Source organism: Phaseolus vulgaris, chromosome 7, assembly GCF_051622355.1.
Source record: "Phaseolus vulgaris cultivar YP4 chromosome 7, ASM5162235v1, whole genome shotgun sequence".
In the NCBI taxonomy this organism is placed as follows: Eukaryota; Viridiplantae; Streptophyta; class Magnoliopsida; order Fabales; family Fabaceae; genus Phaseolus; species Phaseolus vulgaris.
The window spans coordinates 31,251,667-31,323,755 of NC_143504.1; positions in this window are offsets into that span (position 1 = coordinate 31,251,667).

Sequence of the window (72,089 nt, forward strand, 5' to 3'; positions counted from 1 at the left end):
CTTATCCATCAACCTTTGGTACATGGCCCCCGCATTCTTCAGCCCGACGGGCATCACCTTGTAGCAGTAGCACGATCTCTCAGTCATGAAGGCGGTCTTCTCTTCATCCATCGGATGCATCTTTATCTGGTTGTACGCTGAGAAGGCGTCCAGAAAGCTCAGCAACTTGCACCCTGCTGCGCTGTCGACCAGGGCATCTATGCTTGGCAAAGGGTTTGAATTTTTTGGACAAGCCTTGTTTAGGTCCGTGAAGTCGACGCACATGCGCCACTTCCCGTTGCTCTTCTTTACCAGCACGACATTAGCTAACCACTCAGGGTACTGGACCTCCCTGATATGGCCTGCGGCGAGGAGCTTTTGCGTTTCATCCCTAATCGCTTCTCTCCTCTCCTCATTGAACTTTCTTCTCCTCTGTCGCACTGGTCTGACCTGTGTGTCCATTGCCAGGTGGTGACACAAGAAATCGAGGTCGATTCCCGGCATGTCTGAAGCAGACCATGCAAAAGCATCCAGATGCCTTTCTATCACCTTGGCGATTCGGTCTCGTAGCTCACCTTCCAAAGATCTTCCCAACTTGAAGACCTTGCCCCCGATCTCCCTCTCGAGCCACTCCTTGACGGGTTTGGGCCTGGTTTCACTGGCGGTCACCGCCCTGGCGATTCCCGATTCCCTAGCCTCCTCTGGGCGGTTTCTCGCTTCTTCTTCCCGACTGGCATCCTTTCCCTCAACCTCAGCGTCTACCATGATAACATCGCCTCCGGCGGTCACTTCCATCGCCGCACCAACAACTCGCCCTTCTGTTGGCCTGGGCTCCACACCGGGAGGCGGCGTCGTGGTGATGTAGCTCACCGACCTCTTATTCTTGAGGCTATTTTCGTAGCACTTCTTTGCCTCCTTTTGGTCAGATCTTATGGTGATCACCACCCCCTCCATTTATGGCAACTTAACCTTCATGTGCCTGGTTGAGGGCACAACACCTATTCTGTTGAGGGTCGGCCTTCCCAACAGAATGTTATACGCCGAGGGGGCATTCACGACGAGGTACTTGATCTTCTCTGTCCTCGAGGCCGCCTCGTCTGTGAACGTAGTTCTCAACTCAATGTACCCCCTGACCTCCACCTGGTCGCCAGCGAACCCATATAAGCATCCTCCATAGGGCCTTAACTGGTCAAGGGGTAGTTGCAGCTAGGTGAAAGTCGGCCAGAACATGACATCTGCCGAGCTTCCTTCATCCACCAGTACCCGGTGGACCTTCCTTCCCGCCGTGACCAGCGAGAAAACTATGAGATCGTTGTAATGAGGCACAACGTCCTTGAGATCCTCCTTCGTGAACGTAATGTCCACATTTGGCGAGTGATCTTCGAACACATCTACTGCCATCACAGACCTTGCATATTTCTTCCTCTGTGATGCAGTACATCCACCACCTGAGAAACCTCCAACGATGGTGTGGATCTCGCCGTGAGTGGGCATCTCATGCTGCTGGCCCTCACTGCTCGCCGGCTGAGAGCTCGACGCTTGCCCCGTTCTCTTGTCCAGCAGGTAGTCATTCAAGAAGCCGCTCTTGACCAAATCGTCGAGTTGGTATCCCAGGGCCAAGAACGAGTCAAGGGAGTGACCAAAACTTTGGTGGAATTCGCACCATGCGTTCGGTTTTGGCCCTAACACCTTGTCTGAGACCTTCTCAGTCGCCTTAAGCCTGGCAGCTATGTTAGGAATAGCGATCAGGTCCTTTGATCCTTTTTAGCCGCCGCCGTCTCCAGCACCCTCTGCGGCTGAATTCTAGTCTGGGCCCATGGCCTAGCAGGAGCCACACTCCCTCTCTTTTCTGCGACCTCACTCTCGTCGGCGATGTTGGCCACAACAAGTCGCCGAACTTCAGCAAACGTGGCGGGGTGTCCCCTAATTAGCGCCTCGCAGAAAGGTCCAGGCAGTACGCCCTTTTTGAAGGCGTATACCAACATCTCCTCGTCTATGGCAGGCGAGCGGACCATCTGTGCCCCGAAACGATTCAGATAGTCCCTGAGGGACTCTCCCTGATACTGCCTCACGTCGAACAAGTCGTAAGACACCCTAGGTGGCGCCTTGTTCACGATGTACTGGTCGACGAAAAGCTTTGAGAACTGTTGGAAATTGGTTATGTGACCCGTGGGCAGGCTAACGAACCATTCAGCGCTGTTCCCTGGAGTGTGCTCATAAACATATTGCAATAAACTGCATCTGAGCCTCCTGACAGCATCATCTGCGTGTGGAACGCAGTGAGATGTGCTTCAGGATCCTCCACGCCGGTGAAAGAAGCTTTTACGGCCACTACGCTCGCAGGGATTGCCGTGTCCGTGATCGCCTGAGTAAACGGCATCGGAAAAACGCGCGGTGGCGATGACGACGCAACCTCTTCAACGATTGTGCGTCCTCTCTGCTCGTGAAGAGCTTGAGGCAATTCCTCAGTGACCTTGCTGAGCTCCTCATTTCTGGCCTGAGAGGTGACCAAGTCTTCGTGCATCTTCGCTTGCTCTACGCGCGATGCCTCCACATTTGCTTGCAACGCACGCATGATGTCCATCATTTGCGCCATGGTCATGGCGCCTTCTCCAGCAGATGATCATTCCACCACGTTAGCCTCTGTCCTTCACGCCTCAATTCCTCGCAAGAACCTGAAGAAAACAGAGTGGCGCCACTGCGGTCGATCGCGCTCCGACGCTCAAGTCAGTGACGGAATCACCAAATACTAAGAGAGAATATCTCAACTCAAGGAACCGTGCGTAGTGAATCTCAGTGTACTAGCAAGTATTCTCAAAGCGTACTGAAGTGTTCTAAAAACGTACCTCAAAAGTCTGTTAAGAGTTCCTTATATACCTGAGCACTTTCTCTCTCCTGACGGTTACACCTCTGGACACGTGGCTCGCATCCAGCTGTACACGTGTCGCCATCTGGAGCCCCCTCCACTTGAGCGTCACTTCTACTCTTCAAGCTATTCGACTAAGTTACAAGGAGTAACTTGGTGCACAACTTTCCTTGGAGCGCGATCCTTTATGTGGCGAGTACGGGGTGTCACCATGCACACCTTCTCTATGGTCTCGCCTGCCGCTATCTTGATCTGCTTCACTTGCACATCATGCATGTTCTGGGAAACCGTTCCCTTGCCTCGACCTCTGGCTAGGGAATGATCATCTGATAACCTCGTCCTCCGTACTTGTACCTCTTGAAAGCCTTAAGCAAGCCTTCCTGATCTTTCAGCGATGTGCCCCTTTCGGCGGTCTCTAACCTCCTAATCTCCTAGTACTCATGTATGGCGACTATGGCGCAACTCTGGCGACCGCCGGTTACACACACTAGAGATCGGAGAACGCCAACTCAGCGATTGACGACTACACAAACTTCCCGATGTACTTCCCTTCTGTCAGCCAGGTGTCCTGTTCAACACGCCTATATTATCGCTTGCTGCCACGTCATCACTTCCGATTACCTGATCGGTACACCATGTATAAAGATTTTTGGAAGAAGAATTTCCCCATCTCTAGTATGTAAAAATAGGATTCAACATTGTTTTTTCCTATGAAAGACTTTCGGAAAAGATGGGCAATCTTAAAAAATAAATTTTCATCAAAATAGAATATTTTTTTTTATATTTATTAAAATGGACATAATATTTTAAATTTATGTTATTAATAAGTCGTGTTCCATGGAAGGACTTTGTAGAATAGAAATCGTAATTTAATAACACAATTTTTAATATAAAATTATTTTTGAATTGAAATTGTGTGAATAAATCATAACTTTTGTGTTAAAACGTATGATAAAGAAGTCGTGGGACCTGAAAACAATTCCAATTAATAGAGAAGTCATCAACTTTGTGGAATAACTGTAAGGCTGAGATCTTACATGTAGATCACGATTTTAATATAAATTTTATACAATTAAGTTATACATGTAGGTGACTTCAGTTCTATAAATTTTACATTCAAGTCGTACTTTTGCATATACGAGTATAGTTTTGCCTTTTTTTTGAAATTTTAGGTTAATTAAAAATACAAAAAATAGTTGTTTTTTTTTAATTTGAAACATAATTTGATTGAGTTGTAAAATATTTTTTAAAAAATTACTTGTTTTTTAAATTGAGAAATACATAAAAAAATTAAAAATGATGTTAAAATTATTTAACAAATGAAGAAATTCATACTCTATAATGTTTTTTAAAAATGTAATAAAAAAATAGAGAATTTGTATAATATGTACTAAATTATTATTTAGAATTATTTAGGGAATTTGTTATTAATATATGTGTAGAAATTTATATTTTTCGGTTGTTTTAGAGATTATTTAATAATAGAATTGTTTTTTATTAAATGATAATATGTTGATGTTGACTTTGTACATGTGTAATTTAGGTATATATTAATGTGTTGTATATGTATTTATTTATATGTGTAAAAAAAGTAAGATTAAGTAAAACAACATAAAATTATGACGTTTAAGTAAGACACCTGGATATATAGAGAGCTTCATGATAAAATCAACGACGACAACATTAACTTCATGAATACATATTTAACTGTATCATTGTTATTATTCTTCGAGATAGGATGTGCATTTCATATTTTGTTTTCATATATATAATTGTAACGTGTTTTGTTTAATATTTATTATGCACACACTTTATCGATGAAAAAAAAAATAAAACAATCGAATATGAGAAGTAAATTTGGATAATAACCTAATTGTTATTACATAAGGAGATAAAAGTTATTTGTAACACCCTAAAATATACATGTTTTTATACAAAAGTGAATAAGAGAAAATAATGATCTCCACTCTTTTTCCAAAGTCCCTTCTACATCTGCACCAATATCAGGTTGTGTACATATTAAAATCATCGCAGTTCATGCACAAACAAAACATGCAAAGGTAAGTTATCAAAATAAAATTCTAACATACGAAAATATAAATAAAATAATTAAATTAATCATTCATTTATATAATTTCATTTTATTTTTCCATCAATCACAATCATATAATACTCAATACCAATAATCACAACCAAACTTCATTCCACTATCATACTCAACAATCATATGGACTACACATGGATCCATACACCAAACATATCCAACATACGCCTTTCGAAAGACTTGTATTAAGTAGGTTCTAATAGAGATTAACATCTGATCCAATACCCAAGACTTAGATTTGCAAAGGCTGACTTGAGCGTCGGAGTGCAATCGGCCGCTAGAGGCGCCGTTTGTTGTGTTTCGCAGGTTTGCTTGGAGTTCTTGTGGAGTGCTTGGAGCGTCCTTGCGGAAGACAGAGTTTGACGTGGCGAATCCTTCGACGTTCAAATCACCTGCGAGATCACCTGGATTGGGTTTTAACCCACAAAACAAACAAGATAGATTTTCAAAGTCATTTTCGAAAATTCCAGAAAAACAACCGATTGGATCATCGAAACTACCGGTTGTTACATGCTTCTACTGCATGAAGAGAGGCCATTCTGTGAGGTTCTGTAAAATCAGAAAATATGATGTTCCTAGGGGCTTTATGAAGTGGATTCCTAAGTGCAGTAAAGGTTCAATTGATGAATGTAAACCAAATGGACCCATATTCATAAGGGGACCAAATCTTTGTACTTGAAAATCTTCTTTGTAGGAAAACTTGGAGGAGAGCAAGCAACAATGGTACTTGGACAGTGGATGCTCCAAGCATATGATAGGGGACAAATCAAAGTTCCTAAGTATCTCCTTTAAGCAAGAAGGGCATATCACCTATGGGGACAACAACAAGGGAAGGATTCTTGGGAGAGGATCCATAAGAGACAAATACATCTTGGTCATCCATGATGTGCTCTATGTAGAAGGGCTAAAGCACAATCTGTTGAGCATTAGCCAACTGTGTGACAAGGGATATCAAGTGATGTTCAAGACAAACACATGTGAAATTTGTCTACCCAACATCAAAGAGGTAATGTTGGTGGGTAAGAGAATCAATAATGTTTATCTTCTAGATATCTCTTCACCATGCTCAATTGGTTGTCTTATATCCAAGCAAGATGAATCTTGGCTTTGGCATAGAAGAATTTCTTATATTCACATGAATCACTTGAACAAGTTAATTTCAAGGGATCTTGTGATTAGGCTACCAAAGCTCAAGTTTGAGAGGGATCACATTTGTGAAGCTTGCCAAAAAGGGAAACAAGTGAAAAGCTCTTTTAAAATAAAAAATGTTGTTTCTTCTTTAAAACCTCTTGCGCTACTTCACATGGATCTCTTTGGACCCTGAAGAACTATGAGTCTTGGTGGAAATTACTATGCTCTTGTTATTGTTGATGACTTTTCTAGGTTCACTTGGACTCTCTTCTTGGAATCAAAGAGTGATGCCTTTTCTGCATTCAAGAAGCTAGCAAGAAGGTTGCAAAATACAAAGAACAACAACATAGGCTCTATTAGAAGTGATCATGGAGGAGAATTCCAAAATGAGAAGTTCAACAAGTTCTGTGAAAAGATGGGGATTCTGCATAATTTCTCTGCTCCAAGAACTCCACAACAAAATGGTGTGGTAGAGAGGAAGAACATGTCTCTTGAGGATCTAGCAAGGACAATGCTTAGTGAATCATCTCTTCCTAAGTACTTTTGGGCTGATGTAGTGAGCACTTTTTGTTATGTGATGAATAGAGTGCTTATTAGGCCTATTCTGAAGAAGACTCCTTATGAACTCTTCAATGGAAGGAAGCCTAACATCAATCATCTCAGAGTTTTTGGCTGCAGCTGTTTCGTTCTCAAAAATGGAAAGGAAAACTTGGGGAAGTTTGATGAGAAAGTTGATCTTGGCATCTTCATAGCGTATTCTCTCACAAGTCATGCATACAAAATCTACAACAAGAGGTTGATGACTGTAGAAGAGTTAGTTCATGTTGTCTTTTGAAGTAGATCGCAGAAACATCCAAATCCCGAAGACCAGTGTTGAAGAAGATGAACAGAGCATCAGTTTGGAGAAGCTGGAAATCTGTGCAGAAAAACAACCGGTTGATTCGCAACAACAACCGATTGAAATTCTACAACAGCCTGAGCTGCCCAAAGAGTGGAGGATTCCTAGAGATCTGTTAGTGGAAAACATCATAGGGCAGATAAAGGAAGGTGTCTCCACACGTACCTCCATCTCAAACTTCTGCAGGCACACAACTTTCGTCTCACAAATTGAACCAAAGTCAATTGATGAAGCTCTCAAGGATGAAAAGTGGGTTGAAGCTATGCATGAAGATTTGAATCAGTTTTCAAGGAATGAGGTATGGTTTCTTGTCCTTAGATCAGCTGAGATGAACATCATAGGTTCACAGTGGGTGTTTAGAAACAAGTTGGATGAAGATGGTGTGATCACAAGGAACAAAGCAAGGCTAGTTTCCAAAGGCTACAATCAAGAGGAGGGCATAGATTATGGTGAAACCTTTGCCCCTGTAGCAAGGTTGGAGGCTGTGAGGCTGCTGCTGACTTTTTCTTGTATGAGTGGTTTCAAACTTTTCCAAATGGATGATGATCCTGCCTGTTGACCGGAACGCTGGAAACTGCCTCGTCAAAGGATCGACGTGCGCACCGCTTCAAACCTCCGTTCCTCTTCGAGATCCACCTCAAGAACCTGCAAAGAAACAGAGCGGCGCCGCTGCGGCCGATCGCACTCCAACGCCCAAGTCAGTGACCGAATCACCAAATACTAAGAGAACAAGAACCGTGCAAATCCTCTCTCACAGTAAGCTCTATAACTCGCAAGCGTAAAGAATGTATTCTGAACGTGCGTACCTCAGAAAGTTCGTTGAGAACTCTTATATACCTGGTTACTTTCTCTCTCCTGGCAGTTACAGACTTGGACACGTGGCTCGCATCCAACTGTACACGTGCCATCATCTGGAGCCTCCTTGACTTGGGCGCTGCTTCTGACTCTCTTTTTGGCTAAGTTATTTATGCATGGTGCTGCCCAGTACATAGCTAACTTGTTGCCTTCATCTTTAACCCGGTGATCGCCGATTCTGGTATAATGGAGATCGGAACACGCCAACTTAATAATTGGCGACTTCACGAGCCCCCCGACTTCCTTCCCTTCTGCCAACCTGGCGCCTTGTCAACACGCCTATACTGTAGCTTGATGCCACGTCATCACTTCCGACTACCAGGGCGATACACAAGCCCCCCAGTCTTAAGCGAAGACTTGTCCAGCGAAAAGACTGAAAGAGTCACGTCAACACCGATCTACGTGGCACTGACGCAGAATTCCAAGCGGTTGTACTTTTTGCTGCTCTGACGCTCCACCAAACCCCTCGTCCATCGCTCGACACGTGGCTTCATCAACGGTTACCTTCAGTTACCGTTTGCGCTTCCCAAACCCATTTTGAAAAAACCCTTAAACCCATATTCACTCCACACTGTTCCATCACTTTTCTTCGTATCTTCAAACGCTCTCACCTTCTCCTGCAAAAACTCTCCAAGCGCTCTTCAACATTCCGAATCACCATCAACCTTCATCGTCTTCCTGATCATCGAAAGGTACCTACTTTCCTTCTTCTGCTGGTTTTTCTTGCATTTTAACCGATTCGCATCATCCTGTAACTGCCTGGTGCATACGTTGTGGGTTGCTTTTTCCATTTCTCCTTCTACGTAACTTAGGGCTTCGTCAATCATCGCAACGAACCTACGTTCGTTCGTTTTTCACCTTCCTTCCATGATCGAGTCAGCCTCTGTAACCCCTGATCATTTTTCCTTTTCTTCTTCCTTTGCAGCTGCAACAATGACTCGCACAAAGATCACCCCGAATCCTCCTCCTTCATCACGAAACCCCCCTTCACAAGCACAGGACCCACCACGAGTTCGTGGCGCTTCATCCTCCCAGGCTGAGAGGCCTGCGTCTTCCCGCCCTAACCTGGCCCAGGCGACTCCACCTATCGCCGGCGGAGCCCCCGTTCCCTTGCCGGACTTCAAAACCCTGTATCCCTGGGCCAACTCGACCCTGTTGAAGGAAACGTCTTCCGTGAACACTGCTGGGGCAGTTTTGCGACTGACTAAGGGGGATGAGCCCAACCAAACGTTTCATAAGGAGCACGATGAGAAAATGATAGTGCTGCCTTGCTCCCCCGATCTGCCCGTTTGTGCTGATGACAAGGTGAGTGCTGACGGGCCCTTCTGCTTCGTCTACACAACGCTATTCAAGAAGGTGAAACTGAAGTTTCCCTTCACCCGATTCGAGAGGGAACTCCTTACCGAGCTCAACATTGCCGCCGCCCAGCTTCACCCCAACAGCTGGGCGTTTGTTCGAGCATTCCAAGTGATGTGCGACCACCTGGGGTTGCCAGCATCCGTAGACGTGTTTTTATTTCTCTTCGAAGCCAAGCACCCGGGAGACCGCCTATGGGTTAGCTTGAATGGGATTCCTGGGAGGTCCATCTTTGCTATCTTCCAGCAATCATATAAAGATTGGAAAGGGAAATTCGTCCAAGTGCGCCCTAACGACAAGGACGCCTCCCTACTCGACGGCTTCCCCTTGTACTGGGTGGACAAAGGGAAGAAAGAGTCCAAGAGCTGCTTCAGGAGACCTAGAAGTCCTGACAGCATGGGAGCGTTGGACCGAGATCTCTGCCTTTTCTGGAAAAGGGTCGCGGATGCCAACATTACTTTCCTTACCACCACCCTGATCTGCTTCGAATTCTACGAGGACCAACTCGAAATTCGAATAGGTTAGAACATTTAAACTGTTGTTTTAATACTGCTTCTATTTGACTGTTTCTGGGCGTCTTGTGCATTATGCGCAAGACTTTGGTTTTTTATTCTTCCTGCACCGATCATCTGCTTTGCTGCATACTGCCTTATGCACTTATCTTCTCCTTGAGTTAACCCATGCATTTTCGTCTCATGCAGATAACATGTTGGGCAAGGGTATGCTTGCGGAATTGAGGGCGCTCGCCCGAACCCACGGGTTGGCGACGGGTTCTCAAACAGTACCCAATTCGGTGGTGGAGACAGCCATCGTCCACGGGCGATCGCCACCTAAGGAACCCGCCCAACGCAAGAAACTAGTCCTCAAGAGGCCCAAGAGGAAAGCTCCTCAAGTGATCCACGAAGAGGAAGAGGAGGACGACGAGGCCACTGAAGACGGCCTTGCCACAAAGAGGAAGAGGGTGGAACCTTCTTCACCACCTGCACCACCCCCTCTTCCTACGTCAACGCCACCATCCACGCCTGCCCCTCCTCCATCATCGCCACCTACACAAGCTCCTGCTTCCCCAGTCCAAGCGATCCCGTTGGCCACTGCGCCACCTGCAGTTGAGGCCCAAGAGCCAAATTTCATGGAGGACCCCCCGAGTGCCTCCACACCATACGTATCAGCTGGAGGGGGTCCCCCTTCAAATGCTTCACCTGCGGAGGCTGCTCCAATCGGGGATGAGGTTGCTCATACCTCTCCGATTCTGATCACCGAATCCCCGATTCCGTCGCCACGCCAACAAGCGCCTACTGAAGAACCTGCTAAGGAAGGTGGCGACGAGAACCAACAACAGGCTCCCATAGCGCCTCTACACGCAGCAAACCTCCCTCTCGAGGTTACAAGGATGTGGGAGCCTCTATCTGCTAAGCTGAAGACGATAGCAGATGACATCCCTGCCGTTATAACCAGAGCCGTGGAGGGCTCCACCAGGAAACTCCAGGACGACCTCTTCAACCTCAAAACTGAAAACAGCACCATGAGGGTCGAGGTGGAGAAGTTGTCCTTCAACCTGACGCTCGCGGAAATTGAACACTCCCGAGTGGAGGATGCAATGAGCACCGAGCTCAGGCTGGCGCGCAAGGAGGCCACTGACCTTCGCCACAAGGTGCAACTACTTGCTCAAGAAAAGATTGAACTGGAGAGCAAGATTGTGCCCTATCGCGTCAAGGTGGCTGACCTGGAGGCTCTTATAAAAACTGACGCCGTCAAGGTGAAGAAACTAGAGCAAAGGTCAGCCGACCGGGAGAAACTCCTTGGACAGGTGGAAAAGGCGAGGGACGACGCCATAGCTGATCTTGCCGAGGCCAACAAAGAGAAAGGAAAGGTAGCTGCTGAATTGGCCCAAGCACAAGCGGAATCCAAGATGGTTGCTGAAGACCTTCTCCAGGCTCAAGAGACCAATGAACAACTCAAGAAGCAGGTTGAAGAGCTGGAGCAACAGAATAAGGAGCTGAAAGAGCAAACTGAAGATCTCAAGAAGCGGATTGGGGAACTTCAAAAGCAGATTGAAGAACTCAAGCTGAACTCTGCTCAAATTCTGGCTGTCGGATTCGAAGCTGCGCGGGAACAATTTGCCTGCTTGTTCCCCGACCTGGACCTCAGCATGGTGTCTCTTGATAACGAGGTAGTGGATGGAAAGGTGGTTCCTGCTGAAGATTAAACGATTCTCTCCATCTGCTACCTTCGTGCCTTTTCCTTGCATATACTTTTGTAATAAACTCACATTTTCTTGGACATGTATTTACCGAGTTGGCGTGTATTTTCTTGAACTGATACTTTGCTTAATGAAGTTACTTTCGCGTTTCTTCTTGTAACCCCTTTGTTTACCTTTAACTTTCCTTGCATGACTTACTTTCAACGAAATAACTTAGTAATCTCGTAGGCACGATCTTGTACTTGGCTGTTTCGAACCATCTCAACTTCGAATAATAATCACATTGATCAACTCGTAACTTAAGGTAATAAACCTTAGCGTAAAATGATACCTTAAGCAATGGACTTTAACTCAACCCTTGGCTTTATAACACCGCTACACCCGATCTGCTTCATCAAAGCGGGTTTTTGACTTCTCTCCATTGCTTGTTCATTTCCTGGTCGCCAGAGACTCTTGGCAACACCAGCTTCTTCCTGCCTTCACTCCTTGGCCATTGCTCTTTCATCTGGGGGTAGAGGCGCCTTTCGGATCCTTCTCCACCTCCTTGTGCTTCAGAGCAAGAGACCGGGTGGCTAGGCGTTCTCTTCGAACCTGCCTTAGCCACCCTCAGAACTTCTTCCACCCTATACACCATACCTGAACTCGTTCGAGACGAGAAGGATTTTATCTTGCCTGAACTCGCTCATAGCCGAGAAGGTCTTTAACTCGCCTGAACTCGCTCATAGGCGAGAAGGTCTTTTACTCGCCTAAACTCGCTCATAGGCGAGAAGGTCTTTGAATCGTGCCTCTACATTGCCCCGGGGGTTACATCTTCTCGCCCCCAGAAACACGGAGGACTTTTACTTGCCTCTACATTGCCCCAGGGGTTACATCTTCCCGCCCCCAGAAACACTGAGGACTTTTCACTGGTGCCTCTACATTGCCCCAGGGGTTGCATCTTCTCGCCCCCAGAAACACTGAGGACTTTTACTTGCCTCTACATTGCCCTAGGGGTTACATCTTCTCGCCCCCAGAAACACTGAGGACTTGCACTCTTCCTCACCTGCACTCGCTCGACGGCGAGGAGGTCTTTTACCTGCCTCGGAACGCGCGCGGGCGTTGAGGTCTTTTAACTGGTGCCTCCGATCGTCGAAAAACGATGAGGACTTAAAAACTTTAACTGATGCCTCCAATCGCCGAAAAACGATGAGGACTTAAAAACTTTAACTGATGCCTCCAATCGCCGAAAAACGATGAGGAGTTAAAAACTTTTCAGAAAGCATGCAATATATCTTTACTCGCCTTAAATCACGTATAAGTGACAAGGTCTTTCTTCAAAACCTTTTTGGAAAACAGCAAACATGCAATGTGAAAACGCCTTATACTTCGTAAACTCTTCTTTTATTGGGTGGCCTCATTAAAAACCCTCCTTAGGGAAAAAAGAGTGCCCCCTTCAAACTGTTTCATCAGAGAGAGACATTGTAATATAACTTTTGTGTTTGTCTTTACTTACAAAGCTCTTAACTATAGTACAACTTCAGGTGCGTGGCGTTCCAAGTGCGAGGAATCGCCCCTCCTTCCAGCGTCTCCAAGCGGTAGGCGCCGTTCCCGAGCGCCTCGGTTATTCTGAACGGTCCAGTCCACTTGGGCGACAGTTTATTCTCCATCTCGTACTGGTGGGCCTTCCTCATCACCAGGTCGCCTTCTCTAAACTGCCTTGGCATCACCTTCGAGTTATATCTTCGTTCAATCCTCCTCTTCACCGCCTCAGCCTTCAATCTCGCTTCCTCTCTGACCTCATCCAGTAGATCCAGGTTCAGCCTTCTCTCTTCATTCGAGTCTTCCTCTACGAAGTTCTGGAATCTCGGCGAGCTCTTCTGAATCTCTACTGGAATCATTGCGTCACACCCATAGACCAAGCTGAACGGGGTCTCATGGGTTCCTGACTGCTCGGTGGTATGGTATGCCCAGACTATACGGGGCACCTCCTCAGCCCAGCTTCCCTTGGATTTTTCTAGCCTTCTCTTCAAACCTCTCAACAACACCCGATTAGCTGACTCCACCTGGCCATTTGTCTGAGGGTGCTCGACGGATGCAAACACTTGTTGAATTCCCACCCCTTCGCAAAGCTTCTTCAACAGGTGGCTTGCAAACTGAGTCCCATTATCCGACACCAGGCGTTTAGGCACTCCAAACCGGCACACGATGTTCTTCCACACGAAACCTTCGATCTTGTGTGCGGTGATCTGGGCCACTGGTTCTGCTTCGATCCACTTGGTGAAATATTCAATCGCCACTACCAAGTACTTCATCTGCCTGATCGCCAGCGGGAAAGGTCCCAGGATGTCGATTCCCCAGGTATGAAACGGCCAAGGGCTATAGATCGACTTCAACTCCTCGGGAGGCGCCTTATGCCAATCGGCGTGTTGTTGGCATTGTTTGTAACATTGGGCATACTTCTTGCAGTCTTCTCTCATCGATGGCCAATAGTACCCTGCACGGAGAGTCCTCGCGGCCAGAGCTCGACCCCCGACGTGGCTTCCGCATATACCTTCGTGGAGCTCTGCCATGATTCTCGTGCACTTCTCGCCATGTATACATTCCAGGAGCGGGTGAGTGAACCCAAACCTGTACAGATCGCCATCAATCAGGGTGTACTTGCTGGAATTCTTCTTTACCTTCCTAGCCTCAGTCGGATCCAGCGGGAGAAGGCCATCCGCCAGGCACCGCTTGTACTGTGTTATCCAAGTGTCTGGCTCATGGGTAGCGCAGACCTGCATCACGTTCACCTTCTCTCCTCGACATGCTCTAATTCTCGGCGATCTCAGAGTTTCTTGCGTCAGGGACTTATGGCTTCCCGCTGCTTTCTCCGTCGACTTGCTTATCTGAAGGACCAGGTGATCTGCCACAAATGCTCTCGGTGTCTTCAGAGTTTCTTGAATCACCGTCCTCTGCCTACCCCCCTTGCCTGAACTGGCGAGCTTAGCTAGCAAGTCAGCTCGGGCATTCTGCTCTTTGGGCACATGCACTACTTCGAAGGAGGCAAAGGAACTCTTCAATTCCTGCACATATTCCAGATAGGCCGCCATTTGTGGATCTTTAGCCTGGAACTCGCCTGTTACTTGCCCTGTGACTAGCAGCGAGTCGCTCTTAGCCATCAGCACCCTAGTTCCCATCTCCTGGGCCAGCAAAATTCTGGCGATCAGCGCCTCATACTCTGCTTGATTGTTACTGGCTTTGAAGGTGATCCTGCCGGCAACTCGAACGTGGAGGAATCGCTTCGTAGCACTCTCTGCCGTGTCTACGCGACTGCGTCTTCTGCAGAATCACCCTCAGAACCTTCTCTTTCTTCTCCAAACGTGACCTGCAAAACACACAGACGGCGCCTCTAGCGGCGGTTTGCACTCCGACGATCAAGTTAGTCCACAGAACCACCAAAGACTAGAAAACTAGTAGCGTGTGTGTAAGAACTCTTGCACTCTGTTTTTTTCTCCCCCTCACTCTCACCCTGATTCTCTCTTTTATCTCTCTTTCCCTGCTTCTGGGCATAACAGAATTCTGTTATGCTTTTCTGGCATGTGTCAGAACCCTGTTATGCTTTTCAGAGAAAGCGTACCTTCAGAATCAGCAGTGGGGAGCGTGAGAGTCTGTGCATGTCTGCGCGTCTCTGCGCTTGGCTGCGCCTGTCTGTACCTTTAGTGGTACGGAGTGCTCTTTTGTCTGGGCCGCACCCCTCTCAGATGATGACACGTGGAGGCCTGCAACTCACATCTAACCACACACGTGTCACTTACTGGAAGGGCTCTAGCGCTTCTCTTTGTGTGCCTAAGTTACGCCCTCGCGGAGTAACTTAGGATGTTTCCCTTATCTGGGCGGATCACATACTTTTGGGAGAACGTCGGGTGTGGCTGGTCTAGGCACACTCACCAAACGTTGCTCTCTGCGTAGGCGACTTACCCTTCACGACGCCACGCACGTAATGGGTTAAGGGAATCACCAATCACTGACTGGTTTACTAGTTCCCTCAGGCCACTCTCGTGCATGATTCCCTGAGGTGTGCTCATGCGAGATCCATGCGTAACGCTCTCGCTGGGAACCTCAGTCCCAGTTTAACTACGTGTAACACGAGACCCCGATGACAATACCCTGATGACTGATCAGTGTTTATCTGTTTCTCGCGTTCTGCCTTCAGGCGTTAGTCTGAGGACTGGTCTGTTGGTGGCCACTTGGCTACTGACCACCGATCACCATTCTGGATACTCCGTCCCCCGACCTCTCTGCTGCCTGATCTGTCGGTGGTAACATGGTTACTGACCACCGATCACCTCTCTTGGCGATCGTCCCCCTGACCTCTCTGCCACCTGGTCCACGTGTCACCCTGCGAGTGGTCCACGTGGTTCTCCGATGCTGACGTCATTGACCACCGATGACCGATCGGATCATAAGCCCCCCAGTCTTGAGTCGAGAACTCGTTCTCAGCGAAGAGACTAAGTGGTCGTGCCCTCAGTCCACGTGGCAAGTGGGGCCGCCTCACGTGCCACCTCACGTGCTGCTTCTTTAACATTTGGACTCCCTCTCTTAATCTCGCGACACGTGGCCCCATCAACGGCCAACGTTGTGCGTCACTAGCGCTTCTCTTATTCAAATTGGCGCGCCCTTTCACTGTTCCTCCATCTTCTTCATTCGACTCCCAGACTTTCTGCGAACTTCTCCTCTGCGCACCCATCTTTCTTCGAGTTTTCTGCTTCAAATCTCTTGCGATCACCCAAAGGTATGGTTTTTCTTCCTCCTGGCCCTTTTTTGGTCATCTTTACCGATTGCATTTATCATTCTGGTTATCATGCATTCATCTTCTCTATTTCCCTCTCTCGAACCCGCGCTAGGGTTTTTCCGCGCTCTCATTCTGGCTTCTGCTTCTTCTTCTTCCTCCTTTCACCTGGGCATCTCCTTCTCCTTTTCCCCCTCTGTTTTCACCGAAGCATTCATCATTCCCTCTTCTTCCATTCATTCTGACTTTTTCGTTTTCTCCATTTGCAGCTATCTCACGATGGCTCGCTTGAAACAAACTGCGCGCATCATTGCCTCTTCTTCTGGTGCACAGCCTTCCGCGAGTGCGCCAGCTCCACCACCGCCTGTGGCCACCTCCTTCCACGACAATGCCAGGGTCTGCGAATGGGCTCCCCTGGCATTGCTCGCTGAAACCTCCACTCTACTGCCCGAGGGCCATCTCAAGTCCCTGCTAAGTCGCAATCCTGATGAGCCTTCCTGCTCCATCGACAGGGAGAACGACTTCAACATTCAAATCCGCATCCCTCCTCGAGGGATGCCTATTTGCGCAGATGACAGGGCCACCAATGGGGTGCCCTTCGTCTTTGTCTACTCCGCCATCTTCAAGAGGTTGAAGCTGCGCCTCCCTTTCACCTTCTTCGAAAAGGAGCTGATGATGGAGTTAAACGTCGCGCCCTGCCAACTCCATCCAAATGCCTGGGCCTTCATCCGGGCATTTCAAATCCTCTGCAGCTATTTCGGGCACAACGCCTCTGCGGACGTGTTCCTCTACTTCTTCGAAACGAAGAACCCTGGGGACAGGTCCTGGGTCAGCCTGAACGGGGTTGCTGGGCGGGTGCTCCTGGGCCTGTACCAGCAATCCTTCAAAGATTGGAAGGGCAGATTCTACATGATATCTGCTACCCCTCAAAGTCCAAGTCTGCTCGAGGGGTACCCCCTCTACTGGGTTCCTGGAGTTGAGTTCAAGAAATCCAGGGACCTTGAAGCTATGGCCCCCTATGAGCGCGAGCTGTGCGGGCTGCTCCTGGGGGCCAAATACAGTTCTGCTCGTCTCATCAAAGACGAGTTCGATGTGGTGGCCTTAAAGAAGTATATAGGTAGCTCTTCATTTCCCTATTAGGATACCTGCACCTTTCCATGCATGCTTTTATGTGTTTTTTAACTTACTTGCATACCTTGGTCATCTAACTCTTCCTTTTTCCATCTATGCAGACTCAATGTCGGGGAAGGACAGGAAGCTAGCTTTACTGGAGCTTGCCAAACGTAGGGGAGCCAAGGGCACTGGCTCCTCTTCCTCTACAACTGAGCCCATCGCAGCCCCCCCACTCTCGGTCGCCCCAGCTGGAGGCCCCGAGCAAGGGAAGAAAAGGAAAAGGCTGGTGAAGGCTTCCATCTCAACTGCTGCTGCTGCTGCTTCAACTGAAGAGGAGAGCTCAGGCTCTCCTCTTGTACACCGCCAAAGGAAAAGAGGGGCAGTTGAGGGGGCCTCATCTCTCCAGCCTGGAGAGATTGAGGTGGTGGAAGTAGAGGAAGGGTCTTCCCCTCCTCCCTGCGCTCAAACTGCCTCAGAGCCTACCAACCTTCCTTCCCCAGGCCAGCAGTTGCCTCCGACTGCCAAACTGCCATCTTCCCCCCCAGCAGGCCAATCACCTGGTCCATCCGCACATCCTGCTGGGGGTGCTTCTGCCCAAACTGGGGGTGCACCACCACCACTGCTGCCAATTCCTACCGCCACTCCTGAATGTGGTGGGTCTAGCTCGCGCCCAAGCGCTTCTGGGGCCACCCACGAGAATTTCAGCAGGGTCATCACCCTAGTTCGACAGCTCATAAGTAACCGGGAGCTCGTCGAGTGGAATGGTGATGAGGTTGACATGCACCAGGCAAGGCAGGTGGTGCTCTCTCTAGAATTCTCCACCCAGCATCGCAAACAAATAGCCCTGGAGAAGAGGGTGAAGGAGCTTGAGCACGACAAAGAGTCACTGCGAAGTGACTTCGAGGCTGCTCAAGGGTCCGTTGAACTGATGCGGGGCATGGTGGAGAAGGCTAGGAGGGAATACCTAGCGCAGGTCCAAGAGACCATCAAGACGGAGATCTTGATGGGGCAGATGGTGAGCTCTTTGGACTGCGAGGTGGTGGAGCTTAAGGCCGAGAGTTCCTCCCTGCGCCAACAGAACACTCAGCTATTGGGGGAGCTCGAGTCCGCCAAAGAAGCAGCTGCTGCTGGGGAGAAAAGACTTGAGGAGGTGGTGGGCAAACTGTCTGAAGCTGCCTCCTCCCTTGCTGCCGTCACCACTGAGAGAGATGCTGCGGAGGCTTCGAAGCAAGAACTGGAGGTGGAGAAGGCTGATTTGATGAACGTGGGTGCTGATGCCCTTACAGATGGATTCGAGCTAGCACTCGAGCAAATCAGATGCGTTCTCCCAGACCTGGACCTCTCGCAGTTCAGCATCTACCATGAAGTGGTGGATGGAAAGCTCATCCCCCCTGCCCCTTAAACCCTTCTCTTCTTTGTAAATTTAGCTTCTGCACAGTTTTTCTTTGCACTTTGGAATTGTATAAGACTTGGCTATGAATGTAATATCTCAATGCTTCTTTCTTGCGTAAGTTTCTTCTTTTGCATTTTTCTTGAGCTTCGCTTTTCTTTATACACGCGACTATCTGTTAACTAACTTAGGTTGAGCGCGATCTTGGGCTTTACCTTTCCTTTCGCACACAACTAAGTGTTAACCAGCTTAGGCTTAGCGCGATCTTGAGCTTTGTCTTTCACTTTGCGCGCGACTAGCCAATTACTGACGACTCATCAGTGATCGTTCTTTAGTCTTTACTTAGCTTTCTCTGTCGCTCTAGCGCTAAGTGCATAGAGGACTTTGACATCGATCGCTCAAGGTGATGCCTCGTCTTGGGGAAAGAAAAGTGTTTCTCGCTAACCCCTCTTATTTTCCCCAAGGTCATCACCCTTTGGCGGGTTGAGTCGCTCATTCCCTGCCTCACTCCTGGGGTGAGAAGGGTTTCGGACTAAGAGTCTTACTGGGCCAATATTGGTTTATGCCAAGTGGGTAAGGACGTTTTGTCAAAACCTTTCCTTTCCCTCCCTTGGTCTTACTAGCACCCCTGGCTTTTCAAACCTTTAACTGCTTGCGCTCACACCTGGGGTGAGGAAGACTTAGATCGGTGCCTGTACTCGCGCCTAGGGCAAGTAGGGCCCAACCAATCACCTGCACTTGCTCCTGGGGCAAGGAGGATTTCAACTTTAATACTTGAGCACACTTGATATGCTGGAAATTTTTCTTTAATTGGGTGGCCTCGTTAAAAACCCTCCTTAGGGAAAAGAGTGCCCCCTTGTCTGTTCAACTATTTCCACCATATACAAAGCATGTATCTTTTAGCGCGAGAACGCCATTACTGTACAACTTTAACTGAAATAAAATTTTAAATGGGTGGCGTTCCACGTTCTGGGGATTGCTCCTCCTTCCAAAGTCTCTAGGCGATAGGCTCTGTTCTCCAATGTCTCCACCACTCTGTACGGGCCTGTCCACTTTGGGGATAACTTGTTCTGCATGTCATTCTGATGCGCCTTTCTCATCACCAGATCACCTTCCTGGAAGCGCCTGGGCCCCACTTTAGAGTTGTGCCTCCGCTCTACTCTTCTCTTCACAGCTTCAGCACTGACTCTGGCCTCTTCTCGCACTTCGTCTAGCAAATCCAGATTTACCTTACGTTCTTCGTTGGACTCTTCAACAACGAAGTTCAGGAATCTGGGGGAGCTCTCCTGTATCTCCACAGGAATCATGGCGTCTGTCCCATAGACAAGGCTGAAGGGTGTCTCATGGGTGCTGGACTGTGGGGTGGTGTGATAAGACCATACAATTCTGGGGACCTCCTCTGCCCAGCCTCCTTTGGCCTTGTCTAGTCTTCGCTTCAGCCCCCTGAGCAGCACTCGGTTTGCTGACTCCACCTGCCCATTGGTTTGCGGGTGCTCCACTGATGCGAAGACCTGTTGTATCTTTAACTCTTCACACATCTTCCTCAGCTGATGACTTGTGAACTGGGTGCCATTGTCGGAAACCAGCCTCTTGGGTATTCCGAAGCGGCAGACAATGTTCTTCCAGACGAAGTGTTCAACTTTCTGTGCGGTGATGTGTGCGACTAGTTCTGCCTCCACCCACTTGGTGAAATACTCGATGGCCACGACGAGGAACTTCATCTGCCTTGTTGCCAGGGGAAAGGGTCCTAAGATGTCAATCCCCCATGTATGGAATGGCCACGGGCTATGGATGGACCTCAACTCCTCAGGGGGTGCCTTGTGCCAGTCTGCATGCAGTTGACACTGTTTGCATCGCTGAGCAAACTGATCATGCCTGTTGACCAGAACGCTGGAGAATGCCTCGTCAAAGGATCGACGTGCGCACCGCTTCTCACCTCCGTTCCTTTCCGGGATCTACTTCAAGAACCTGCAAAGAAACGATACGGCGCTGCTGCGGCCGATCGCACTCCGACGCTCAAGTCAGTGACGGTATCACTAAATACTAAGAACAAGAACCGTGCAAATCCTCTCTCACAATCAGCTCTATCACTCGCAAGCGTAAAGTGTATGAACTGAACGTGCGTACCTTAGAAAGTTTGTTAAGAGCTCTTATATACCTGGTGGCTTTCTCTCTCCTGGCAGTTACAGACTTGGACACGTGGCTCGCATCCAACTGTACACGTGCCATCATCTGGAGGCTCCCTGACTTGGCGCTGCTTCTGCTCTCATTTTGGCTAAGTTACTTATGCATGGTACTGCCCAGTGCATAGCTAACTTAAGAGTGCGATCTCTGCTGGAACTGGCGAGTTAGGGGCCTTCATACACCTTCCCTGTGGTCTCGCCGGCCGCCTTCATAATCTGCTTCTCCTTCATCTTCGGCGATGTGCTTGTTCTGGCGATCTCGGACTGCTTGGTCGCCTGAGTCTACATCTGGCGACTTCATCTTCAACCTGGCGATCGCCCATTCTGGTAAGCTGGAAGTCGGAACACGCCAGCTTAACAACTGGCGACTACGCGTGCCCCCCGACTTCCTTCCCTTCTGCCAACCTGGCGCCTTGTCAACACGCCTACACTGTAGCAGGATGCCACGTCATCATACCCGACCACCAGGGCGGTACACAAGCCCCCCAGTCTTAAGCGAAGACTTGTCTAGCGAAAAGACTGAAAGAGCCTTCGTTAACACCGATCTACGTGGCACTGACGCAGAATTCCAAGCGATTGTACTTTCTGCTGCTCTGACGCTCCACCAAACCCTTCACTCATCGTTCGACACGTGGCTTCATCAACGGCTCTCTTCATCTGCCGTTAGCGCTTCCTAAAATCATTTCGAAAACCCTTAAACCCATTACGCTCCACTGTTCCATCACTTTCTTCGTGCTTGCAAAGGCTCTCACTTCCTTCTGCGAAAGCTCTCGACGTTCTTCAACGCTCTAGATCACCATCTCCCTTCACCGTCTTCCTGATCATCGAAAGGTAATTACTTTCCTTCATCTGCTGGGTTTCCTTGTATTTTCACCGATTTGCATCATCCTGTAACTGCCTGGTGCATACGCTGTGGGTTGTTTTTCCATTTCTCCTTCTGCGTAACTTAGGGCTTTGTTGATCGTCGCAACGAACATACATTCGTTCGTTTTTTCACCTTCCTTCTATGATCGAGTCAGCCTCTGTAACCCCCTGATCATTTTTCCTTTCTTCTTCATTTGCAGTTGCTATCATGACTCGCACCAAGATTACCCCGAACCCACCTCCTTCAGCACGAAACCTTCCTTCACAAGCACACGACCCAACACAAGTTCGTGGCGCTTCGTCTTCGCAGGCTGTGAGGCCTGCGTCTTCCCAACCTGTCCTGGCTCAGGCGACTCCATCTAACGCTGGAGGAGCCCCCGTCCCTCTGCCAGACTTCAAAACTCTATACCCCTGGGCTAACTCAACCCTTCTGAAGGAGACCTCGTCGGTGAACACTGCGGGAGCCGTTTTGCGGTTGACTAAGGGGGACGAGGCCTATCAAGCGTTTCACAAGGAGCACGACGAGAAGATGATGGTGCTGCCTTGCCCCGCCGCTCTGCCAGTGTGTGCTGATGACAGGGTAAGCGCCGACGGGCCCTTCTGCTTTGTGTATACAACTTTCTTCAAGAAGGTCAAGCTCAGATTCCCTCTCACCCGATTCGAGAGGGAACTTCTGACCGAGCTCAACATTGCTGCCGCCCAGCTTCACCCCAACAGCTGGGCGTTTGTTCGAGCCTTTCAAATAACGTGCGACCACCTGGGGTTGCCCGCGTCGGTGGACGTGTTTTTGTTCCTTTTTGAAGCCAAGCACCCGGGAGACCGCCTGTGGGTCAGCTTGAATGCAATTGCTGGGAGATCCATTTTTACCATCTTCCAGCAATCGTACAAAGACTGGAAGGGAAAATTCATCCAAGTACGTGCAAACGACAAGGACACCTCCCTTCTTGATGGCTTCCCCTTGTACTGGGTGGACAAGGGGAAAAAGGAATCCAAGAGCTGCTTCAGGAGGCCCAGAAGTCCTGATAGCATGGGAGCATTGGACAGAGACCTCTGTCTATTCTGGAAGAGGGTGGCGGATGCCAATATAACATTCCTGACCACCACCTTGATCTCCTTCGAATTCTTTGAGGATCAGCTAGAATTCCAAATAGGTTAGGACATCCAAACTGTTGCTTTGATACTGCTTCTGGGCGTCTTGTGCGATACGCACAAGACTTTGGTTTTACCTTTCCTGCACATATCTGCTCTGCTGCTTATTACCTTATACACTTATCTTTTTCTTCTTTGAGCTAACCCATGCATTTTCGTTTCATGCAGACAACATGTTGGGCGGAAACATGCTCGCCGAATTAAAGGCGCTCGCCCGAAACCACGGGTTGGCGACCGGTTCCCAAACGGTGCCCAACTCGGCGGTCGAGAAGGCTATCGTTCATGGGCGATCGCCGCCCAAGGAACCCACCCAGCGCAAGAAACTGGTCCTTAAGAGACCTAAGCGAAAAGCCCCTCAAATCGTCCATGAGGAGGAAGAAGAGGATGACGAGGTCACAGAGGATGGCCTCGTTACGAAAAGGAAGAGGGTGGCACCTTCTTCTCCACCTGCTCCACCCCCTCTTCCAACTTCAACACCACCATCGACGCCTGCTCCACCTCCATCATCGCCAACACCGCGGGCTCCTCCCTCACCAGTCCAAGCGGTTCCACTGGCCACTGCGCCACCTGCAGCTGAGGCCCAAGAGCCAAATTTCTTGAAGGACCCCCCAAGCGCCTCTACGCCACATGTGTCAGCAGGAGGGGGCCCCCCTTCAAACACTTCAGCTGCAGGAAACGTTCCAATCGGGGATGAGGTTGCTCATACCTCTCCAATTCTAATTACCGAATCCCCGATCCCGTCGCCACGCCAGGAAGCAAACACTGAAGATCCTGCTAAGGAAGGTGGCGGCGAGAACCCTCAACAAGCCCCCCTGGCGCCTCTCCAAGCAGCAAACCTTTCCCTTGAAGTCACAAGGATGTGGGAACCTCTAACTGCCAAGTTGAAAACCATAGCAGAGGATATCCCCGCGATCATAACGAGGGCGGTGGAGAGCTCTACCAGGAGGCTTCAAGATGATCTCTTCAACCTCAAGACTGAAAATAGCACTATGAAGGTCGAGGTGGAGAAAATGTCATTCAGCCTGACGCTCGCAGAAATCGAACACTCCCGAGTGGAGGATGCCCTGAATACCGAGCTCAGGTTGGCGCGCAAGGAAGCTGCTGACCTTCGCCGCAAAGTTCACGATCTTGCCCAAGAGAAGGTCGAGTTGGAAAGCAAAATCGTGCCTCTTCGCGCTAAGGCGAGCGACCTGGAGGCTCACATTCAAGCTGACGCCGCCAAGGTGCAAAAACTGGAGCAGAGGTCGATCGACCGCGAGAAGCTACTTGGGCAAGTAGAAAAAGCGAGGGACGACGCCATGGCTGATCTCGCCGAGGCAAACAAGGAGAAAGGAAAGATGGCTGCTGAGTTGGCCCAAGCTCAAACGGAATCCAAGAAGGTTACTGACGACCTTCTCCATGCTCAAGAGACCAACGAACAACTCCGAAAACAGGTTGAAGAGCTGGAGCAGCAGAACAAGGAGCTCAAGAAACAGGTTGAAGAACTTCAAGGGCAAATTGAAGAACTTAAGCTAAATTCTGCTCAGATTCTGGCTGCTGGATTCGAAGCCGCTCGGGAACAATTCGCATGCCTATTCCCCGATCTTGACCTCAGCATGGTGTCGTTGAACAACGAAGTAGTAGATGGAAAGGTCGTTCCTGCTGAAGACTAATCAACTCCACCTCATCTGCTACTTTATAATTTCCCTTGTATATACCTTGTAATAAAAACTCGCGCATATGTGTTTTGAACAGATACTTATTTCAATCACAAAGCTTGGATATTCTCTCCCCTGACTCCTTTTAAGCGCTTTAGCCTTCTTTGCATGTTTAACTTTGTCGGATTTAACTTAGTGATTTTGCAAACGCGACTTTGACGTAACTGCCTCGAGCCAATTCAAACTTAAGCAATAATCACTTTAAACAACTTGTACTCTTGAGGCACTAACCTTATCATAAGAATACCTTCCAAGCAACGAACTGTCACTCAATCATTGGCTCAAACAACGTCCCACTCGACCTGCTTTATCGAACAAGTCTTTCAACCTTCTCGCCGTCGTTTAAACTCTTCCCGATCGCCAAGACCTCTTGGTAACATCAGCCTTTTATAGCCTCATGCTTTGGCAATCGTTTCTTTATCTGGGGTAGAAGCGCCCTTTGGGATCTTCCTTTGCCCTCCTGAACTTCAGAGCAAAAGACCGGCTGACTAGGCGTTCTCTTTGAACCTACCTTAGCCACCTTTCAAGCTTCTTCCACCCTCTTCGCCATACCTGAACTCGTTCGAGACGAGAAGGATTTTATCTTGCCTATGCTCGCACGTAAGCGAGAAGGTCTTTTAACTCGCCTGAACTCGCTCAACGGCGAGAAGGACTTTATCTGGTGCCTCAACTTGCCCAGGGTGTACATCTCCTCTCCCCTGGATGCACTGAGGACCTTTTCTTTCTCTCGCCTGCACTCGCTCGGCGGCGAGGAGGTCTTTAACTGGCCTTAGCTCGCACAACGGCGATAAGGACTTTATCTGGTGCCTCAACTTGCCCAGGGTGTACATCTCCTCCCCCCTGGATGCACTGAGGACCTTTCTCTTTCTCGCCTGCACTCGCTCGACGGCGAGGAGGTCTTTAACTTGCCTCTACATTGCCCCAGGGGTTCCATCTTCTCGCCCCCAGAAACATGGAGGACTTTTTACTCTTTCTCGCCTGCACTCGCTCGACGGCGAGGAGGTCTTTAACTTGCCTCTACATTGCCCCAGGGGTTCCATCTTCTCGCCCCCAGAAACATGGAGGACTTTGAAAACTTAACTGGTGCCTCCAATCGCCGAAAAACGATGAGGACTTAAAACTTAACTGGTGCCTCTAATCGCCGAAAAACGATGAGGACTTAAAAACTTTTTAGAAAGCACGCGATATATCTTTTCTTGCCTTAAATCATGTACAAATGACAAGGTCTTTCTTCAAAACTTTTGAAAATAGCACACATGCAATCTGAAAACACCTTATACTTCGAAAACTCTTCTTTTATTGGGTGGCCTCATTAAAAACCCTCCTTAGGGAAAAAAGAGTGCCCCCTTCAAACTGTTTTAACAGAGACATTGTAATATAACATTGTGTTTATCTTCACTTACAAAGCTCTTAACTATAGTACAACTTCAGGTGCGTGGCGTTCCAGGTGCGAGGAATCGCCCCTCCTTCCAGCGTTTCTAAGCGGTAGGCTCCGTTCCCGAGCGCCTCGGTTATTCTGAACGGTCCAGTCCACTTGGGTGATAGTTTATTCTCCATCTCGTACTGGTGGGCCTTCCTCATCACCAGATCGCCTTCTCTGAACTGCCTTGGCATCACCTTTGAGTTGTATCTTCGCTCGATCCTCCTCTTCACCGCCTCAGCCTTCAGCCTCGCCTCTTCCCTGACCTCATCCAGCAGATCCAGGTTCAGCCTTCTCTCTTCATTCGAGTCTTCCTCTACAAAGTTCTGGAATCTCGGCGAGCTCTCCTGGATCTCCACCGGAATCATGGCGTCACACCCATAGACCAAGCTAAACGGGGTCTCATGGGTTCCTGACTGCTCGGTGGTGTGGTACGCCCAGACTATACGGGGCACCTCCTCAGCCCAACTTCCCTTGGCTTTCTCAAGCCTTCTCTTCAAACCTCTCAACAACACCCGATTAGCTGATTCCACCTGGCCATTTGTTTGAGGGTGCTCGACGGATGCAAACACTTGTTGAATTCCCACCCCTTCGCAAAGCTTCTTCAACAGGTGGCTTGCAAACTGCGTCCCATTATCTGACACCAGGCGCTTAGGCACTCCAAACCGGCACACAATGTTCTTCCATACAAAACCTTCGATCTTGTGTGCGGTGATCTGGGCCACTGGTTCTGCTTCAATCCACTTGGTGAAATACTCAATCGCCACCACCAAGTACTTCATTTGCCTGATCGCCAGCGGGAAAGGTCCCAGGATGTCGATTCCCCAAGTATGAAACGGCCAAGGGCTATAGATCGACTTCAACTCCTCGGGAGGTGCCTTATGCCAATCGGCGTGCTGCTGGCATTGTTTACAACATTGGGCATATTTCTTGCAATCTTCTCTCATGGATGGCCAGTAGTAGCCTGCACGGAGAGTCCTCGCGGCCAGAGCTCGACCCCCGACGTGGCTTCCACATATACCTTCGTGGAGCTCTGCCATAATTCTCGTGCACTTCTCGCCGTGTATGCATTCCAGGAGTGGGTGAGTGAACCCAAACCTGTACAGATCGCCATCAATCAATGTGTACTTGCTGGAATTTTTCTTTACCTTCCTAGCTTCTGTTGGATCCAGCGGGAGGAGGCCATCTGCCAAGCACCGCTTGTACTGTGTTATCCAAGTGTCTGGCTCATGGGCGGCGCAGACCTGCATCACGTCCACCTTCTCTCCTCGACATGCTCTAATTCTCGGCGATCTCAGAGTTTCTTGCGTTAAAGACTTATGGCTTCTCGCTGCTCTCTCCGTCGACTTGCTTATCTGAAGGACCAGGTGATCTGCTACAAATGCCCTCGGCGTCTTCAGAGTTTCTTGAATCACTGTCCTCTGCCTACCCCCCTTGCCTGAGCTGGCGAGCTTAGCAAGCAAGTCAGCTCGGGCATTCTGCTCTCGGGGCACATGTACTACTTCAAAAGAGGCAAAGGAACTCTTCAATTCCTGCACATACGCCAAGTAAGCCGCCATTTGTGGATCTTTAGCCTGGAACTCGCCTGTTACTTGCCCTGTGACTAGCAGCGAGTCACTCTTAGCCATCAGCACCCTAGCTCCCATCTCCTTGGCCAGCAGAATCCCGGCGATCAGCGCCTCATACTCTGCTTGATTGTTGCTGGCTTTGAAGGCAAACCTCAAAGATTGTTCAATCAGCACGCCGTTGGGTCCTTCCAATATGACTCCAGCACCGCTACCCTGCTGGTTCGACGATCCATCCACCGAGAGTACCCAACGGAAATTGTCTCCTTCAACCCGCGTCGCCTCTGATGAGAGCTCAACCACAAAATCTGCAAAGATTTGCCCTTTGATCGGGCCTCGGGGCTCGTACTTGATATCAAACTCTGACAACTCTACCGCCCACTTCACCATCCTTCCCGCAACGTCGGGTTTCTTCAAGACCTTCTGGATGGGCAGGTCAGTCATCACCAGTATTGTGAAACTGTGGAAGTAGTGGCGCAACCTCCTCGCCGAAAACACCACAGCCAGCGCAGCCTTCTCCAGGGCCTGATATCTCGTTTCTGGGCCCTGCAACACCTTGCTCACGAAATAAATAGGCTTCTGAGCCTGATCTTGATCCTGGGCGAGCACCGCACTCACCGCCCTCTCAGTCACAGCGAAATACAACCTGAGAGGGATTCCCGCCAGCGGTTTGCACAGAACTGGCGGGCTCGCCAGATACTCTTTTAGTTTGACGAAAGCCTCCTCGCACTCTTTCGTCCAAATGAACTTGTTATTGCGCCGCAGACATTGAAAATAAGGATGCCCCTTTTCTCCGCTAGCTGACACGAAGCGAGATAGGGCTGCCATCCGATCTGTCAGCTGCTGGACTTCTTTCACTGTAGCCGGGCTTCTCATCGCCAAGATGGCGGCACACTTGTCTGGGTTAGCTTCTATCCCCCTTTCAGTCAAGAGAAAACCCAGAAACTTTCCAGCCTCCACGCCGAAAATGCATTTCTCCGGGTTGAGCTTTAACTTGAACTTGGCGATCGTTGTGAACAATTCTTCCAAGTCCGCAACGTGCTTGCTTTTCTCCTGCGAGGTCACGACCATGTCATCGACGTAGGCTTGCACATTCCTTCCCAGCATTGGTGCAAGTACCCGATCCATCAACCTCTGGTACGTGGCCCCCGCGTTCTTCAGCCCAAACGGCATCACCTTATAGCAGTAGCACGACCTCTCCGTCATGAAGGCTGTTTTTTCTTCATCCATGGGATGCATCTTGATCTGATTATAGCCCGAGAAGGCATCCAGGAAACTCAGCAGCTTGCACCCTGCAGCACTATCAACCAGGGCATCAATGCTTGGTAAAGGATACGAATCCTTTGGGCAAGCTTTATTCAGATCAGGGAAATCGACGCACATGCGCCATTTCCCGTTACTCTTCTTCACCAGTACGACATTTGCCAACCATTCAGGGTACTGGACTTCCCTGATGTGGCCTGCAGCGAGGAGTTTCTGTGTTTCGTCCTTGATCGCCTGCCTCCTCTCCTCATTGAATTTTCTTCTCCTTTGTCGCACCGGTCTCACCATGTTGTCCATCGCCAGATGATGGCACAAGAAGTCGGGATCGATCCCGGGCATGTCCGAAGCGGACCAAGCAAACGCGTCCAGATGCCGCTCAATCACCTTGGCGATCTGGTCCTGGAGATCAACCTCCAGAGATCTTCCGAGTTTGAAGATTTTCCCTCCGATCTCCTTCTCGAGCCACTGCTCGACAGGTTTGGGCGTGGATTCTCTGGCGATCACCGCCCTGGCGATTCCCTGTTCCCTTGCTTCCTCGGGGCGATTCCGCGCCTCTTCCTCCTCCAGGCCAGCATTCCTCTCCCCTAGCTCAGCGTCTACCATCTCTACATCCCTTCCGGCGGCCTCCTCTGTTACCGGCGGTCTGGGCTTCACACCGGGAGGTGGGGTGGTTGTTACATAACTCACTGATCTTTTGTTTTTCAGGCTATTCTCATAGCACCTTTTCGCCTCTTTCTGATCAGACTTGATCGTGATCACCACCCCTTCCATGGACGGCAACTTTACCTTCATGTGTCGAGTCGACGGAATGGCGCCTATCCTGTTAAGAGTGGGCCTTCCCAACAGGATGTTATATGCTGAAGGGGCGTTTACGATGAGGTACTTGATTTTCTCCGTCCTTGACCCAGCCTCATCTGTAAACGAGGTTCTCACCTCAATGTACCCCCTGACCTCCACCTGGTCGCCAGCGAACCCATATAAGCACCCTCCATAGGGCCTTAGCTGGTCAAGGGGCAATTCCAGCTGCGTGAAAGTCGGCCAGAACATCACGTCTGCCGAGCTTCCTTGGTCCACCAGAACTCTGTGGACCTTCCTTCCCGCCGTAACCAACGAAATAACTATGGGATCGTTGTCATGCGGCACAACGTCCCGAAGATCCTGCTTTGTGAACGTAATGTCCACTTCCGGCGAGTGATCTTCAAACATGTCCACTGTCATCACCGATCGCGCATACTTTTTCCTCTACGATGCGGTGCATCCACCACCTGAGAAACCCCCTGCAATGGTGTGGATCTCCCTATGGATAGGCATCTCGTGTTGCTGGGCTTCTCCACCTGCTGGCTGGGAACTCGACGCTCCCCCCGTCCTCCTGTCCAGCAGGTAGTCATTTAGGAACCCGCTCTTAACCAGATCGTCGAGCTGATACCCCAAAGACAAACACGAGTCCAAGGTGTGGCCAAAACATTGGTGGAACTCGCACCAGGCGTCCGGCTTTGACCCCAGCACCTTGTCGCCCACCTTCTCAGGCGCCTTCAACCTAGCAGATATGTTAGGGATAGCGATCAGGTCTGCTAGTCCCATGACAAATTTGTGCTTAGGCGGGCGATTGTATTCCCGGCGTGCTTGTTGTTGGCGTGCTGGTTGTTGGCGCGCTTGGCTTCTTCCCTTGTTTCTCCTGTCGTAAGGATGGCGAGTCCTCTGGTCTTTTCTGGCCACCGCCGCCGTTTCCAGCACCCTCTGCGGCTGGATCCTGGTCTGGGCGCGTGGCCTGGCGGGAGCCACGCTGCCTCTCTTCTCGGCGACTTCACTCTCGTCGGCGATGTGGGCCACCGCGAGTCGCCTGACTTCAGCAAACGTCGCTGGATGAGCCCTGATCAAGGCCTCGCAGAATGGCCCTGGCTGCAAGCCCTTCTTGAAGGCATAGACCAGCATTTCTTCATCCTTGGCCGGCGATCTGACCATCTGCGCACCGAAGCGATTGAGGTAGTCTCTGAGGGACTCCCCATGGTACTGCCTTATATCGAACAGATCATAGGACACCCTGGGCGGTGCCTTATTCACAATGTACTGCTCGACAAAGATTTTCGAGAACTGTTGAAAATTGGTTATGTGGCCGTTAGGCAGGCTCACAAACCACTCCATCGCTGTTCCCTGGAGCGTACTCACGAACATCTTGCAGTAGATGGCGTCTGACCCTCCCGACAGCATCATCTGCGTGTGGAACGTGGTCAGATGAGCCTCTAGATCCTCCACGCCGGTAAAGACAGCCTTAACCGGAACCACGCTCGTGGGAATAGGCGTGTCGGTAATCGCCTGAACAAAAGGCATTGGGAAAACACGAGGTGGCGTCGACGGCGCCACCTCTTCAGCAGAAGAACGCCCTTGCTGCTCCTGAAGAGCTCGACGTAGCTCCTCAGTCACCTTGCTGAGCTCCTCGTTCCTGGCGCGAGAGGCGACCAGGTCCTCATGTATCCTCGCCTGCTCTACGCGCGAGGCTTCCACAGTTGCCTGCAACAAGCGCATCATCTCTGCCATCTGCGCCATGGTCATGGCGGCGTCGCCTTCAGCAGCGACAGGCGCCACGGGACTGGAACGGTTGCTTCTCATTTTTCTCATTAACTTCAGCGAACCACAGGAATACAACAAACAACACTTCAACCACGATCGAATCAGCGATCAATCGGAGAAAACTCAAGAAACTGCGCAAGAACTCAAGAACACCGCAAACCTTCGAAGAAAACCACAACTTCACCAAAAACCACCATTTCCCCGCGGACAGCCAAACAAGCGAAAGAACTCGAACTTCCACCAAACAGATTGCGCGCAAGCAACAAAGGACCTTACTCCACCAATCGAAAACCAAACAAACGGTACAAAACGAAAACTCACCGAACGAAATTCAAAGAAACTGCGAACGACGGTTGCACCAGCGCACAAACACGCAGAAAACTTCGAAAACCTCCAAGAACCCACGCTGTGGATGGGAGCAAGTTTTACACGGCCCACGGTGGGCGCCTGATGATCCTGCCTGTTGACCGGAACGCTGGAGAATGCCTCGTCAAAGGATCGACGTGCGCACCGCTTATCACCTCCGTTCCTTTCCGGGATCTACTTCAAGAACCTGCAAAGAAACGATACGGCGCCGCTGCGGCCGATCGCACTCCGACGCTCAAGTCAGTGACGGTATCACCAAATACTAAGAACAAGAACCGTGCAAATCCTCTCTCACAATCAGCTCTATCACTCGCAAGCGTAAAGTGTATGAACTGAACGTGCGTACCTCAGAAAGTTTGTTAAGAGCTCTTATATACCTGGTGGCTTTCTCTCTCCTGGCAGTTACAGACTTGGACACGTGGCTCGCATCCAACTGTACACGTGCCATCATCTGGAGGCTCCCTGACTTGGCGCTGCTTCTGCTCTCATTTTGGCTAAGTTACTTATGCATGGTACTGCCCAGTGCATAGCTAACTTAGGAGTGCGATCTCTGCTGGAACTGGCGAGTTAGGGGCCTTCATACACCTTCCCTGTGGTCTCGCCGGCCGCCTTCATAATCTGCTTCTCCTTCATCTTCGGCGATGTGCTTTTTCTGGCGATCTCCGACTGCTTGGTCGCCTGAGTCTACATCTGGCGACTTCATCTTCAACCTGGCGATCGCCCATTCTGGTAAGCTGGAAGTCGGAACACGCTAGCTTAACAACTGGCGACTATGCGTGCCCCCCGACTTCCTTCCCTTCTGCCAACCTGGCGCCTTGTCAACACGCCTACACTGTAGCAGGATGCCACGTCATCATACCCGACCACCAGGGCGGTACACAAACCTTATGCAATCTTCCTTCAGCTTTGGCCAGTAGTACCCCGCGCGGAGTACTCTACTTGCCAAAGCGCGACCACCTACGTGGCTTCCGCACACCCCCTCGTGCAGCTCAGACATGAGTCTGGTGCATTGCTCGCCGTGTACACAGATCTGCACAGGGTGAGAAAATCCAAATCTAAATAGGCTTCCATCTATAAGAGTAAACTTACTTGAACCCATTTTTATTCTTTTTGCTTCTGCCAGATCGAGCGGGAGTACACCATCTTCTAAGTATAGCTGGTATGGCGTCATCCAGGTGTCGGGTTCCTTCTCCGCATGGACCTCCATCAACACATCGGTCTTTGAGGGTCGCGATCTCACCCTCGGGTTTCTTCATCCATGGGATGCATCTTGATCTGATTATACCCCGAGAAGGCATCCAGGAAACTCAGCAACTTACACCCCGCAACACTATCCACCAGGGCGTCTATGCTTGGTAAAGGATATGAATCCTTCGGGCAAGCTTTGTTCAAGTCGACGATCACCGCCCTAGCGATTCCCTGCTCTCTCGCTTCCTCAGGGCGATTCCGCGCCTCTTCCTCCTCCAGACCGGCGTCTCCCTCCACTAGCTCAGCGTCCACCATCTCCACGTCCCTTCCGACGGTCTCTTCTGTTACCGTCGATCTGGGCTTCACACCGGGAGGTGGGGTGGTTGTTACATAACTCACTGATCTCTTGTTTTTCAGGCTATTCTCATAGCACTTTTTCGCTTCTTTCTGATCAGACTTGATCGTGATCACCACCCCCTCCATGGACGGCAACTTCACCTTCATGTGCCGAGTCGACGGAATGGCGCCTATCCTGTTAAGCGTGGGCCTTCCCAACAGGATGTTGTATGCTGAAGGAGCGTTTACGATGAGGTACTTGATTTTCTCCGTCCTCGAACCAGCCTCATCTGTAAACGTGGTTCTCAACTCAATATACCCCCTGACCTCCACCTGGTCACCAGCGAACCCATACAGGCACCCTCCATAGGGCCTTAGCTGGTCAAGGGGCAACTCCAGCTGCGTGAAAGTCGGCCAGAACATCACGTCTGCCGAGCTTCCTTGGTCCACCAGAACTCTGTCGACCTTCCTTCCTGCCGTAATCAACGAAATGACTATGGGATCGTTGTCATGGGGCACAACGTCCCGAAGATCCTGCTTGGTGAACGTAATGTCCACCTCCGGCGAGTGATCTTCGAACATATCCACCGTCATCACCGACCGCGCGTACTTCTTCCTCTGCGATGCGGTGCATCCACCACCTGAGAAGCCTCCTGCAATGGTGAGGATTTCCCCGTGGATAGGCATCTCGTGTTGCTGGGCTTTTCCACCTGCTGGCTGGGAACTCGACGCTCCCCCCGTCCTCCTATCCAGCAGATAGTCGTTTAGGAACCCGCTCTTAACCAGATCATCGAGCTGATACCCTAAGGACAAACACGAGTCCAGAGTGTGGCCAAAGCCCTGGTGAAACTCGCACCAGGCGTCTGGCTTTGGTCCCAGCACCTTGTCGCCCGCCTTCTCAGGCGCTTTCAACCTAGCAGATATATTGGGAATGGCGATCAGGTCCGCCAATCCCATAACAAACTTGTGCTTAGGCGGGCGATTGTATTCCCGGCGTGCTGGCTGCTGGCGTCCCTGGCCCCTCCCCTTGTTCCTCCTATCATAAGGATAGCGAGTCCTCTGGTCCTTCCTGGCCGCCGCCGCTGTCTCCAGCACCCTTTGCGGCTGGATCCTGGTCTGGGCGCGTGGCCTAGCGAGAGCCACGCTCCCTCTCTTCTCGGCGACCTCACTCTCGTCGGCGATGTGAGCCACCGCAAGTCGCCTGACCTCAGCAAACGTTGCAGGGTGAGCCCTGATCAAGGCCTCGCAGAATGGTCCTGGCAGCACACCCTTCTTGAATGCATAGACCAGCATTTCTTCATCCTTGGCCGGCGATCTGACCATCTGCGCTCCAAAGAGATTCAGGTAGTCTCTGAGGGACTCTCCCTGGTACTGCCTTATATCAAACAGATCATAAGACACCCTGGGCGGTGCCTTGTTCACGATGTATTGCTCGACGAAAACCTTCGAGAACTGCTGAAAATTGGTTATGTGACCGTTAGGTAGGCTCACAAACCACTCCAACGCCGTTCCCTGGAGCGTGCTCACAAACATCTTGCAATACACGGCGTCTGACCCTCCCGACAGCATCATCTGCGTATGGAACGTGGTTAGATGAGCCTCTGGATCCTCCACGCCGGTAAAGACAGCCTTAACCGGAACCACGCTCGTAGGAATAGGCGTGTCAGTAATCGCCTGAACAAAAGGCATAGGGAAAACACGAGGTGGCGATGACGGCGCCACCTCTTCAGCAGAAGAACGCCCTTGCTGCTCCTGAAGAGCTTGACGCAGCTCCTCAGTCACCTTGCTGAGCTCCTCATTCCTGGCGCGAGAGGCGACCAGGTCCTCATGCATTCTCGCCTGCTCTATGCGTGAGGCTTCCACAGTTGCCTGCAACGAACGCATCATCTCTGCCATCTGCGCCATGGTCATGGCAGCGGCGCCTTCAGCAGCGACGGGCGCAACTGGACTTGAGCGATTGCTTCTCATTTTTCTCACGAAACTCAGCCTCCTTGACTTGGGCGCTGCTTCTGACTCTCTTTTTGGCTAAGTTATTTATGCATGGTGCTGCCCAGTACATAGCTAACTTGGGAGTGCGATCTCTACTGGAACTGGCGAGTTAGGGTGCCCTCATACACCTTCCCTGTGGTCTCACCGACCGCCTTCATAATCAGCACCACCTTCATCTCTGGCGATGTGCTTGCTCTGGCGATCTCCAATCACTAGGTCGCCTGAGTCTACATCTGGCGACTTCATCTTTAACCCGGTGATCGCCGATTCTGGTATGCTGGAGATCGGAACACGCCAACTTAATAATTGGCGACTTCACGAGCCCCCCGACTTCCTTCCCTTCTGCCAACCTGGCGCCTTGTCAACACGCCTATACTGTAGCTTGATGCCACGTCATCACTTCCGACTACCAGGGCGGTACAGATGTCAAGAGTGCCTTCTTGAATGGCTACATCAATGAGGAAGTGTATGTGGATCAACCACCAGGCTTTGAAGATCATCAACATCCCAACCATGTCTTCAAGTTGAAGAAAGCTTTGTATGGATTGAAGCAAGCTCCAAGACAGTCGTATGAGAGGCTTAGCAACTTTCTGCTATCTCATGGTTATGAAAGGGGAATGGTAGACAAGACTCTCTTCATCAAAAAGTCAAATTCAGAAATAATTCTTGTGCAAATCTATGTTGATGACATCATCTTTGGTGCTACACAAGATAGTTTGTGTGAAGAATTTGTGGCTACAATGAAAGGTGAGTTTTAAATGTCTATGATGGGAGAATTGTCTTTCTTTCTTCGATTGCAGGTTAAGTAAACAAAGGATGGGATATTTCTCTGTCAATCAAAGTATTGCAAGGAGATTCTCAAGAAATTTGAAATGGAGAGTTGCAAAGAAGCAAGCATTCCAATCCCATCAAGCTGTTACATGGATGCTGATGCTGCTGGAAAGGGTCTAGATCAAACCAAATACAGAGGATTGATTGGCTCTTTGCTATATCTAACAGCTAGTAGGCCAGACATCATGTTTGCGGTGTGCTTTGTGCAAGATATCAAGCAAATCCTAAAGAATCACACCTCAAAGCTGCAAAAAGAATTCTGAAATATCTCAAAGGAACATCAATTGTTGGGTTATGGTATCCTTCTCATTCTCCAATTCATTTAATTGGTTATTCAAATTCTAACTTTGCAGGTTGCAAGCTAGATAGGAAGAACATAAGCGGCACTTGGAACCTTCTTAGCTCAAGCCTAATCTCATGGCATAGCAAGAAGCAAACATGTGTTGCTCTCTCTACTGCTGAGGCTGAGTATATAGCTACTGGAAGCTGTTGTGCACAGATTTTGTGGCTCAAACAACAACTTGCATACTTTGGATTACAAATTAGCAAAGTCCCTTTGTGGTGTGATAACACAAGTGCCATCAATCTTACCAAAAATCAGATGCAACACTCAAGGACCAAACATATTGAGATAAGGCATCATTTCATCAGGGATCATGTAAGCAATGGGAACTGTGAAGTGAAGTTTGTGGAGACCTGATCCGATCGGTCATCGGTAGTCGATGACATCAGCATCAGAGAACCACGTGGACCACTCGCAGGGTGACACGTGGACCAGGTGGCAGAGAGGTAGGGGGACGATCGCCAAGAGAGGTGATCGGTGGTCAGTAACCAAGTTACCACCGACAGATCAGGCGGCAGAGAGGTCGGGGGACAGATCACCCAAAATGGTGATCGGTGGTCAGTAGCCAAGTGACCACCAGCAGACCAGTTCCCAGACTCGCGCCTGGAGGCAGAGCGCGAGTAGCGAATAAACACTGATCAGTCATCGGGTGTATTGTCATCGGGGTCTCGTGTTACACGCAGTTAAACTGGGACTAAGGTTCCCAGCGAGAGCGTTACGCATGGACCTCGCATGGGCACACCTCAAGGAATCATGCACGAGAGTGGCCTGAGGGAACTAGTAAGCCAGTCGCTGATTGGTGATTCCCTCAACCCATTACGTGCGTGTCATCCTGAAGGGTAAGTCGCCTACGCAGAGAGTAACGTTTGGTGAGTGCGCCTAGACCAGCCACACCCGACGTTCTCCTAAGAGTATGCAATTTGCCCAGATAAGAGAAGCATCCTAAGTTACTCCGCAAGGGTGTAGCTTAGGCAGACAAAGAGAGGCGCTAGAGCCCTTCCAGTAAGTGACACGTGTGTGGTTAGATGTGAGTTGCAGGCCTCCACGTGTCACCATCTGAGAGGGGTGCGGTCCAGACAAAAGAGCACTCCGTACCGCTAAAGGTACAGACAAGCGCAGACATGCGCAGACTCTCACGCTCCCCATTGCTGATTCTGAAGGTACGCTTTCTCTGAAAAGCACGACAGGGTTCTGACACATGCCAGAAAAGCATAACAGAATTCTGTTATGCCCAGAAGCAGGGAAAGAGAGATAAAAGGCAGAATCAGAGTGAGAGTAGGGGAGAAGGAAAGAAAAGATAGACAAGAAAAAACAGAGCGCAAGTTTTACACACACATTTTTACTAAGTTTCCAGTTTCTGGTGGTTCTGTTGAACTAACTTGATCGTCGGAGTGCAAACGGCCGCTAGAGGCGCCGTCTGTGTATTTTGCAGGTCACACTTTGAAGACATCTGAGAGAGAGAGAGTTCAGAAGGTGATTCTTCAGGAGACGCAGTCGCGAAGGCAGGGCAGAAAGTGTTACGAAGCGATTCACCCACGTTCAAGTTGCCGGCAGGATCAAGACCAAACTGCAGTTAGCTGATATCTTCACTAAACCACTACCAAAAGAGAGGTTCTTCTTTCTAAGAAATGAGTTAGGTATCCTTGATCTTAATAATCTCTCTTAAATCTGTTTTGATACATGTTAAAGTCTATTTGTGAAGACAAATAAGGGGAGAATTAATTGGTTTTTATGTATCCTTATATGAAACTGGTTAAGTCTGTTAAAATCTTTGATATAAAACTGTTTTCTGCTGCTGCTGATAGAAACAACCGATTGTTTCGAGTAAACAACCGATTGTTTATCAGGAAATATGCTTTCAATGTGTGAAAATCTAACTTGCTGCTGTAAGAAGGATTGGACTGTATATATGCGATTTTTGCAAGTAATGCTTCAGATTCAATCAGATCAAACACAAGCACCAGGGATTTGTCTTCATCAAATAGGGGGAGATTGTTGAACCAAGTGTGTTCAAGCTTTGGAGAATCCAAACCCTTTGAAGGATGATGAAAGGCTGGTTGTGCTTGTTGTTGCTGAGCTATCATTTAGATAGGATCTGGGGTGGATTTAATATGTAATCCACTCTTGATTGAATCCAAAGCATAGGCACTCTCAATCCTTTTAAAAGAAAAGTGTTTTTCAAGCTAAGTGAAAAACAACCTATTGTTTTGTTGAAACAACCGATTATTTTATACTTAGGTGTTTTTAGAAAAGGTTGAAAACTGGTTTTATGGTTGACTTACTGTCAAAACCAAAACAACTGATTGATTCGAGGAAACAACCGATTGTTTGTTTTGGTACCATAACAGAAAACTGGTTTGTGCTTTTACTAAGCATTAAATGATTTTCTAACTGTTTACGCTTCAGTTTTTAATGCTTCGACCAATCTTTAAATGCAATTAATAATTTGTTAAGATTTGATAACAAACAACAACTTTGATTATATACAGAAAAACAGATTTGAGTTTTTCACTGATTTTGCTTAAGAGAAAAATTTGAGATTGCTTAGAGATTGAGGTTGATCAAAGAGTGTGAGATAGGATTTTCTCTTGTATTGATTTCAGATTCGTTCTGTAACAAGTGTAATCCTTGTATTTGTTGAAAAGAAACCTTGTGTGTTGCTGAGAAGTGCTGTGTGTTCTTGAGGAAATTAAGATCAGCATTCTTAGTGTTGGTGTGTTTGACCAAGAGAAGTGTGTATCTTGAGGGGATCAAAGTCACTTCTTTGGTTTGTTGTAAGTGATCTAGGTTTGATTGCTTAGTGGAATTCCTCAGTGGTTTCTGAGAAGACTGGATGTAGCTCTGGGTTTAGAGTGAACCAGTATAAATCTCTGTGTGCATTTTCTCTATCCCTTAACTCTTTAAAATTAGTTTTTATATTTGTAAACTGGTATAAACAACCGATTGTTTCTGCGACACAACAGATTGTTTTTCTGGTGCTGTGCTTTTTGCTTTGTGTTTTGGAAAACTGATTTCTTAATCAAGATATTCTCGAAGTAATTTTATTCAAGGCTTAAAAGTTTTCGAAAACTCTCTTTAAACCATTTACCCCCCTCTAGTTTAAAGCCATACATTCTAACACAAGGGTCTGGAAACGTGTATCCATGCTTTGAAATCTGTTGTCAAAGTTATGAAAATTTGTAACACAAAGATCATGAAGATTCCTTTGGTTTTCAACAAAGCTATCTGATCCTGCCGACAACTCGAGCGTGGAGGAATCGCTTTGTAGCTCTCTCCCTACCCCGTCTACGCGACTGTGTTCTCTGTAAAATCACCCTCAGAACCTTCTCTAGGATCTCCAAACGCGACTTGCAAAACACACAGACGGCGCCTCTGGCGGCCGTTTGCACTCCGATGATCAAGTTAGATCACAGAACCACCAATAAGAAAAAATGTGTAGTAGTGTGTGTAAAAACCAGTGTGTGTGTATTTCCCTCTGATTCTCTTTTTATCCCCCCCTGTGTCTGTGCCTAACAGAATTCTGCTACGTTGTCCTCTGCGCGTGTCAGAATTCTGTTATGCTTTTCCCCTTCACGATGTCATGCACGTAACGGGTTGAGGGAGTCGCCAATCACTGACCGGCCCGCTAGCTCCCTCAGGCCACCCTCATGCACGATTCTCTTAGATATGTTCATGCGAGGTCCGTGCGTAACGCTCTCGCTGGGAACCTCAATCCCAGCTTAACTGCGTGTAACATGAGACCCCGATGACCATGCACTTGATGACTGATCGGTGCGTACTGCTTCTCGCGTTCTGCCCCCAGGTGTTCATTTGGGAACTGATCTGTCGGTGACCGCTTGGTTACTGACCACCGATCACCGTTCTGGGTGATCTGTCCCCTGACTTCTCTGCCGACTGATCTGTCGGTGGCCACTTGGCTACTGACCACCGATCACCTCTTTGGATGACCTCCGATCACCGTTCTAGGTGATCTGCTCCCTGATCTCTCTGTGACCCGGTCCACGTGTCACCCTACGAGTGGCCCACGTGATTATCTTCTACTGACGTCATCAACTACCGATGACCGACCGGATCACTATCCATCCTATTGACCATATAACTCTCAAAGGAAGACATTGAAGGAGTCTTATTTCCTTGATGTCCAACACTTGTTCGAGAACCTAAGTCAGTAGCAGGTTGTTCTTCATCTTGAACATTCATACCAGCACCTTTAACAGCTTTTTGACCTTCTTCATCATGTTCAACATGAAAACCACTTGAGGAACCACCATGTTCACCATCCTTACTTACCCATCTTCCATTGATCTTGGTAAAACCCATCTTGCTTAGTGACCCATTGTTCACTTCATGTGTTAATTTCACCAACTCAGATATTTCATCATCAAGATTCACTTCAAAATAGTTTAAGAATTTAGAAATCAAGATAGCATAAGGATAATGATAATCACTTAACCTCATAGATTTTTGCATTTGTTCCTTAATGATATGGATCCAATTGATCTTGACTTTGCTCATTATGCAATATATGTAGACAAGATCTTCCTCAGTGAGAACAAAATGGTTGCTCCCTCTTGGTGTTAGAATCCAAGTGACAATGAGAGCCAACAATCTTTCATTCAATTTCAACCCTCCAACCGAACAAGTTCTTACTAGTGCATGAGGATTCTTCAAACAAATTTTGTAATATTGAATTTTGTTGAAGTCTTCCACCACACCAATGTTCCCTTTGTTGATTCTCAAACCAGCATATTTTAGGCCAGTCACAACAGCCCACACTTCATGAGTGATCTCTATATCCACACCCTTGACATGAGAGACAAGATTGTTACCTTCAAACTTTAAATTGGTGTAGAAAACCCGAATAAGATCCGAATAGATGTTCCCTTTCATCTCTAAGAACCTCTTCAACAGTTGTTCTTTGAGTAGACTTCTCACATCAACAAGCTTTTAACTCTTTAACCAGCTAAAAGAGACAACTTTTGGATTGTTTATCACTTCTCTACTTGTTTCAAAGCGATATTTCTCAATCAATTCACTGTCTCCTGAAAACCAGCCTTCAAGACTTCTTCCTGATCTTACAGCTCTGGTTTTAATCCTTTTTTATGATGGAGGAGTCGAATCCATGAAACCAAAATGTGAGAAATCATAAAAACAGGGGAAGATATGAGATGCAGCAAGAGATATGCAATGGGTTGTTTTTGTGTAGAAAAACAACTGCAAATGGTTTTATCGTAAAACAGAAACCCTCTTTGATCCTTTGGTTACAGTGGGTTTCAATTTTCAAGAAGAGGAATCTGGTCCAATCTTGCACAAAACTGCGTTAGCCCTTACCAGAAAATCACATGGTCAACACATGCTGATTTGACTAGTCATAAAGGCACTTGAATTTCCAAGATATAGAATATATTCCTTTTATGACAATTAACAACTTTCTCCTGAACCAAATCAGACCTCATGACTGTTTTATTGACTTATAATCCCTTTAGAAAAGAAATCTGTAAAAGATAGAGTGCATAAAGAAATTAAATCAATTTTATGCAGTGCTGTTTTGTTCTAGTATCATGCACGTGGTCCCCCCCTGGTCATGGCCCTCTCATGGCTTGTGTCTGTCCCAGGGTCTCCCAGCAGTGGCATGGATACTTCACGAGTCAGGTTTATCCCCTACTGGTACTAGAACTTATGGCCTTGAAGCCACCTTTCTCTTCTCCTTGCTACTGTTCTGAACTGTCGAGGCCCGATGTCTCTCTTGGGCGATGTCTTTGCTTAGGCGATGTCTTACTTTAGGCGACGTCTTACTCGGGCGATGTCTCGAGTCCCACCATGTGTTTGACTTTGACTTCTGGTCAACACCCGGGGACGGGACGGTACACAAGCTCCCCAGTCTTGAGCTGACACTTGTTTCAGCGAAAAGACTAAGGCCTCCCCCCTGTTGTCCTCGTGGCATTTTGATGACGGGTCACTCTCTGACCGACTGACGTGACATTTTCTTCACCGCCGGCGCGGCGTACCTTCGAGGACTCTGATGATGTGATATTCTGAGCGAGGGAAGTGACACCTCGGGTCGTATCTTAATCTCCTGACACTTGGCTCAATCTTACGATGCTCATTTAGCGTTCTTGGTGCTTCAATTGCAACGCTTGAGTCTTTTGAAATCCCACGCTTCAACTCATTGTTTCCACTTTTTCGCATCTTTTTCGTTCTATTCATATTCTTTCCAAAGAACTTTCCCTGCATTCTTTCCTCATCGACTCTTTCCCTCCACTATACTGCTGAACCCTTCTTCTTCTTCAATCTTTAGTTCCCTTATTGACAGTACGTGCCAAAATGATTGCCAACCTTCCTTCCTCTAGAGTTAATCATAGGAACCTTTATGCATGGGCTTCGGACGAACTACTTGACGAGTGCTCGAGTCTAGTTTCCACCAAAGCCCGGAGGGACCATGTAGGGGACCCGAGCACCTACGATCACCGCGCCTTCGCGAAAAGGCACGATGATGATATCGTAGTGCTTCCTTGCACCTTAGGGGAGCCGGTGTGCGGGGATGAGCGGGCCAACAACGGGGTCCCCCTTTTTTATTTCTATCAGGTGGTCTTCAAGTGCGTCGGCGTGCGCCTGCCTTTCTCCAGGTTTGAGAGGGAACTGCTAACGGAGATCAATGTTGCTCCAACCCAACTGTATCCTAACAGCTGGGCCTTTGTCAAAGCTTTCGACATACTGTTCGATTTCTTCGAGTGTGCACCTTCTGTTGACATCTTCCTTCATTTCTTTGAAGTGAAGAGGCAAAAGAATAACCTCTGGGTGACTCTCAGCAACGTTCCCGGGAGGGTCCTCTTAACCCCATTCCAGCACTCCTTCACGGGGTGGAAAGGCAAGTTCTTCAAAGTTTGCTGCTCCGACCTCGTACCCTCCGCCCTTGACGGCTTCCCTCTGTATTGGGTGAAGGAGGTAAGAGCCCTGAAGTCCAAGTCTCTTAAGGGGCTGCCTTCGAACGATCGAGAGGCTTGCCGGATCTTGGCTAGTGCAGGGGGTTTTGATGCCGCCGCCTTGATAAGCATAGAGTATAATGCTGAGGCTCTGGAAAAATATATAAGTATGAGAGATTCCCCTTATAACCTCCTATTCCTTGCTTTTGCTGGATTCTTGCATGATTTATCTTGTCTCTTCGCGTAGTGCCTTGGTTTGTGCCCGTCCTTTACCATGTTTGTCCTTTTGGCGCAGGTTCGAAGATGGACAGGCAACGAAGGTCGCTGCTGGCTCGGGGGTTGAGGTCTGAAGATGGGGCTTCAGCATCTCCCCGTTCAAACTTCGGAGGTCCCTGAAGTGTAGCCTGATCTTATGTTTCACATGAACATGGGATGTGTATATGATTGTCTTTTGCTCAATTTGCAACTATCATGAACCTTATCTGTAATTATAACTCTTGATTTATGCTTAAACGCTACCCGCTTTCTCTTTGCATGCTTGCGTCTGCTTCTGCTTTCTTTGCTATGTCACGTGTGTTACCTTCGATACTCCCCTTCGTCATGTTCGACTTTAACTCTTTAGGTAGCACGTGCTCTTTTCTCCTACTCTCCGTTCTTTCCTTCTGAGTTGCGGTGCGTACCCTTCTCCTAATCTTTTCGCTTAGAACTTCGCCTGGCCTTCGTATCTGTGACGGATGCTCGGAGCGTTTGAACTTCCTCGCCTGGACCCCCAACAGCTTCAACTGAGTTTACTGGGAAATCCAGCGATGTGCTTTCTGTGGCGATGCCAGACCGCCTGATCTTCCATTACCTACTACGTCGATGACATACAAATCCGGCGACAACCGACCATGTTCACTATAGAACGCCAGTTTCACGAATCGGCGACTATGCTCACTTCTGAACTATTCATCTTTTCTCTTGTCCACGTGTTCTGTTGAGCACGCCCCACATAGTCACGTGCTAGACACGTCATCATACCTGATGTGATTCCACTAGCCATATAGAGAAAGGTTCTTGACCTTCTTAGGACTCACCTTGAGTTGGACATTATAGAGGCACTTTTCTTAGAGTTGGATCATTGTTCTAAGACAAGAACTCACCAAAAACTAGTACCAAATCCCAAACTCATTTGGATGAACCAATTTTAGTCAAATTGAACCGAACAAAAGAGTAAGAAAAGCAAAGGAACAAGATGAATGGACTGAAATATAAAACTGTTCCGTCCGGTTGACCGGAACGTCTTCGTGCACGACCTCAATCGTCAGCTAGGGACTCCTTCCCGCTGGTTACCTGTGGATTCCTGCAAAAAAGAGAACAAAGAGGCGCCCTAGTGGCCGTGTGCACTCCGACGCTCAAGTCAGCCAGCAAGAAACACCAAAAACTGTCCACCCACGTCTCTGAGCACCGCGTATGGCACTCTGAAGGTGGTAAAGAACTGTGTATCTGTGTGTGTGTGTTGTCTCCTTTTTGCAAAAATATTCTCCAGTCACTTGTACGTATCCTTAAAGCACGGGCAAGCAACCAGAGAGTTTCTCCTAAGTTTGCCAAAGGTTCCAACCCTTTTTCCGACATTCCCAGTCTTAGTGTGCCTTAGCGACGCCTTGTCCTGCCTAGGCGACGCTTCCTCTTGGCGTCTCTACACCTGGGCGACACCTTGGACTGACTTTGACCTTCCAGTCGTTGACTTTGACCTTGACTTAGTCAACGCCCTGATACGGGACGGTACACAAGCCCCCCAGTCTTAAGCCGAAGACTTGTCTTCAGCGCAAAGACTAAAGCCTTGCCCCCGCCATCCACGTGCCTTCCTGATGACGTGTCATTCTCTGCTGACTCAGCAAATTTTCGAATTACTGACGCGACATTTTCTGAACCACAGGGGTATTCTTAATGACCGATTGGACATTCCCTGAAATGGGGATGATTACGCCTTTTGGGGCTACCCTTGATCGCGCGCCACGTGGCCCATCGCGTGGCCCTCCTTTAGAGACCTTTGCGCTTCCCCTGGGCAATCGATCCTCTGACGCGTGGCCCGATCCTGCGGCCCTTAGTTGGCGCTTCTTAAGTCGTGAAATGTAACGTTTAAGTTACTCCAAACCCCGCGCTCACCCTACTGTTACATTCATTCACTCTGCTACTTTGCCCTGTTCATCGCCTCCAAAACCTCTTCCCTCTGCAATTGCGATTCTTCCCCTCCTGCGCTCTCCTACCGCCTCCACTTCAACAGCAAAGGTATGGTTTCGAGCACTCTCAACTCTTCACTGTTGTCGCATTATAGGAAACTGCCTGGGACTGTTGTTGTTCTCGTACTTCTCCAGATATTGTTTGTATGCCTCGTTGTTCCTTTCGCTTCCTTTCGTTCTTTGCGGGTAGGGCGCTCCTAGGGTTCTTCCATTTTCCCCTTTTCTTCTCTCCAAACCCCCTTTTCTCTGAACCCTTTCTTTCTCTTTTGATCTTCAGCATTGGCGTTGATGGCAAAAACCAAGACCACCGCGCCTCCCCCGCTCCCCAAATCTCACTATAAGGGCGAATACGACTGGGCCCCCGACGAACTTCTGGACGAATGTTCCCTCCTGAACTCCGTTGAGGACGTGGAGGCCCACAGGGGGGACCCTGCCCTCTATAACTTCAATGCTTTCCACAAAAGTCATGACTCCCAAGTCCTGGTAAGCCGAGTGCGACCTGGGATGCCTGTCTGCGCGGACTCACGGGATACTGGGGGATGTGCTTTCTTCTTCCTCTATCAGATGGTTCTCAAAAGGGTGGGCCTGCGTCTGCCCCTAACTCCCTTCGAAAAAGAGCTACTGACAGAGATAAACACTGCTCCCGCCCAACTCCATCCCAACAGTTGGGCTTTCGTGAGGGGGTTCCAAATTCTCTGCGGCTATCTAGGTGTTCCCTCCTCTGTGGACGTTTTTCTTCACTTCTTCGAGGTGAAGAAGCAAGGGAAAAGTCTCTGGATGAGCTTTTCTGGCATCGCCGGGCGCATCATCCTGACGCTCTTCCAGAATTCGTTCAAAGGCTCGAAGGGGAAATTTTTCAAGGTACGCGCGACCAAGCGCGATCCTACCATTCTAGAGGGCTTTCCCCTGTACTGGACAGACAAACCCATAACTATGAAGCCCTTGGCTCTGGACGAACTTGCCCCGCCTGACCGGGATATATGCAAAGCCTTGGCGGGACTGGGGATAGTCTTCGATACCGCCAAGCTCATCGCGAACGAATTCAATGCCCATGGGCTTTCTACATACTTCGGTATCTGCTCTTTGCGATTTATGATGCATTAGTTGCTATGATTATCTGCATTACCATTTTTCACTGCATAATGTTACTTGCATTTCGCATCTCTTCCTGTATTGTGAATCCACATAAACGCTCCGGTGCTAATCCTTGTTGTTTGGCCTGTCTTGATGTAGGATCGGTGATGGGCACTTCCAAAAGAATAATGTTGGCGAAAGCACTGAAGGAGGCTCGTGCCGCCAAGGCAGGCGCCTCCTCCAGCCCTGCTGCCAATCCGGTTCTCCCACCGGCTCCATCACCGCCACCTCCAGCCACCGCTGAAGCTTCTTCTAGCCCATCTCCGGCGTCTCCACCTGGCTCCAAAGTGCTTCCGACTCCCAATTCTCCTCCACCTATCGCCGCCGTTCCCCTAGCTGCGACCTCATCACCGGCTCCAACCCCTCTCGACAAAGGAAAGAGGGTTTTGGAGATTCTGTCAGATGATGAGGAATCAGAAGGCGTGGCACCCTTAAGGAGGAGAAAATCCGCGCGGGTTCCTCTTCTGGTAGAGACGCCGTCGCAGGGAGGGAACCCCTTCATGGACAACCCTCCAAGCGCAACCTCACTCCCTCCTATGATTCTTCAAGAGGAAAGGGGCGAAGGTGCTGAATCTGCCCCTCCTCTGCCGCCGCCAGAAACCACTGCTTCCCCGGCTCCCGACGCTGCCGCCCCCGCCTTCATTGCCATCCCCCCTCCAATCATGCATCTGATGAGGGGATTCAGTGGCGGGACTATGCCAGAAGGTACCGACAGGAGGGAAGGTATGCCTTTCTATTTGGGGGCCTTCTTGGCGGTGGCTCTTGAATGGCGCTCCCAGGCCAGAAACGCTGTCTTGCAAACTCAAACTCTCCAGGCCTTGGAAACGAAGGCAACTACCCTGGAGGAGGAGATGAGGACCCTGGGACGCCAGAACGAGGCTTATTGTTCCTCTCTGAAACAGGCACAAGAGTCCAGGGCAGAAGCTGAGAGGAAACTGGCAGAGGCCTTGGAGCTCCAGGCTGACTTCTACGCTCGTGAAGTTGCTCTCCAAGTGCAGGTAGCGGGTCTTCAGGAATTGGTCAAAGCGGACGCAGAAACTCAAAAGGACCTGAAGGACCGTTGCTGTGAACAAACTGCCAAGGCGGAGCGGATGGAGGGGGAAATGGCCACCCAGGCCAAAGCTATGGACCTTCTTCGCGCTGACCACGACAAACTACAGGCCGAGGTCAGCCGGCTCCGCGTGGAGAAAGAGGTTTTGGAGAAACAAGTGGCCTTTGGAGACGCCACCATTGAGGAACTGGAGAAGGAGAAAAAGTCCCTTGTCCAGGAGATGGCGGGCACCTTCGAGGAGGGGTTCCAAGAGGCCCTGTCCCAGGCGTCCTGCGAGAATCCTGGCGTCAACCTTTCGAACTGCGACCCCACACACCACGTAGTCGACGGGAAGGTTGTGCCCTTGGATTTGAACGACTGAACTGCTGCCCCTCATCCGCCACCTTCCTCTTCAAGCTTAACTCTTCATTCTTTTACCTTCGCTTTTTAATTCTATCTGCCAACACTTGTAATTCTTTGAACTATCTACACTCTTGTTATTGATTCGGGACATTCGCATGGTTGTCTTTATTTCTTTTTCACATACGATTCCGCCTATGCGATCTCGTTCTCATCTTTTCCCTCCATACGCTTCGATTATTTTATCTGTGTTCTGCCCGTTTCTCACACTTTGTTGGGCGGTTTGGTTTGATTGGGTAAGGTCGCTCGCCAACCCTTACGCCCATGGAGAGGCTCACTAAGTGGCGCCGTATCGTCCACGGGACGTCTCTGATATCGAAAGGCTCTTTGATCTTTTAACACTCGGCGCCCACGCCTAAGGAGAGGCCTGCTAAAGCAGCACCGTATCGTCCCCGGGTGTCTGAAAAGCTGAGTGCTGTGGGGTTTTTGTTCCCTCCATGGTCTTTCCTGCCCATAGGTATCGGGGAACACCCTGCCGGTGACTCGCTGGCGTTTGACGGTATCGTCTCCCTCCACAGTCTTTTCTACCTGTGGGTATCGGGGAGGCGACGCCTGCAACTAACTTTGCCTTTCTCTGATTTCTTCTCCCTCCTCAGTCTTTCCTACCTGGGGGTATCGGGGAGGTAACGCCAGTCGGTATTTGGGTTGGCGACGCCCGCGACTTCTCGTCTGTCGTCGCCCTTTACGTCCTTCCTGGCAACGCCTCGGGCGTCACCTTTACTTCGTCATCGACCTTAACTCTTGCCTTAGTCAACACTTGATAACAGCGAAGAGCCTAAGGCTTTGTCTGTGCCATCCACGTGGCGCTCCTTGTATAGCTGATGGGACCTTCTGTCATTCGACTTGATCCACGTGGCGCTACTTGTATGGTTTGTGGGATATTTGGTCAGTTCATCAAGCCCTGACTCCTGCTGTGCCCCTGGCTCATTTTCGACGGCGGATCGTACCATTGGATATTCTGTTGACGGGACATTTTCTGATTTAAACCAGTGGTGCCAGAGTCATCCTTTCATCTTCTGCCACGTGTATCAATCGTGCGGTGCATCCATTCACGTCGTTTGGCGCTCTAACCGCTTTATTTAACTCTTCAAGCTCTGGAACTATCTTCATCGTTTTCTCACTCTTCATAACCTACTTGCGTTCTTTCTTCTTGCACCCTTTCTTCTTGCACCCTTCGAAGGGCTGTTCTAACCTTCGCTCCCCTCGCTCAACTCTTGCCTTTCCAGCCATCCTGATCTTGTTAAAGAATGTCTTCTCACGATGCTTCCTCCTTCTCTGACGCACGGGGCGGACCGCGGCGTCCATGCTGAGGTGGTGACACAGGAAATCGGGGTCGATGCCCGGCATATCCGAGGCGGACCATGCGAAGGCATCCAGGTGGCGCAAAATCACTTCCGCCACCCCTTCCTGTTCTTCTGGACTTAGCGAGCTTCCTAACTTGAAAGCTTTGCCGCCAATCTCCCTCTCTAGGGTGTTAGCTGCAGGTTGCTCCCTATTATCATCTTCAGCGGGCGCCGCCTCTTCCACTGGCGCTTCCTCCATTGGCACATCCGCTTCGGGCATCGCCCTTTCTGCTATGACCTCTCCAAGCGTCAGCCTAGCGGGCGTTTCCTCGATCATCGTTGCGTCCGCGCTCGGCGGACGTTCGTACACCATGAAAACGCCTCTCTTCGTCTTCAGGCTGTTTTCGTAGCATTTCCTCGCCTCCTCTTGGTCTGATCTGATGACTATCACCCGGCCACTGAGGTCCGGTAGCTTCATCTTCATGTGACGGGTGGAGGATATTGCGCTCAGACGGTTTAACGCCGGTCTGCCCAGCAAAATATTGTAGGCAGAATTGGCGTTCACGACGAGGTAACGAATGCTCTCTGTTCGGGAGGCCTCTCCGTCTGTGAACGTAGTCCTCAACTCCAGGTACCCCCGGACCTCTATCTGGTTATCCCCAAACCCATACAAACATCCCGTATAGGGACTCAGCAGATCGGGGGACAGCCGTAACTTATTAAAAGTCGACAGAAACATGACGTCTGCCGAGCTTCCTTGATCAACAAGCACCCTGTGGACCTTCCTTCCAGCCGTGACGACCGAGATGACATCGGGATCGTTGTCATGGGGCACCACATCGCGGAGGTCCGTTCTTGTGAACACAATATCTGACTCCCAGGGCTCCCCCGAGAGCCTCTCTTCAATTGAATTCACCCCCCTCGCGTATTTCTTCCGCTGGGAGGCGGTGGGTCCTCCGCCGGAAAAACCTCCAGCAATGGTGTGGACCTCGCCAAGCACAGGCATCTCGTGTGTTGGCTCATCCGCCGGCGGCGGCAGGGTGGTGGTCGTGGTGGACTCTGCAACATAATCTTTCAAAAACCCAGTCCTCACCAGCTCATCTAACTGGTAACCCAAAGACAGGCAATTATCAATTTGGTGCCCGAAAGCCTCGTGAAATTCGCACCAAGAGTCTTTGTGGGGCCCTAACACCTTGTCGGTCTTCGCCTGTCGCCTCAGCCTCTCGGCTATGTTGGGTACGGCGATCAAATCCTTCAACTCAACTACGAAGGTGTACCTCGCCGGTCTTGCTCTTTCTCTGGCAGGGCGTTCGCCTCCTGCGGGGCCCCGAGGCTGGGGCTTTCTGGCCTCGTAGGGGCGTCTAGCCTCTGGCTTCTTTCTCCCCGTCGTTGTCTCATTGACTCTGACGGGTTGAACTCGCATTGGCCCCCTCGGGCGTGAGGGCACGACGCTGGTGCGCTTCACACATACCTCCCCTTCCGAAGCAATATGCTCTACCGCCCTACGCCGTAATTCAGCGAAAGTCCTAGGGCGATTGCGGATAATGGATTCTCCAAAGGGGTCGGGGCATACGCCTTTCACAAATGCGTACACGATCATAGGCTCCTCCGTTGTACCAACCTTCACGACCTGAGCCCCGAAGCGATTGATATACTCCTTCAGGGTCTCCCCCTGATACTGCTTCACGTCAAACAGGTCGTAAGAAACCGGCGGCGGGGCCTTGTTGGCCAAATACTGTTCTCTGAATAACCGCGACAACTGGCGGAAAGATGTGATATGGCCCTCGGGGAGGCTAATGAACCAGTCCATAGCCATCCCGGTCAGGGTGCCCATGAAGAGCTTGCACTTGGCAGCATCAGAACCGCCTATCAGGACCATCTGCGTGTGAAATGCAGCGAGGTGCGTCTCTGGGTCCTCCATCCCAGTGAAGATTACCTTGGGTCCCGCGAACGTGTTCGGGATCGCTGCTTCTAGGATCTCCTGCGAGAAAGGAGTGGAAAACTCCCTTGGCGGGAAATGGTTCTCCGTCTCGTCCTGCCCAGGCCGCCTCCGATCGTTTCTCAGGCCCTGGCGCAACTCCTCATTCACACGGTGGAGCTTTTCGTTGCGCTCATGCGAGGCGTCAAGGTCTGCCTGCATGCGCTCCTGCTCCATTTTCGAATCCGCCATGTCCTGCTGCAGCCCCCTCATTATTTCCAGGACTTGCTGCATGGATAGGTCTGCTGGGGCTGCGCGTGCTGCTCTTCGTCTGGTGGGGGCCATTGTCACTTCAACCTCCTTCAACGTTACTGTAACTTGGTAAATTTTTCTCGTACTTGTGATGGGACTGATGTTTTAAATCGGCCCCACGGTGGGCGCCAAATGTTCCGTCCGGTTGACCGGAACGTCTTCGTGCACGAACTCAATCGTCAGCTAGGGACTCCTTCCCGCTGGTTACCTGTGGATTCCTGCAAAAAAGAGAACAAAGAGGCGCCCTAGCGGCCGTGTGCACTCCGACGCTCAAGTCAGCCAGCAAGAAACACCAAAAACTGTCCACCCACATCTCTGAGCACCGCGTATGGCACTCTGATGGTGGTAAAGAACTGTGAATCTGTGCGTGTGTGTTGTCTCCTTTTTGCAAAAATATTCTCCAGTCACTTGTACGTATCCTTAAAGCACGGGCAAGCAACCAGAGAGTTTCTCCTAAGTTTGCCAAAGGTTCCAACCCTTTTTCCGACATTCCCAGCGCTATTTAAACTGCCCCAGCATTTAAAGCGCCTTAAAGCGCTTTTAACTCGAACGTAACGCACTCAATAAAGGCTTAATTACGAAACGTAGCGCATTTAAGACGTTGAAACGCTCGGGAGCCATAATAGTACCTCAATGCAAAAAAGGGAAACTGTATTGAATATCTTTAATTACCTGGCACCTGACTAGAGGGTGTTTCTATTCCGGCCTTGCTGTCGTACACGTGGAGGGACTCACGACGCCATGACCCCATCTGGGGGCGCTTCTGCCCATCTGGGGACGTTTCTACGTGTGGGTCCTCCTGCTTGGGAGTGCTACTGCGCTAGGGGTGGCTTTTTGGGTGCCAACTCATGCCCCCAAGTATCTAGCCACTTACTCTCAGAGCGTATCTGCCTTCCTCTCACACCCTGCACCCGGTTATCCTGGGCGTGACCTTCTTCTTGGGTCGTATCTGTCCCGAAGGCGTCTCTGGGGCGGCAGGGGTACTTCGCGAGTCAGGCTGCCCTTCACTGATACTATCACTATGGCCTTGAAGCCACCTTCTCCTTCTCTTTATCACTTTCCCGAGATATCGGGACCTGAGGCTTTCCCACGACGTCGCTCCCTCCATGGTCTTTCCTACCCATGGGTATCGGGGAACCACACCGTGATTGCCTTGCTTTTACACTGTTCGATCTGGCGACGCCCTCACCTGGGCGACGCCTTCACCTAGGCGACGCCTTCACCTAGGCGACGCCTTCACTGAGGCGACGCCTTCACCTAGGCGACACCGTGCCTTAGCGACGCCTTGTCCTGCCTAGGCGACGCTTCCTCTTGGCGTCTCTACACCTAGGCGACACCTTGGACTGACTTTGACCTTCCAGTCGTTGACTTTGACCTTGACTTAGTCAACGCCCTGATACGGGACGGTACAAAAACTGCCGAACCAAAACTCATAAAAAACAGCAAGAACACCAAACCAAAACTCAAGAACACAAGCTAACAAAAACAATAGAAAGAGAAGAAAGGAAGGAGAAGAGAGTGCTCATGAAGATGGAAGAATGTTGGATGATCTCGCCACTAGAAGTGTGGAATGCTCCTAGATGAGAGTGATGCCGCCACTTGAGGACTCCAATGATCCATCAAGATAAGACTAGAGAAGAAGGCTCAAAGCTCTCCAAAGTTCACTCAAAATTTAAGTAGAGTTTTCTTAGATTAATTCCAATCTGAATTTTTACAAAGAGAGCACCTCTATTTATAGCCTAAGGTGCTGAAAATGCAAGCTAAAACAATTCAAAATTCCCCCCTAAATTCAAATGCAAGTGGCGCCTAAACCAAGACATGAGGAAGGTGTGATCCCTTCTCTCACTTTGGCACCTCCTTATTTACTCCTACACCTATCTACTAACACACCCCCCCCTAAGACTCCTAACTAAAGACTAAAAGATGCTTTAACAATAGAGGTTTCTAATGTTTCCCTCTAAGCCCCTTTCTACACAATATTTATTTAATACTTGGCCTTGCCCTTCATGGGATGAACTTTGGGCTTTTGGGCTTTGGCCTTCTTGGGCTTGGGCTTGGGCTTGGGCTTTATCTTTTGCAAAGATTAACAAGAAAAACTTTAAATGTAAAGGCGAATGATCTTGTTCTTCATTATAAAAAGCCACCTTTAGTAAGGCCTCCCAGTCTTGAGCTGCGACTTGTTCAGCGAAAAGACTAAAGGGTTGAATTTTCGGCGACCTACGTGGCCGTGCGCGTTGGCGCTCATACTGTTCACTGATTTGACACTTCACCAACCCCTTCGATCATTCGACACGTGGACTCATCAACGACCAATATTCGTTGCCGTTTGCGTTTCTCGCAACGCTCGAAAACTCTTCAAAACTCTTAAACACTTCGCACCAATTCACCACTTCATTATCTTCTTCCTCACTCTCAAACTTTCAAAGCACCTTAGCAAACGCTTCATCTCCCTCAATCATCCTTTTCCTCGAAGCATCTTCGATCATCAAAAGGTAACCTTTTTACTCCTCCCACTGATGCTTGCGCATTTTAATCGGTTTGCATCATCCATTAACTGTCTGGAGCATACGTTGTGGGCTGTTTGTTCTCTGTTTCACTTTTTTCTGCACTTAGGGTTTTTAACCCTTTCTCTACGAGCCCCCCTTGTCCTCTCTGCCTTCTTCTTTTCTGTTGGGTCTCTTTGTTTTCAAACTCTCATTTCTTCCCCTTTCATTTTCTTTGCAGCTTTCCTGATGGCTCGCTCCAAAGTTACACCAAACCCTCCTCCATCTACTCAAAACCCTCCGACAAAACTTGTAGGGCCAACCCTTCCTCCCCTCGCAACCCACCAAGGGATCCTAACGTCCCTTCGAGCCAGGTCGTGAGGCTTGCGTCTTCTTGACCCAACCAACCACAACCAAACCCACCTCACACCAGCACGGTTGTGAGGCCCCTCCCAAACTATAAGCAACTACATCTTTGGAACTCTTCGGCTTTGCTGGGTGAGACCTCCTCCATCAATACTGACGTCGATGTCATCCGCCTCAAGAGAGGTGATCCAGCTCACCTTTCTTTCAGCAAAGAGCACGACGACAAGGTGTCCGTCCACCCTTGCCCTCCCGGAGAACCCATTTGTACTGACAACCAGGGAAGCGACGACGAACCCTTTTGCTTTGTCTACACCACGATGTTCAAAAAGGTCAAGCTCCGCTTCCCCTTCACTCGCTTTGAGAGGGAGCTCCTGACGGAGCTTGACATAGCCCCTGCCCAGCTTCACCCCAACGGCTGGGCGTTCGTCAGGGCGTACCAAATCATTTGTGCGCACTTGGGGCATCCGACTTCGGTGGATGTTTTCCTTTACCTGTTCGAGGCCAAAAACCCGGGTGATCGCCTATGGGTCAGCCTCAATGGGGTTCCTGGGTGGTCCATCCTCTCTCCTTCACGGGGTGGAAAGGGAAATTCGTGCGCGTCTGCTGCAGCGCTCAAGACCCCACCCTTCTCGACGGGTTCCCCTTGTACTGGGTGAATAAGGGGAAGAAAGAGGCTAGCTTTAGGAGGCCAGAGAAGATGGGGGAGCTCGACAAAGACTTATGCAAATTCTGGAAAGGAGTCACCTCCTCCAACGTGACGCTGGTCACCTCCTCCATCATCGCCTTTGAGTTCCAAGAAGGCCAACTTGACGTTCATATAGGTTCGTCTTTAAGTCCTACCTCCGAATCCCCTTAGCTTGAATTCGCGCATAGTCTTAACTTATTCCATGCATTGACTTACACTACTCATCTTCCTGCGCATACTGGTTTGTAATTGTTGGCCTCTTTGTGCAAATATGATGCTGGGAAAAGGAAGGATGGCTGAGCTGCGCTCCATAGCCAAGCTCCACAATCTAGCGGCGGGCTCTCAAACCGTCCCAAACTCGGTTGCAGAGATCGTAGCTGCTCAAGGCAATCCTCCACTAGTTGGCTCGTCTAACGCCGCTGCCCTTCCCGCCCCTGAGCAGAAGAAATTACTACCCAAGAGGGCCAAGAGGAAAGCCCCCAGGGTTGTATCAGATGATGAAGCTGATGAGAGTATCGAGGACGGGCTGATCTGCAAAAGAAAAAGGGGAGTTGTAACTGAACAACCAGCAGCTGAGGTCGCCCCTCCAGACTACGTCGAGAACCCCCTAGCGCCTCCACGCCCTTCGAGTCCGCTGGGAACGTTCTTGCTTCAAACGCCTCGGCTGCTGAAGCTGTACCTGAACAACTTGTTGATACGCAAGCTTCCTCTCAAGTTGCAACAAAACTCCCCGCATCACCACCTCGCCTCGAGGCTCCTCTCGCCATCCAACCTTGCGAGGGTGGTGGTGAGCATCAACCTTCAGCTCCTCCAACAACTCCAAGCCTTCCAGCTCCTCTCCAAGAAGCCTTGAAGTCTTACACTACTCATCAGGAAGTGGCGAGCACCGCGAGAGCTGAAGCTGAGAAGATCAAGTGCGACTTGATGATGCAGGGCTTGGAGTTCTCGCGGGTTGAAAACGCTCTTAACGAAGAGGTCCGAAGCTTGCGCAAAGACAAAGCTTAACTGCGCCGAAAATTGCACGACAAGCTTCAGAACGCCGTCGAGTTGGAGGGCAAACTCGTCCCTATGAGGGAGAAAATTGCAACGCTGGAGGAGGCTCGGAAGACCGACACCGAACAGATGGCCAAGCTAGAGAAAAGGTCGATTGAGAGGGAGACCCTCCTGGGGAAAGTCGAACAAGATCGGGACAAAGCCTCCAAAGAACTGAGCGAAACTGCTGCCGAGCTTGCCCGAGTTCGCGAAGAAAACAACGGGTTCAAGAAGAAGGTGGATGAGCTCGAGCTTGAAATTACCCAGGCTCGTGAAGAGAACAGTGGGTTCAAGGCGAAGATCGACGAGCTTCAACTTGAAACTCCCAAGTTCTTACTTCCGGGTTTGGAGCGGCTTTGGAGCAGTTCGCTTGCAAGTTTCCCGACCTTGACCTCTCAGAGTTTTCGGTGTATAACGATGTGGTGGATGGCAAGATCATGCCTCCAACTTAACTGCTGCTCCCATCTGCCACTTCAACTTTATCGCCTTTGATATCCTTGTACCTTTGAAACTCTTGTATCTGTGAAACTCTTGTTTTTAATTTTGACTTGTATGTAATAACTTTTATTCTGCTTGAACTGTTTGACATACATGTGTGCATATATATGGGTTCTTCTAATTTATCTTTTGTGCGATTACCTGGTTTGACTGACTGGTTTTTACTCGACCAAATGCACTTTGCACAAATTGGTACTTAATTCTCTAGAAATCACCTTAACTCATCAAACAGTTAGTCTGTAGCAATAACGTTTAACGCGAAATCACTGGCCTAAAGGGCGTAGGTCGATCTTAGTGTTTGAAACCTCACTCGCCTGATCTGCCAAAGGACAAGCCTATTTCTACGTTATCGCCCAAAACTTCGCTGACCTGGCTCTTGCCGTGTGATCCTCTTTATATCTTAATCTCAAGCCATGGGTTTTTGTCGACGCCATTTTCCTTTTTCTGAAAACGTCCCCTGCGGGACCACCTTATGACTTCATCTTTGCTCATCTGGAAGGAGAGCTGCCTTTCGGATCTCCCTCTACCTTCCCCGAGTCTTTAACCTGAGATAACTTAAATCATTGCCCCCTCATCTGGGGGTAGAGCCGCCTTTCGGATCCTTATCTACCTCCCTGAGTTTTAGGACAATGATTTAGGCAGTAAGGTGTCCCCTGCGAACCTCCCCCAACCACCCTTTAATCTGTTTTTAACTGGTCTTACTAGGTCAACATTGATGTTTCACTCTAGGGGAAAGGCGCTTTCACCAACTCTCCTTTCCCATACTTAAGATCATTAACACCCCTGACTTTTCAGCTTCATCTTGCCTGAACTTACTCGAGGGTGAGAAGGACTTTTTCTGTTGCCTCAACTTCCCCAGGGGTTACATCTCCTGCTCCCCTGGATGCACTGAGGACTTTCAACTTGCCTCAATTTGCTTACGCGAAGAGGTCTTATGATCTGCTCTTGCCTGTACTCGCTCAGGGCGAGGAGGACTTTTAATCTTTTCTCGCCTGCACTTGCTCGAGGCGAGGAGGTCTTTTTAATCTCTTTCTCGCCTACACTCGCTCGAGGCGAGGAGGTCTTTTCGATCTCTTTCTCGCCTACACTCGCTCGAGGTGAGGAGGTCTTTTTAATCTCTTTCTCGCCTACTGGTGATGAGGACTAAAAAAAACTTTATACTTTAAAACTTTGTACCGGATGCATGCGATCTGAATTCATCATTTCTTTTAATTACGCAAAGGCGATAAAGCCTTTCTCCGAAAACTTAAAAAAAACTATGAGCATGCAAACTTAATGAAATTGGAAACTTTGATAAACTTCGAAACTTCCTTTATTGGGTGGCCTCATTAAAAACCCTCCTTAGGGAAAAAAAGTGCCACTTTGAAAAATTGTTTTAACTGAAACTACTTTAAACTGTTCAAACTAATCGCTACTTACAATGCTTTTAACTGTAATAAAACTTGAGATGGGTGGCGTTCCAAGTGCGAGGAATCGCCCCTCCTTCCAGCGTCTCCAGGCGGTAGGTGTCGTTCCCGAGTGCTTCGGTTATTCTAAATGGTCCTGTCCACTTGGGCGACAATTTGTTTTGCATCTCGTACTGGTGGGCCTTCCTCATCACCAGGTCGCCATCTCTGAATTGCCTTGGTCTCATTCTGGGTTGTACTTGCGTTCAATTCTTCTCTTTACTGCTTCAGCCTTCACCCTTGCTTCCTCCCTGACCTCATCCAGCAAATCCAAGTTCATTCTCCTTTCTGCGTTTGAGTCTTCCGCCACAAAGTTCTGGAATCTCGGCGAGCTTTCCTGGGTTTCAACTGGGATCATCGCATCGCACCCGTACACCAAGCTAAACGGGGTTTCATGGGTTCCCGATTGCTCAGTGGTATGGTATGCCCACACTATACGGGGAACCTCTTCCGCCCAAGACCCCTTTACCTTCTCCAACCTCCTCTTCAAGCCTCTCAACAACACCCGATTAGCTGACTCTACCTGCCTATTCGTTTGTGGGTGCTCCATAGAAGCAAACACCTGTTGCGTTCCAATATCCTCGCACAGCTTCTTCAACAGGTGACTTGCAAACTGCGTCCCATTATCTGATACCAAACGCTTGGGCACACCAAAACGACACATAATATACTTCCACACGAAACTCTGAATCTTGTGCGCGGTGATCTGGGCTACTGGTTCTGCTTCAATCCACTTCGTGAAGTACTCGATTGCCACAACCAAATACTTCATTTGCCTGATCGCCAACAGAAAAGGTCCCAGAATATCTGATCCACCCTGTTGACCGGAGCGCTGGAGAATGCCTCGTCAAAGGATCGACGTGCGCACCGCTTATCACCTTCGTTCCTCCCCTGGATCTACTTCAAGAACCTGCAAAGAAACGACACGGCGCCGCTGCGGCCGATCGCACTCCGATGCTCAAGTCAGTGACGGTATCACCAAATACTAAGAACTAGAACCGTGCAAATCCTCTCACAAACAGCTCTGTCACTCGCAAGCGTAAAGTGTATGAACTGAACGTGCGTACCTCAGAAAGTCTGTTAAGAACTCTTATATACCTGGTGGTTTTCTCTCTCCTGGCAGTTACAGACTTGGACACGTGGCTCGCATCCAACTGTACACGTGCCATCATCTGGAGGCTCCCTGACTTGGCGCCGCTTCTGCTCTCATTTTGGCTAAGTTACGTATGCATGGTACTGCCCAGTGCATAGCAAACTTAGGAGTGCGATCTCTACTGAAGCTGGTGAGTTAGGACCTTCATACACCTTCCCTGTGGTCTCGTCGGCCGCCTTCATAATCTGCTTCTCCTTCATCTTCGGCGATGTGCTTGTTCTGGCGATCTCCGACTGCTTGGTCGCCTGGGTCTGCATCTGGCGACTTCATCTTCAACCTGGCGATCGCCTATTCTGGTAAGCTGGAAATCGGAACACGCCAACTTAACAACTGGCGACTACACGTGCCTCCCGACTTCCTTCCCATCCGCCAACCTGGCGCCTTGTCAACACGCCTACATTGTAGCAGGATGCCACGTCATCACACCCGACCACCAGGGCGGTACAATATCGATTCCCCAAGTATGGAACGGCCAGGGGCTGTAGATTGACTTTAGCTCTTCTGGGGGCCTTGTGCCAATCGGCATGTTGCTGGCATTGCTTGCAACGTTGGGCGTATCTTTTGCAATCTTCCCTCATAGTTGGCCAATAATAACCTGCACGGAGAGTTCTTGTTGCCAGAGCTCGACCTCCGACGTGACTCCCACAAATCCCCTCATGGAGCTCAGCCATAATTCTCATGCACTTTTCTCCATGTATACATACTAAAAGGGGATGTGTAAACCCGAACTTGTACAACTCGCCATCGATTAGGGTGAACTTGCTGGAGTTCTTCTTTACCTTTCTAGCCTTCGTCGGATCCACTGGGAGAACGCTATCTGCCATGTAGCGCTGGTATGGCGTTATCCATGTATCTGGTTCATGGATAGCGCAAATTTGCGTCATCTTTGTCTCTGCTACTGGGTGCACTTTAACTCTCGGCGTCCTCAAAGTCTCTTGAGTTAAAGATCTATGATTCCTCGCCATCCCTCGCATTGACTTGGAAACTTGAAGAACCTGGTGGTCTGCTACGAATGCTCGAGGTGTCTTTAGAGTTTCTTGTATTACGGTACTCTGCCTGCCCCCTTTGCCCGAACTGGCGAGCTTGGCTAGCAAGTCAGCTCGGGCATTCTGCTCCCTTGGCACGTGCACCATACTTAAACCTGCACATACTCCAGGTAAGCCGCCATCTGCGGATCCTTGGCCTGAAACTCGTCGGTCACCTGCCCAGTGATCAACAAAGAATCACTCTTGGCCATCAGTACCTTTGCCCCCATCTCCTTCGCCAACAAGATACCGGCGATCAACGCCTCATACTCCGCTTGATTATTGCTGGCTTTGAAGGCAAACCTCAGAGATTGTTCTATCAACACACCGTTGGGCCCTTCCAGAATAACTCCAGCCCCGCTACCCAACTGGTTGGACGACCCATCCACCGAGAGTACCCAGCGATAATCATCCCCGGCGCTCTGCACTGTTTCAGAAGATAGCTCGACCACAAAGTCAGCGAAGACTTGCCCCTTGATCGGTCCTCGGGGCTCATACCTGACGTCGAATTCTGACAACTCCACCGCCCATTTTACCATCCTCCCGGCTACATCTGGTTTCTTTAGAACCTTCTGGATGGGTAAGTCAGTCATTACCAACACTATAAAGCTCTGGAAGTAATGGCATAGCCTTCTCGCCGAAAACACAACCGCCAGCGCTGCTTTCTCGAAGGCCAGATATCTCACTTTTGGTCCCTCCAACACCTTGCTAACAAAATAGATAGGTTTCTGGACTTGATCTTGATCCTGGATGAGCACTGCACTCAGCGCCTTCTCAGTTACGGCAAAATATAACCTGAGGGGCGTTCCCACTTGAGGTTTGCACAGAACCGGAGGGCTCGCTAAGTACTCCTTGAGCTTCACGAAATCCTCTTCACACTCCTTCGTCCAGACAAACCTATTATTTCTCTTCAAGCACTGGAAGTACGGGTGGCCCCTTTCTCCACTAGCAGACACGAATCGCGACAGTACGACCATCCGACCTGTAAGCTGTTGCACCTCCTTAACAGTAGCAGGGCTCCTCATCGCCAAAATGGCAGCACACTTATCAGGATTTGCTTCAATTCCTCTTTCAGTCAGGAGAAACCCTAAAAACTTTCCCGCCTCCACGCCGGAAATGCACTTCTCGGGGTTTAGCTTCAGCTTGTACTTGGCTATCATAACGAACAGCTCCTATAAGTCAGCAACATGTTGGCTTTTCTCCCGGGACGTCACGACCATATCATCAACATAAGCTTGTACGTTCCTTCCAAGCATCGGCGTAAGCACATTATCCATCAGCCTCTGGTACGTGGCTCCCGCGTTCTTCAGCCCAAAGGGCATCACCTTGTAGCAATAGCACGACCTCTCCGTCATGAAGGCAATCTTTTCTTCATCCATGGGGTGCATCTTAATTTGATTGTACCCTGAGAAGGCGTCCAAGAAACTTAAAAACTTGCACCCTGCTGAACTGTCCACCAGGGCATCTATATTCGGCAAAGGATAGGAATCCTTTGGACAGGCTTTGTTCAGATCTGTGAAGTAGACGCACATTCGCCATTTCCCATTGCTCTTTTTTACCAATACAACATTGGCGAGCCATTCTGGGTACTGTATCTCCTTGATATGACCTGCGGCGAGGAGTTTCCGTGTTTCATCTCTGATCGCCTGCCTTCTTTCTTCGTTGAACTTCCTTCTTCTCTGTCGGACTGGCTTGATTTGAGGGTCCATTTCTAAACGATGACACAGGAAATCGGGGTCAATCCCCGGCATATTTGAGGCAGACCACGTGAACGTGTCTAGATGTATGCCTATCACCTTGGCGATCTGGTCTTGCGTCTCGCCATCTAGGGTCTTCCCCAACTTGAATGTTTTTCCGCCGATCTTCTTCTCAAGCCAATCCTCAACCGGTCGGGGCCTCTTCTCGCTGGCAATCTGTGCTCTTGCAATACCTGACTCCCTGGCGATTGCCGGGCGGTTTTTCTCTTCCTCCACCCGGGCGGTGCTCTCGAACATCGCCTCGACATCCTCCATTGTCACATCGCCTTCGGCGGCCACCTCCAACGCTGCATCCATAACTCACTGGTTTTCCTGTGCAGGCTCCACGCCCGGAGGCGGAGTTGTGGTTACATGGCATACCAATCTCTTGTTCTTGAGGCAGTTTTCGTAGCACTTCTTTGCCTCCTTCTGATAAGAGCAGATGGTGATGACTACCCCCTCCATCGAAGGTAACTTGACCTTCATGTGCCGCGTGGAGGGCACAGCTCCTATCCTGTTGAGTGTCGGCCTTCCCAACAGGATATTGTATGCCGAAGGAGCGTTCACGACAAGGTACCTTATCTTCTCTGTGCGCGAGGCCGCTCCATCCGTGAACGTCGTCCTTAACTCAATGTACCCCCTGACCTCCACTTGATCACCAGCAAAACCGTATAAGCAGCCCCCATATGGCCTCAACTGGTCTGGAGATAGCTGTAACTTTTCGAACGTCGGCCAAAACGTCACATCTGCCGAGCTCCCCTGGTCGACCAACGCTCGATGAACCATCCTTCCCGCTGTAACAAACGAGATTACAATGGGATCATTGTCGTGGGGCACAACATCCCTGAGGTCTTCCTTGGTGAACGTGATGTCCACATCGGGTGAGTGATCCTCGAAAGCTTCTACTGACATCATGGACCTTGCATACTTCTTGCGTTGCGACGCAGTACACCCATTGCCCGAGAACCCACCAGCTATGTTGTGGACCTCGCCGTGAACGGGTATCTTGTGCTGCTGTCCCTCATTGCTCGCCAGTTGTGAACCTGACGATTGTCCCGTCTGCTTCTCCACCAAGTAGTCCTTCAAGAAGCCATTCTTTACGAGTTCATCCAACTGGTAGCCCAGCGCCAAACAGTTGTTAATATGGTGCCCAAATGCTTCGTGGAATTCGCACCATGATTCCTTGTGAGGTCCCAGCACCTTGTCAGATTTTACCGGGTGCCTCAACCTATCAGCTATGTTGGGCACAACGATGAGGTCTTTGAGTTCCACCACAAAGTTGTGCCTTAGTGGCCTACTTCCCTCTCTCCTTCCTTCTGCTCGACCTCTAGGCTGGGTCCTCCTTGTCTCATAGGTGCGCTTCCTGTCTGGGTTCTTTCTTTCTGTGGCAGCTTCGTGAACCCTAGCAGGTTGCGTGCGTATCTGCGCTCTTGGTCGTGTGGGTGCGGCGGTCGTGCACTTCTCGTATGCCTCGCCCTCTGAGGCAATGTGCTCTACCGCTTGTCGCCTTACTTCGGCAAAAGTTTTGGGGCGGCTGCAGTTAAGCGATTTACTGAAAGACCCGGGACGCACCCCCTTCCTGAATGCGTACACAATCATGGGTTCGTCTGTGGTACCCACCTTCACCACCTGTCTCCCAAAGCGGCTTATGTATTCCTTCAGGGTCTCGCCTTGAAATTGCTTTACGTTGAAAAGGTCGTACGAAACTGGGGCTGGGGCCCTATTGGCTACATACTGCTCTCTGAATAGTCATGAGAGCTGGGCGAAAGACGTGATGTGACCCTCTAGGAGGCTGATGAACCAATCCATAGCCATCCCAGTCAGAGTGCTCATGAAGAGCTTGCACCTTACGGCATCAGAACCGCCAACCAACAACATCTGTGTGTGGAACGTAGTGAGGTGTGCCTCAGGATCCTCCATCCATGAGAAGGTTACGTTGGGCCCTGTGAACGTATTGGGCATCACTATCTCTAGGATCGCCTGTGAGAATGGTGTTGTGAATTCCCTAGGTGGGGAGGCAGCCTCAGGCTCGTCTCCACCGCGCCATCCACGGCGTAACTCCTTGTTGGTACGGTGGAGCTCATCGTTTCTCACCTGAGAAGCTGCGAGATCCGCCTGCATGCGCTCCTGCTCCGTTTTTGACGCTGCCATTGCGTCCTGCAGCTCTTGCATCATGCCCATGAGTTGTTGCATGGTCATCTCTTCACTCCTGGCACGTGCAGGTCTATTGGCCATGGCTTTCTCGAAACCCTCTTATTGATCTGGGTTTTGAGAACTGGAACTGAAAAACGTGTGCGGTGGGACTGATGTTTATATCGGCCCCACGGTGGGCACCAAATGTTCCCGCCAGTTGACCGGGATCAGCTTTGCGCGTGGCTTGTCCTCGCGAGCTAGGGCACCTTCGTTTTGCTCCGTCTGTGAGTACCTGAAAGAAGTAAACAAAGGGGCGCCCTCGCGGCCTTTGCACTCCGACGATCAAGTCAGCTAGCGAGAAACATCAAAGGTGACACACCTTTGGGAGGTGGTCGAAAAACTGTACTGAACGATTGAAACTATGTAACCAGAATTGTGTTGCCCTAATTGCCTTGTGCTCACTGTGAGTGCGCCGCGAAGACAATTAGGTTTTTCTCTGTGTATCTGTGTGTATTAGGTTAAAAAACTCTCCCCTTTCAAATGACCCAAAGCCCCTTTTTATATACCTTCTGCATTTAAAACGCGTTGAAGCGCATTGAAGGCGTATAAAAATGTGCCTTGGAATATACGAATCTTAACTTACTTAACGCGTACCTTGGCAAACTTTCCCTGAAACCTTTAATGAGCACGTGGGCATTGCCACGTGCCCCTCTGACTTGATCGTTGTTCTGTGCAGAGGGTCCCACAGCGCCGCCACCCAACTTAGGGTTATTCCATCGTGTGAGCCCTCTTTGCTGCGAAGTGCTTCTGTCACGTGGGTTGACTTTTTGGGTGCCAACTCACGCGCCCCAATCACTAGTCACTCGCCCTGGGGGCGTATCTACCTTTCTCTCGTATCATGCACGTGGTCCCCCCTGGTCATGGCCCTCTCATGGCTCGTGTCTGTCCCGGGGTCTCCCAGCAGTGGCATGGATACTTCACGAGTCAGGTTTATCCCCTACTGGTACTAGAACTTATGGCCTTGAAGCCACCTTTCTCTTCTCCTTGCTACTTTTCTGAACTGTCGAGGCCCGATGTCTCTCTTGGGCGATGTCTTTGCTTAGGCGATGTCTTACTTGGGCGATGTCTTACTTTAGGCGACGTCTTACTCGGGCGATGTCTCGAGTCCCACCATGTGTTTGACTTTGACTTCTGGTCAACACCCGGGGACGGGACAGTACATAAAGTTATATAGATTTAATTTATTGTTATAGGAGGTTGATAATTGCATTCAATATTGTAAAAATTTTAAGTACTTGTTTGATCAGAAGAGACTAGACATGGTGATGAGAATCAAATAAAGGAGGCTTTTATTAATGGAGGAAGAGGACATCCACCCTCACATTTGAAGTTCTTCCTTCTAGTCTTCTCAAAATTAAAAGAAGACATAAAATAAAGATGAGGCCCAAGCCCAAAGCCCAAGCCCAAGCCCAAGAAGGCCAAAGCCCAAAGAGCCCAAGTCCATCCCATGAGGGGCAAGGCCAAGCTTTGAAATACTCTTGTATAGTTTTAGAAGGTGTGGTTATTAAATAAAGGAGTGTGAAAATGTAAAATAAAGTCACATTACCCATGTGACTTAGGAGAGTGGTGTAGGTGTAGTTTTTGGGAGGTGTCATAGTAGAAAAAGGTCACACCTCCCATGTGACTTGTTTTTGGTGGGAATTTCAAATGAGTTTATTTGAAATTTCCCACCTATTTTTCAGCACCTTAGGCTATAAATAGAGGTGCTTCCTTTGTAAAATTCAGATTGGAATTAATCTAAGAAAACTCTACTCAAATTTTGAGTGAACTTTGGAGAGCTTTGAGCCTTCTTCTCTAGTCTTATCTTGATGGATCAATGGAGTCCTCAAGTGGCGGCATCACTCTCATCTAGGAGCATTCCACACTTCTAGTGGCGAGATCATCCATCCTCCTTCCATCTTCATGAGCATTTCTTCTCTCCTTCCTTTCTTCTTTGTTAATTCTTTGTTCTAAGCTTGTTGTCTTGTTTTTGGTTCGGCTGTCCTAAATTTTCCAGCACCTATGTTTTGTTCTTTGCCTTTTAATTTCATTTTGTTCGGTTGAAATGTGTTCTTATCCAATTCTGTTCGGTTCTTCTTAATTCTACCTCTTTTTGTTTGGTTCAATTTGACTATAATTGGTTCATCCAAATGAGTTTGGGATTTGGTACTAGTTTTTGGTGAGTTCTTGTCTTAGAACAATGATCCAACTCTAAGAAAAGTGCCTCTATAATGTCCAACTCAAGGTGATTCCTAAGAAGGTCAAGAACCTTTCTCTTTATGGCTAGTGGAATCACATCACATGGTACAAAAGAGATTCGTGAAGTTATTAAGGGAGTAAGATTTCAAGTTTGTGTATCAACGGGGGAAGAAAAAATTGGTTGAAACTGCCATGAGCAAGGAGACATTTCAAGTGTCAAATGTAAGGGTGAAAGATTCAAATTAATCGAGAGTGAAGAACTAAGTGGACTGAGAATTTCATTATAAAAGTAAAGGGGAAATTATGAGGTGTACCGCCCTGGTAGTCGGAAGTGATGACGTGGCACCAGGCCACAGAGTAGGCGTGTAGACAAGGCGCCAGAGTTGCAGAAGGGAAGGAAGTCAGCGGGCTCGTGTAGTCGCCAGTTATTAAGTTGGCGTGCTCCGATCTTCAGCATGCCAGGCGATCGCCTAGTTGAAGATGAAGTCGCCAGATGGTAAACCCAGGCGACTAAGTGATTGGAGATCGCCAGAACAAGCACATCGCCGAAGATGAAGGCGGTGCAGATTATGAAGGCGGTCGGCGAGACCCCAGGGAAGGTGTACGAGAGCACCCTAACTCGCCCGTTCCAGTAAAGATCGCACTCCCAAGTTAGCTATGCACTGAGCAGTACAATGCATAAGTAACTTAGCCAAAAAGAGAGTCAGAAGCAGCGCCCAAGTCAAGGAGGCTCCAGAGGGTGGCACGTGTACGACTGGATGTGAGCCACGTGTCCAGGTCTGTAACTGCCAGGAGAGAGAAAGTAACCAGGTATATAAGAGTTCTCAACGAACTTTCTGAGGTACGCGCGTTCAGATTACACTCTTTACGCTTGCGAGTTATAGAGCTTACTGTGAGAGAGAATTTGCACGGTTCCTGTTCTTAGTTTTCTCTTAGTATTTGGTGATTCGGTCACTGACTTGGGAGTTGGAGTGCGATTGGCCGCAGCGGCGCCGCTCTGTTCCTTTGCAGGTTCTTGAGGTGGATCTCGAAGAAGAACGGAGGTTTGAAGCGGTGTGCACGTCGATCCTTTGACGAGGCAGTTTCCAGCGTTCCGATCAACAGGCAGGATCATCAGGCGCCCACCGTGGGGCCGTGTAAAACTTGCTCCCATCCACAGCGTGAGTTCTTGAAGGTTTTCGAAGTTTTCTGCGTGGTCTGTAACTGCCAGGAGAGAGAAAGTAACCAGGTATATAAGAGTTCTCAACGAACTTTCTGAGGTACGCGCGTTCAGATTACACTCTTTACGCTTGCGAGTTATAAAGCTTATTGTGAGAGAGAATTTGCACGGTTCCTGTTCTTAGTTTTCTCTTAGTATTTGGTGATTCGGTCACTGACTTGGGAGTTGGAGTGCGATTGGCCGCAGCGGCGCCGCTCTGTTCCTTTGCAGGTTCTTGAGGTGGATCTCGAAGAAGAACGGAGGTTTGAAGCGGTGTGCACGTCGATCCTTTGACGAGGCAGTTTCCAGCGTTCCGATCAACAGGCAGGATCATCAGGCGCCCACCGTGGGGCCGTGTAAAACTTGCTCCCATCCACAGCGTGAGTTCTTGAAGGTTTTCGAAGTTTTCTGCGTGGTTGTGTGCTGGTGCAACCATCGTTCGCTGTTTGCTTGAAATTTGTTCGGTGAATTCGCGTTTTATACCGTTCGTTTGGGTTTTCGATCGGTGAAGTGAGGTTTTCCTGCTGTTGATGCGTAATTTGTTCGGTGAAGTTGAGTTCTTTCGCTCGTTTGGTTATCCGTGGGAAGAGCAGTGGTTTCTGGTGGAGTTGCAGGTTTCTTTGGAGGTTGCGGTGTTCTTGAATTTTCTTGCGGAGTTTCGCACAGTTTTTTTCGATTGATCGCTGAGTCAATCGTAGCTGAAGTAAGTGTTGTTCGCTGCATTCTGTGATTCGCTGAGTTTCATGAGAAAAATGAGATGCAATCGTTCAAGTCCAGTTGCGCCCGTCGCTGTTGAAGGCGCCGCTGCCATGACCATGGCGCAGATGGCAGAGATGATGCGTTCGTTGTAGGCAACTGTGGAAGCCTCGCGCATAGAGCAGGCGAGAATGCATGAGGACCTGGTCGCCTCTCGCGCCAGGAATGAGGAGCTCAGCAAGGTGACTGAGGAGCTGTGTCAAGCTCTTCAGGAGCAGCCAGGGCGTTCTTCTGCTGAAGAGGTTGCGTCGTCGTCGCCACCTCGTGTTTTTCCTATGCCTTTTGTTCAGGCGATTACTGACACGCCCATTCCTGCGAGCGTGGTTCCGGTTAAGGCTGTTTTCACCGGTGTGGAGGATCCTGAAGCTCATCTCACCACGTTCCATACGCAGATGATGCTGTCAGGGGGATCAGACGCCGTGTATTGCAAGATGTTCGTGAGCACGCTCCAGGGAACGGCGCTGGAATGGTTTGTGAGCCTGCCTAACGGTCACATAACCAGTTTTCAACAGTTCTCGAAGATTTTCGTCGAGCAGTACATTGTGAATAAGGCACCGCCCAGGGTGTCTTATGATTTGTTCGATATAAGGCAATATCAGGGAGAGTCCCTCAGAGACTACCTGAATCGCTTTGGGGCGCAGATGGTCAGATCGCCGGCCAAAGATGAAGAAATGCTGGTCTATGCATTCAAGAAGGGCGTGTTGCCGGGACCATTCTGCGAGGCGTTGATCAGGGCACACCCCGCCACGTTTGCTGAGGTTAGGCGACTTGCGGTGGCCCACATCGCCGACGAGAGCGAAGTCGCCGAGAAGAGAGGAAGCGTGGCTCCCGCTAGGCCACGCGCCCAGACGAGGATCCAGCCACAGAGGGTGCTGGAGACAGCGGCGGCTAGGAGGGATCAGAGGACTCGCCATCCTTATGATCCAAGGAAGAACAAGGGTAGGGGCCAAGGACGCCAGCAACCAGCACGCCGGGAATATAATCGCCCGCCTAAGCACAAGTTTGTCATGGGATTGGCGGATCTGATCGCCATTCCCAACATAGCCGCTAGGTTGAAAGCGCCAGAAAAGGTGGGCGACAAGGTGCTGGGACCAAAGCCAGACGCCTGGTGTGAGTTTCACCAGGGCTTTGGCCATACAGTGGACTCGTGCTTAGCATTGGGATACCAGCTCGACGATCTGGTAAAGAGCGGGTTCCTAAATGACTATTTGCTTGACAGAAGGACGGGGGGCGCGTCGAGCTCCCAACCAGCAGGTGCTGAAGCTCAGCAGCACGAGATGCCCACGCACGGAGAAATCCACACCATTGCGGGGGGTTTCTCAGGAGGTGGATGCACCGCGTCACAGAGGAAGAGGTACGCAAGGTCTGTGATAACGGTGGATATGTTTGAAGACCACTCGCCAGAAGTGGATATTACATTCACCAAGCAAGATCTCCGGGATGTTGTGCCTCATGACAACGATCCCATTGTAATTTTGCTGATAACAGCAGGAAGAAAGGTCCACAGGGTGCTGGTGGACCAAGGAAGCTCGGCAGATGTGATGTTTTGGCCGACTTTCACGCAGCTAGAGCTGCCCCTTGACCAGCTGAGGCCCTATGGAGGGTGTTTGTATGGGTTCGCTGGTGACCAGGTGGAGGTCAGGGGGTACATAGAATTGAGGACAACGTTTACAGATGTGGCGGGTTCAAGGACGGAGAAAATCAAGTACCTCGTTGTAAACGCTCCTTCAGCATACAACATCCTGTTGGGAAGGCCCACGCTCAACAGGATAGGTGCCATACCATCGACCCGGCACATGAAGGTGAAGTTGCCGTCCATGGAGGGGGTGGTTATCACCATCAAATCTGATCAGAAGGAAGCAAAGAAGTGCTATGAGAATAGCCTGAAAAACAAGAGATCAGTGAGTTACGTAACAACCACCCCGCCTCCTGGTGTGAAGCCCAGATCGACGGTAACAGAAGAGGCCGCCGGAAGGGACGTGGAGATGGTGGATGCTGAGCTGGGGGAGGGGAATGTCGGTCTGCAAGAGGAAGAGGCAAGGAATCGCCCTGAGGAAGCGAGAGAACTGGGAATCGCCAGGGCGGTGATCGCCAGAGAAACCAGACCAAAACCCGTCGAGCAGTGGCTCGAGAGAGAAATCGGGGGAAAGATCTTCAAGCTGGGAAGATCCCTGGAGGTTGAGCTCCAGAACCAGATCGCCAAGGTGATTGAGCGGCATCTGGACGCATTTGCATGGTCCGCTTCGGACATGCCCGGGATCGACCCCGACTTCTTGTGCCATCATCTGGCGATGCGACAAAGAAGAAGAAAGTTTAACGAGGAGAGGAGGCAAGCGATCAGGGACGAAACACAGAAACTCCTCGCTGCAGGCCACATCAGGGAAGTCCAGTACCCTGAATGGCTGGCGAATGTCGTGCTGGTGAAGAAGAGTAACGGGAAATGGCGCACGTGCGTCGATTTCACCGACCTGAACAACGCTTGCCTAAAGGATTCGTATCCTTTACCAAGCATAGACGCCCTGGTAGATAGTGCTGCAGGGTGTAAGTTGCTGAGTTTCCTGGATGCCTTCTCGGGGTATAACCAGATCAAGATGAATCCCATGGATGAAGAGAAGACAGCCTTCATGACGGAGAGATCGTGCTATTGCTATAAGGTAATGCCGTTTGGGCTGAAGAACGCGGGGGCCACGTACCAGAGGCTGATGGATCGAGTACTTGCACCGATGCTGGGAAGGAACGTGCAAGCGTATGTCGATGACATGGTCGTGACCTCGCCGGAAAAGAGCAAGCACGTTGCAAACTTGGAAGAATTGTTCACGACGATCGCCAAGTTCAGATTAAAGCTTAATCCAGAGAAATGCATTTTCGGCGTGGAGGCTAGAAAGTTTTTGGGTTTCCTCTTGACTGAAAGAGGCATAGAGGCCAACCCCGATAAGTGTGCCGCCATCTTGGCGATGAGGAGCCCAGCTACGGTGAAAGAGGTCCAGCAGCTAACAGGTCGGATGGCAGCCCTGTCTCGCTTCGTGTCAGCTAGCGGAGAAAAGGGCCACCCCTATTTTCAGTGCCTGAGGCGCAATAATAAGTTTGTTTGGACGAAGGAGTGCGAGGAAGCCTTCGTCAAGCTGAAGGAGTATCTGGCGAGCCCGCCGGTTCTGTGCAAACCGCTGGTGGGAACTCCTCTCAGGTTGTATTTTGCTGTAACCGAGAGGGCGGTGAGTGCGGTGCTCGCCCAGGATCAAGATCAGGCTCAGAAGCCTATTTATTTTGTGAGTAAGGTGTTGCAGGGCCCCGAAACGAGATATCAGGCCCTAGAAAAGGCTGCGCTGGCTGTGGTATTTTCGGCGAGGAGGTTGCGCCACTATTTCCATAGCTTCACCATACTGGTGACCTGCCCATCCAGAAGGTCTTAAAGAAGCCTGACGTTGCAGGAAGGATGGTGAAGTGGGTAGTAGAATTGTCAGAATTTGATATTAAATATGAGCCCCGAGGCCCGATCAAGGGGCAAATCTTTGCAGATTTCGTGGTCGAGCTCTCATCTGAGGCAACGCGAGTTGAAGGGGACGATTTCCGTTGGGTACTCTCGGTGGATGGATCGTCGAACCAGCAGGGTAGCGGTGTTGGGGTCATTTTGGAAGGACCCAATGGCGTGCTGATCGAGCAATCTTTGAGATTTGCCTTCAAAGCCAGTAATAATCAAG